Raw genomic sequence first — 72,089 nt, forward strand, 5'->3', positions numbered from 1 at the left:
TTGAATTCTTATATTCTCAATAAGTTGTCTTAAACAAATTATTATTATTAATATTACCATTAGTAAGATAACTCTTGTTAAAGAAGCACAACCAGCTGGACTGACTTCCTATTCTGCCGTATGGTTTACTAAATTGGCTTCTACTGGATTTTAAATTATATTTTGCAAATTACTAATATCGCCCAATGCTTTACAATTTCCGTTTCGGGATATCTACCCACTCCTGATGTGTATTACTGTTTTGACTATTTTGACATTATTTTTTAAATTATCATTATTTAATTTAACCATTGCCATCTGAATATTCTTATTTCGTACTGGCTCTGGCATATATACTTTTTCTTGCCCAGTTTTTACTTTACATCCAATGTGAGGTCCTGCCGGGAGCCATAAATTTATTTCTTGAGTTTTGTTGTTGAGTTTGTTTGGCATTGTGTAGTATTTATTTTGGCATTTACTTTTCTTGTTCTCCCAACGTTGTTTTAAACCTGTGACATCTATTGTTGTTGCCACTACAGATTTATTCTGATTTGATTTGGTGCATACCAAGACGATCATAGCAGGCCATCAATCTTTGTAATTCCTCCATTTAAGATTTGGGTATATACGCTTACCCCCATTATTATATCAACCTTACCCGGTTTATTACAATAAGGATCAGCTAGCACGTAAGTTTGCCATTTTGACATATCCAGGTTTGCTATTTGTAATGGAAGAGATTCCATTAACTTTGGCAACACAATTGCCTACACCTTAAGATGTCTTTTCCAGTCTTAACATCTATTTTTACCTTATATTTTGATTTTTCGGCTTTTATTGAGGACACGCCACTTATTTCTGTATTTTGTTTAATTTTAGGTAATTTTAATATTTGAGCGGCCTCTTCGGACAAAATGGTGCTCTGTGAACCACAATCAATAAGGGCTCTTAGAGTCTTATATCCCCCATTTACATTTTTTACTTGTATTACAGCTGTGGCCAACAGTTTTGGTTGTGCCGTTACACAAGTATTAATACTCTCCTGTTTTTCTTCAAAATGGAGCAAGGTATGGTGTCCCTTACTGCACAATGACCATTTCATTAGTGCACACTTTATTGCTTGAATGATTCAAGCATCTTGTGCAAAGCTGTACTTTTTTGGCTGTTTCATACCTTTCCGTAGGTGTCAATCCTTTAAACTTATAGCACTTATACGCTTTATGCCCGGCAATTTTGCAAATCGGACATTTATCTTTGAATTCCGCAAAATTTAAAACAGTTTGTAGCGGTTTCTTCTCTTCTTTGCTCATGGCACTTATGGAGCAATATCTTTGCTCTAAGTATTCCATGACATCAGATAGCTTTTGAATTTGCTTTGTTTTTCTAATCTGGATCTCATACAACTGTAGAGCCTCCCTGTCAAATTTCCTTAGTAAGAGTTGTGCGAATATGACATTATTTTCATCGGACAAATTGGCTTTTATTTTTATCAGGTGCACTGACTCATTTATTATGTCAATCACATCCCTAACATTTTTCGTGGATTCATTGTTGAGCATCGTTAAATCAACGATCCGACTTAATTGTTCGGAAAATACCCTCCGATTATTTTCATACCGCTTGGTTAACAGTTCCCAAGCGGCACTATAATTGTCAGCTGAACCTGACAGTAAATGAGCTACCATGCTCCTTGCTTCGGCCATTAACGCGGATTTTAAATAATTGAACTTAAGAGCCAGACTTAAATCCTCTCTTTTTTCAATTAATTCCGCAAATAGTTCCACAAACAGGTCCCATTCTCTAGGTTCTCCAGAAAATGTGGGTACCTGTATTTTTGGCAACACCGGTAGTTCGCCTCTCACGGTAACATTCTCAACTTTCAAATTTTTCTGATCGTTTATTTTCTTATCTAATGCTACCAAGGTATTCTGAAGGTCGAACTCCAATTCTTCTATGACCTCTTTAAAGGTTTCATTATATCTGTATAGTTCATCTGTATAAGCTTTGCACACCTGTACCTTCTTGAACAAGAATTTTATTTTCTTAATATACATTTCTCCTGTTCTATTGTCTATCGTACGTAAATCTTTGCTCACCATGTTCTCAATATTAACTATTGCTGGAGACTGACGGAGCCCTCTCGGTGTCTTCATATTAAAATGGTTTTTCCTCTCCTGTGACTCGATTTGACGCGTGGTTCTCATTACACTGGCAGGAGAATAAGGTTCGGAATGGTCCGATACTTGCCACCGCTCGTCACTTTTCTGTCTTCCTACGACATGTGTTTTGACTCGCTCATATTCGGCATCTGCGTTAAGATTTGATCTGTGCATGTGAGACTTTGACTGCTGGCCCTTTGGCTATCAATCTTTGGCTGCTCTATACTAGATTAACCTTTCGCCACAATATTCTGGAAGCTCTGTAAAATAACCGGGCGTCTGTTGTAGGGGCTGGTAACTTAAAGGTGCCTTTGTGACATTCTTATATTACTCTCTCTATAGATTTTTTATTTCTATTAACACTAAAGACACTTGGTGTGTATCGTTTCTTTTCGAGCGGCCTCTTCATTTTACTGCAACTATTAGCGTTTTTTTTTCTATTATTTATATTTTGTACTGATATTCTATTGAGAGCGCTTTCGATATACGCAGGGCTACCAGATATGAACAATCCTGTAATTATTTATATCCTATTTATTTGCACCTAGTGCCTTTAGAAATATATTTGTCAGTTAAGCCTTTTTTTCGGGAGTTCGGTCTAGCTTTATATTAATCTCGCGCACGCACGCGCTTTGCTTATTTAATAAGCTGTTAATCTTTTTATCTTGATATTGCTTTGTATTTCTCTATTACTGACCTCAGTCTTGTATTCTTCACTGTGGATACTATTGGGATCAAGAAATACAAAGAAGTTTATTTTCTCAATTATTGCTGACACGTATAGCCTGAATCATATAGCATCTGTACACTTGCTACAAGAAATGCGCAGACTTTAAAGAACAAGTTCTGCTTAGTAATTGTCGGGATTCTCACTAGTGCTCTTTACGACTGGTGGAATGAGAATATGGTAAAACCTACAGAGTTTCTCTTTTATTCCTGAAGGACTGCAAAATGTAATCATAGCCAGTTCTTAAGAATGATTAAACATTTATCAGCCATACTAGGTGGAGAAGAAATAAAATAACCGCACCAATACAATTTTCAGGTTTCGATTGAATTCAAAATAGTCTGGGGAACTTAACACATACCTGGGATCCCATTTAGCTGTTTAGTATTTTCATTACTGCAAGCAAGTATGTAAACCTTCTTAAGCATACTCTAGGTCGGAAGATTCTAATTAGAGCGAGAGCCACAATGCTAAATAATGCACATTAGTCGCTTTTTCCTACCACTTTGATGAACATACGCAGTGGAAACTTCTGTGTCAATTTTTGTTTTATTAATTGCATCGAGATAATCCATGTGAGCAACTAGCTGTGATGACACTAATGGGTATATTTCTTTATTATATTTGAATGCTTTTTGATGCATTGACGATATATTTGCTTGTGGTGTGTTGTGATCCTCCAGACGCAATGGGTAGGTAAAATCATTTTATTCTAGCTCTTATCCACATCTCACTCAAGAGTCATCTGTTGAACCATAGAAATTCTTTCCTTCCAGTGTGGCCAAAGGTGTAACTTTCTGGGATAACTTATTAAGTGTTCATGGGTTTGTAGAAACTTTTTCCAAGTACCTTTAATCTATTGCGTTTATTTGTTGTTGATTCGTGCTCTCAGATAAGATAATTCTGTGAGAAAGCTGAGCCACTCTGTGTGGTCGATTCAGCCGAAACCGATTTTAAATAATTTAAAATCTGTCACGGCAATATCGACATCGCATTGTTACGAGGGTATCGTCGCTGTTTTTTGCACGAATGTCGCATCCGAAGCAAGCCACCGTCCCCTGTGTGCGATAGCTCTGGAAGAGTTCGCACAAGTTACTCTGAACTTGGCTCCTCAAAAATGTAAATTGGTTATGGCAGCTAACTACTCAAGTGTTCAGATGGAATAGGTAGTTTGTTGTTTTAGCAAAGCAACATGAACCGATGTCGTCGTTATAGGACTTTCCTTGAGTTTTTCTGCAGCACCCCCCATCTGAGTGGCGCGGTGGGCCAGTGTCAGTGCCCGTCACGATCAAACATATTGATATCTTGTTGGCTGTGTAAACGCTGTATTAGTGTTTGTCGCTAGAAAGAATATTTAGTAGTATCATAGATACAGCTTCTCACTTCGTAGGATAAGTCACGAGTTGGAACTCGTGCCATACTAATCTCATAAAGTATGGATTCCCGTATAAGCCGTTAATCACTTTCATTCTTGGGGTTATCAGTGTTGTGCTTATGAGAATTCTATCTCACCAATTTCATAAATTTTCTTTCTCCACACTGAGTAGATCTGGAAAATGTTGTTAGTGTTTAGGGCGTATTCTTTCTCAGACGAGGTACATTGGTTACGTATTGAGTAATTCTTTGGGGCGCACTGCATGGCCGGACTGATTGCTGGTGTGTCCGCGGAGACCCATAGGCTTTTAGTTGCTATTTGGCTATTAGCAACAGAGAATACTGACATCCCAAAGTCATCTAGTCTTCTATTAGAGCTCTAGTGATCTCGTTTTCCAATCACGATGGCCATAACAGAAATTCTGAATCTCCCGACAAAGATGCATTCGCTGTATTCCGATAGGGAAAACGCATCGATATCCTGATTGTGCTGGTCTGCACGACCTGATCGCATTTCTTAAGTACTATTTCAAATGGTGAGGTTTCCTTAGGTGCCAGTTGTTTTTTTTTTACGCGTGGTATTTTTATTGTCTTCACCTAACTTTTGAAATTAACTCTGTATTCTTAATTCTTCTCCTTAGTTGCCTTGATTCTTTCTTTTTTCTGGCTATTCAGAATCAGCTTGAAAAGTTTGTCCTTCGCTCTTATTTTTCACGTGTAGCTGTGACACTCACACAAGAGGAAAAGAGGCCGTGACGCCAGCTCGGCATGCATTGCTAGAGTAATTGGTATCATCATTTTTTAAAATTGGTAGTCACGGTGGTTTTCACCCTGTACAGCAGCACTAGCCTTACTACATCACGAGCCTGAATTATCAAATCATACTTGGTTTGTGTCCAAGATTCGTATAAATAGACATGTGTACTTTATCATTTTGTCATGTCTATTAGTGTCTCTCGCGTGATACATAGGGATGCCCGAATAGCTGTGTGACATTAATCTTTTTACTCTTCTAGAGATATACTTCCTTTGATAAATTATTATAGCGAGAATGGAGTATAACAGGTGTGTGCTAAAATATTAAAATTACAAAGCTAATAGTTAAACTTACCATAGACGTGATCAGTTCACCGCTAAGAAACACAGCGCAGGATAGCCTATCTACTTATCTGGAGATCATTCAGGTAAAATACTTAGCATTGTATGTTTACTTATTATGCTAGACCCGACCTATCAAATTCTTAAATAAAGCAGACCTGCTCAATGTTTAGTGCGAGAAATAACCTATATTATTTACTTGAAAATTCTATAATACATCTTAACTAACTTTCAGTTCTGGTACTACGTCTGGGTAAAATCTAAATTATGCTGCCGAAAGACGCGAGATCCCAGAGCCGGATGTTTTAACGCTTAGGTGTGTATGATATCATAATATATAAGGGTGTCTCATTTCCTTTTACCCATATGTAGGCCACAAATCATGAGGACCCGTGCACATACGGAACTCGACTTTAGTACTATTTTATAAGCATTCTCCGCCATACATCGCTCTCAGATTCTTATATATCCTTTGGCCTCAATTAGAGATGTCAACTCCCACTTTGATTCTCTAATGAATTATGTTGCTTATACACATGGTGCACTCTACTTATAAATATAATCTAACTCAATATCGCTCTATACAAGGACACGTGCATTTATACAATGTATTATAGTCAGTCTATGATTGTTTCACACATTCTCTTAAAGTCGGTGTAGTGTATTGCTTAAAGGCCGGTCGCTAAGAAATATATCTATTGCAAGGTTTCCTATACGGAAGGCGAGAGAGTATTAGTTATATGTGACAAACATATCTCTAAAAATCGGATTATTATGTTCGGGCATTAATCAGTCCATCCTTGATCAGCTGCAACGACGTATATTCATTACGAGACCGGAAGTGCGCGCATTATGACGCCCTGGGTGGCCCACGTGCCGTCCTTGCTGCTAACTGTGCCTCCGTATGAGGAACTAGATCCGTCGGGAGACTTTAAGAAGGCTGAGCCGACGAATTTTTGTTATATAGATGTTTTTCTTGTCATGGGGTATGTGAAAATGTGATACAAAATTAAAATTTGGGCTTCAAATTATTTTGGTACTGGTTAGTAAGTGTTCGGTGTGGATATAACTCCTTCGTCACCCTCTGCTGTGGTCCCTGCATTGTATTAAAAGACATGCGTTTTATGGCTAAAAAACGTAACTTTTGCTAAGTGCTAGCAGATATCGATATTTGTGTATGTAATATCTTCTAGCTTTGAGTGACGAATGGCATTAGTTGGCATTTCTCTTATATAAACTCGATATTGACTGCCTCGTCAGAACCATATTTTTTCTACCTTGTGGCAATCCACAATATTCTCTGCGCTTATTATATTTTATTACTGTATCTGAGCAAAAATACACAGCATTATTGTGATGAGGAATAACCTGGAACAGTAAAAGATAGCAATTTATTTTATCACCAATAAGCGTTTCTTTCATTTCGTATGGCTGCCGATTGTTAGTAGCGAGATACTCCGAATTATATTACTTCTAGTCATTCTGCGATCGCTAGAGGGCTCCGGCGGTAAGTTTGTTATATCCCTTATGCAAGTTTTTTTGTCGTAAAAGGTCTAATTTTGCGGAAAAACGGCTTAGTCATAGGCTACTAAGGACAAGTTATTGATCAAAGCTCACATGTCATCACCGATTGTTCTATGGGAGCTACATGATATAGTCGCCCGCCTATCTTATGCTGGTCTCCGCAATCATTTAGCAGGCAGTCATTAATCAGCTATATGCTAAACCTGAGTGGAACGGTTAGGTAAAGGTTTCTAGTGGCAATTGCCCTGGCATGCTGCCGGTTTCCAAAAGGTTATCGAAGTAGATATTGCAATAGTCGTGTTCTTTGATCAGCATCGTACTCCTTATAAGGGACGGCTATTGACTCCGGAACATCATCTCGATCTTGATCGACGCAAATTTTGGGCACATCGAGTCGTTTGTGTAGTGTTGCTGGAATAATCTCATCGCCTATATTAAATTTCATGACAATAGCTAAGGAATAACTGAAGTTGATTGCAGAATCAGAGTCCACGTTCCCGCGTAGACTTTGCGTTGGATATGCGTGAGTCTTAGTTTCTGATAGGCATCTGACAGTGAGCTTTCGCTGCATCCGGCTGAGTCCCGAGATATAAATAAAACTGTGCGAAGTATATACAGAGCCTTCATAGCAAAATTGGTCACTTTACGGGTAGAAGGAGATCGGCGGTCATGCTCAGACGGACGAGCGTGACTAAGTAAGATGGGTCTTAATATGATGAACTCGTCTCGTCGTGCTGATTAAGAATGACTATTATATATTTATAATTGCGTGTGGAGTGTGTCATGTACCTTCTTGGCTGTTGACGACTGCATCTCAGAAACTACATATCTAATATATAACCCTTTTGAGAAGTGTGTTATTGATACTAAAACAGTGTGAATGCACTCTTTATTACGTATAATAATTAATTAAATATTTTGCGTTACTCTGGTGATTATTTAGAGCTTAGTACTCATCAAAGGGTCTTCCTTATTGAAGTTCTGGCAATTTGGCGGTGCTGGCGGTGGTTATACCACTCGAGATGTAACCCCTTTTAACACGTTGGTACTGGGAACTCTAAACTTCATACTTTTCAGGTTGCACAAGTCATTTTCTTATAATGAGAGCGAGGAGACATACTGTATTTAGAATTGAAAAAGATGTTTGCCCGAGACCAGGCGTAAAAATAGTCGTTACTAGTCGGCCAATTTGTTTTAGCTCGAAAGGTATTTATAAACTTCGGCTACAGCCGAAGTAGCTTTCGATTGAATACTTTTCAGTGCTTATGCTGATTAGCATTAACAATATTCTTGACACTTAACATTAACAAAAAAAAACTCTTCGATTCCTTCTGACATTTGTGATCCAAGTTTTCACTTACACATTGAAATGCAGTTTTTTTTTGGTCGTCTAAGCAATAAGTTTCGATAGTAATAATAGCTCTACGTCTTAAATCATTTTCCAAGGTTCTACATACGGTAATTTCCGAAATCACGCTTATACCACATGTTTACGATGACTGACCTGTCTTCCAGAGTTTATCACTATTAGGCTTTCCCTTAGCTACTGAGGGTCAAGCCAGTTATATATTTGCAATACACTTACCAGATTTACATATTCAATCTCTCGTTTTATATTTATGCAAAGTGAGGAGTCATAAGATCTAGGCCATAGCTGTTTTGCATATTATTTCTTCGTTGATGGCCTGTTGTCTTAAAATTGATTGAATATGACACATTATACTGAAAGGAATACGCTACAACGCGTCCTGAGGGTACTGGGAACTATTCGGTAGAATAGTAACGGCTTATAAAAATTATAATATGGCTATCTAAGCACACCTGTGTAGTCCTTGATCAGCATTCTTCAGTGAGCACCATCAAGCCTGTGGTTATTCGTCGTCTCATAATACGGTGCTACTACGGTTTTGGAAGGACCTCCTTGCGCTTCTCCTCATATTGAATGTAAGCGCAATTTGCCGAAGCGTTTAACTAGGGGTCGAGTATTCGTAATTTTCTAAGTGAAAACCTCATATGATATGTGTGAGGTACAGACGCTTTTTTCGTCCTTTTTCACTTTTCTACACACATGTCTCTTCTCGGTGCTCAGCTCCTGCTGATGTAACTGTATATATGGTTTTAATAGAACCTAATGGGGAACGCGCATGGGTATGAGGACTTTACCGAAGTTCGATGTATCTTCCAGTATCGCTTATCAACAGTGCGATCCGACTCGTCGACGGGCTTTCGTTTAGTACGCTACGATTATAGAAAGTGGTTAAACAATCGGCTGGTCATCATCGAAATCTTAATCAAAACACCATGAAGTATTGCTCCAATAATCGCTCGTTTTTCACACAAGAAATTTTAATTTTGGTTCTGCGTACACTATTGATATGGTTTTTTTAAGCTCTCTCGGCCAATCGTCACACTCGTCTTCATTAGATTATTAGTCCATGGCTGTTAATGCTTTGCGCTATAGGTGTGTCTCATATGGCTCTAGTTATATGTCCGCACAGGATGCAACTAACAAAAACGTGTGGTTAAATACAAGTTGACAAACTTTTAAGAATAATAAAACTTTGAACGTTTTACAGGTGGGTGAAACAGGTGACACGTTCTGGGTGGTTAACATTAAAGCATGCCATTTCTGATATTAGCACACGTTGGTCTACTCTCGTCGATTAGTATCGCTATATTTGTGCTCTTGTCATCCTCACTCTTCTAAGAGTCCCTCGCGTTCGTCATCCTTACTTTCAGCATTAGATCCTAGTTACTAAACTAACTAGGGAACATTATGACAGAGATTTTCACGTCAAGAAATTGATATACCAAGTTCTTATAGATATTGCAATCGACTGAATTGGTAAGTATTTTTACGCAAGTGCTCTCTACGTGTACGCGAGGTAGTACGGAAGATAGCTCTCTTTTTGAAATCTCGCATTTCATCCCGGAGCACAGTTTACATCATACTATTTGACAACGATCCTATTTTTATTAATAATGATCCATTATGTCAATGTATCATAAATTAATAGTTTTTCAGAAATCGTTTCTGTCATTAAACTGTTATCCTTGTGTGATAATCTCTTCAAGATAAGAGTTACCTATAGACAAATATTATCGCGAAATAAAAAAAATCGTCTTATATAGTCAAGCTACCCTATATTTCAATTTAATTCACGAGCATACCACAACCTTTTTTATCAGCAACAAAAGCATGATTCCTTCAATTATCTATATGCGATAAACTGATCGTTGCCACATATATACAAATTTCAAATTTGCAGCTATTCTTTTATACCAAGATTGAATGTGTCATTGGACAGATGTATAAACTAAAAGTATAATTTAGGTCAGCATAAATCAAGGTATATATAGATTCTCTATTTTTTGCGTGTGGTTTAGTTGAGAATTACTTATATTTTTTTGTATGGCTTGTGAGTACATTTAATTTTACGTCTACCTCGATAACTTTCGTATATCTAAAAATTTTCATCAATACAGTTTGGGCGGCGCGGTGAGATTGGAATTTTGCGCTCGTATCGCGCTCAAAATTATTTATTAGGCATTTTTTCTCCATAGACAACGTAATATCGTAGTTGGTTTCTACATTAATTAATATTCTCGATATATTTTCGCTATATCTTGCGCAGTTGACGCGTTTCTAGAGCATATATTAAGTTTAAAGATACAATATACTTGCGGGTGGAAGTTTTCACGCAACAGATCATATAACTTTTATTCATAATTATTTGGCACCACGTATATTTAGGTTGGCTTTTGCAGGGGATTTTTTGGTTTCCCCATTTACAATTGGCTGGGCATTTTTCTTCTCTTTTTAGGTGTGCCCTCTCGGTCCGAGTGTATAAAATAAAACATATTCGGTTCTAATTATAATTGTGTCTTATTATATCTATATTTCTTGGTTGGTTTCTCTAGTATATATACATAAAATATTATTAAGGTAATTTTAGTTGTGCATAGGTGTAATTGACAAATAGGTTGGTTCTTATAGTAGAAAGATTAGTGTGCGCAATCAAAAAGTCGAAGTAAGACAAATTCATCCAGTGAAGATTGAGATTATTATTCTCCATATCTATACACAGATACAGCGTTTGGCGTGTTCATCCTTATAGCCGTTGAATGTTTTGACTGATTATACATACAAACTACATGTGGGGTCAAAGTGTAAATTATGTGGTATAAAAGAATAGAAAAGAAGTGTGACAAAAACTTTACATGACTAACAGATCCGGGTGGAGTAATTTAATACAATTGAGTTCCATATAAAATATTTTGTAAAATCAATATAAAAAGTAATTTATTACTTATGATCAGATGAATCTTAGCTGAAATAAAAATTGTTTGAATGTAAATAAAATAGTATATATTTGAATATCGCATGTCGTATCATAGACATATGTTAATAATTCTAGGTGCTTCTAGGGTTTTTGTGACATGCAGTAATTTCATGGAATCTGTATTTCATCTCTAATAGGTTATTGAGCTATATCGCTCTCATTATCATGAAGGTATAGCGCTAGATTTGCGCAAGTAATCAGATATACAACTATATCATTGAGTCTCCGGAGCGTGCTAGTAATGGATGTTGAAAAATATGCAACAAGATTATTATCAATTTTTTGTTAATTTCATAGTGCTTAAGCATGGGATGTAAATGGAAAGTCGTATTAGAATGTCAATCAGACATATAAGCGCTTTCTTTGTATTGCGACAACCAAATTTATGCGAACATGTACTTGCTAATTTGGAGCATTGTAGCACTGAATAATATAAATAGCTTTTGGCTCGCGGTGGTCTTGTCCGATCTGCAATTTGATAGATACATATTGCTTACGTGACACACAAAATAATAAAAAGGTAGAAATACACATAATTTAACTTGGTTTTATTAGTACAATTGCAAGTTTAAAACAGATGTGTATTTAGAGAAAGCCCTATTCTGCTATAATCTTTAAACTTTAAGGGATGTTAAGACTTAAGATGCATCGCTATATTTTGGCACTACAGCTGATTATATAATCTCACCTGTGAGTAGATTTAAATATAGAAAAAGAGATATATAACTGGGAAGACAATTGGCATGTTTTATAATAAAAATCATAAAGAATAGTTTCGATAGTTTGTGTACACAAGATCAGTTTTGATTAGAATTCATATTGGCACATCATATTATACCTTATGTTGGTTCGTAGGACATCGGGATGTTTTCTCCATAATCCTATTTATGGAATGTTTCTCCGCTGTTCCGATTAGTGCTATAAAGGTTCTAATAACAACAATTGAGCGAACAACTGACTCATCGTGCGCTATATAATACTACATAGATCTACGTATCGCTCTTCTCTTGTTCAGACTATGTTAGGTATGGTTGGCTATTGTATATTTATATTTTTATGTAGAATTGGAGGTGATTATTTAGGTTCTTTTCAAATAACTTGGGTATATATAAGATTGGTTATCTCACTGTTGTTTACTTACAATTTGTGATCTGAGTATATCGGTCCATCACTTTATATTTCTATGTTTGGTAAAATAGGCCTTTTTTTTCGCACAGTATGAATTTCAACAAATAATTTTATCTTTATTTGGCGCTCAACTAACAATACTCATAATCGCTAGAGTAAACTGACTAGATCATTCATTTTTGTTGTAATATGGTTATCATTTTAAATTTTATTCATATATCATCAACATCTTCTGTGATGTTTGCTAAAGTTAAGATAAAATATGGAGTTTCGATATGGCGATATAGGTCTTAATCGAAATCATGACAATAATTACATCTGCGTGCATAATGATTAACGTACAGCATGTAATGTACGACTACATAAAAATTTAAACTTTATTTTTGCCATTATATAACATCCCGATAGTTATTTTGAGATTGGAGTTATGGGGGGTAAGAGTTCGCACTTGGAAATGTCGAAAGGTTTGATTTCGTTAGGGTTTTCTAGTTGTGAGACTATTAGTGGGCATTCTATGTAATTTTGCTTGTTGAGTGGCCCGTAGTTGGCTCGAATATCTTATAACTATGAATTCTCTGACTTGGTGAGTGCCTGTCCTCCTTTTTCTGGAGTTTATTGTGAAGTTGATCTGGCAAGCGGGTGTAATCTGGCTTCTTGTCGAATCACTGCGGCCTGGCAAAATCAAGAGACTTATCGATTAAGATGTTACTCTGTGAATTTTCAATTTAGGTTGTATGATTTTTAGCGTTTTATTTAATAGTCAATTTTCATTTCTCATTTTATTTATGATTACAAAAAAAATGCGCGCGACTTGTATTAGTATAAAAAAAACATTACTTATACTGCATTTTTGATTCTAGCATTACGCACTAAGCTTTTTGTAATTTTATGCAGTTATATCATAATGCGCCGCAATAATTGTTGAATACATCCAGATCGGGCGCGTAACTGAGAAAAAAGTCTAGTATTGGTTTTATATTATACGTGTTCTTTATATGAAACAGACGTAAGTTAGCAATATCAAAACACACGAAACAAAGAAGACTGTATAGAGGCACATTCGTGACGTGGTGAACCTCAACCAAAAATCGTTATGCATGATTAATACCTACAAAAGATAAACTACACAAATGTGTAGCTGGCGGAGAGTGAGACGGTCAAGCACATGAACATGGTGGCGTCGAATGGAGTTGGGCCACAATAGAAAAATGACGATAGGGCGGCAATATATTATATAGATCAGACAATACTGAGTATCACATTGACGATTCAGCCCAACAGCTCTAAAAGCTCAGTGCACTAGAGGAGCAATTTTGCTTATAAATTGCTCGTGACATAGGCGCAGCACACACGCAATGGTGGACAACTATGTTGGCTAATCGCACACTGGTGACAACAGCAAGGAGCTTACTAGAAGATCTAGCAGGATCATGGGCCATGTCTAAGAGATAGAGCGACGTTGGGCAGGCGACCCTATTATTGGTACAGTGTTTGCTAGTTAATGGGTGAGTAAGTACTGGGCGTTTTAACGGGCGCTAAAGCTGCTTGACGATGCCGTTTATATTTATGAGTGTGAACTCTATTGGGCGAGTATTTGCTTAGTCCGAAATTTGCTGTGCTTACTTGCGTGTCACTCAAGGTGCGTTCCGGAGTCATGCGGTGGCGTGTTGTGTGCTTAGGATGTATCCGGTTTGTGGGAGCTGCTATTTTAATGTCCGTTACGGATAACAAGTATCGCGGGATAATTGGGGTAAATTGAATAGAACTTATACACAACACAAGATAGGCCACAGGTGAATGAATAATCTCGGATAGGTTTTATGGGAAATTGTTAATGTTTTTTTCGGGGTGTTTAGGCCTAATCAGTCCAAGTAGACACCTGACTTTCTATTGAAGAAGGACAACATGGAAAACATCAACAGACATGAGATGCTAAAGCTTTGTAGCGTGTGGTCGTACTGAGTGCAATCTTCTTTCTCTCCGGTTCTATGGTTGATCATGTGTAATCCAAAAAGTATGGAGTTGATCTTTGGCTTTTATTTACTATTTTTTTACTCATTTCAGTTACTGCACCTATTGGCTGTACAATTAGACTGCATATCGCCAAGCTGCCTCTACTTTCATATCGATTAGGTTGCGTAGTCTATATCATTAGATAGTTAGCGCGAAGAGTTACACGCTCTCAACAATCCTGCGTAGAAGTTCAGGAGTTTAGATGTTAAGGATCGATTGGATATGATGTTAATCTTGTTTGATTGTGGGTTAAGATGTTTGTTGTATATGCATCTGGGCGCGTTACGGGGCGATCGCGCCCTTGGAAGACCACGTCAGATGAGTGATACATAGTGGCGGAAGTGTTATGATTGAGATAGTAGATCAATAGGGCTAGAGATAGTGGGTGTCTACATACTGGTAAATAATCTGGTCTTATTAACATTAGTAATGATAAGGTGTGTAAAGGTTACTACTAGAGTGCATATAGGCGGATGTTGAATAGATAGACGTGATGCGGCAAGCTACTAGCACCAACAGCAGAGGAACATAACAGATCACAATGAAAGGATAGAAGCAAGTGAAGATGTTGAGCTCGGTCGCGCTCAGCGCAGAGTGTGATAGTAGCGATCGAAGCTTGTGATTGGTTAAATATTTAAATACAAGCCATGCATTTGACAAGTTAAAGACTAGTAACAGCTTTGTAATGCATACAGATGTTCTTCATGACATCGATAGCATATGCGCATAGAGCTATCTTGAATTCCGATGCAGACATTACCATGTCTCCTTAAACGATTAATAAATATCTTAAAATTAATGCTTATTAACTCTTTATAATGAATCCTAGTGTAATTTGGCTATAATAGGACTTCTGCGTTAATATATCTTTATGGACAGCTAGTTTATGTTTAACGTGTTTGGTGCGGTAACAGTAAGATAGGACCATATATGTACTGGAGTGTACTCCACACATCTCTGATAGGCAGGATTAATTGTGACTCACACACATCTACTTCTTTGTTGGAAGTACTCTTGTTATCCGTTATTCTGATGAAGACATATCGAGATTCCTATAGTATCGGGTTCTCTTTATGTATAAGGTAAGGTGAGTCTCTTGGGTTAAGCTGTCTTAGAGATTTTAATATAAAACATTGTCTGGCCCATAATACGAGCTGGGTACACCGCAGAATCAGACTAATCTATCATAGGTCTTCATCCGTGTTAATGGGCTTTGAGAGGTGTAAGATAGTCCATGTAATTAAACTTATACGCAAAATTTCTCATTATCCGTTGTCATATCATAAAGTGTCGTAATATGTATATAGAAAATATTTTAGCAGACTGAAATCGAAACTGCATATTATTGTTTTAGTATAATATTCTTGTAGCTAATTTTTCTTGTCTTGTAAGATTTTTTATTTCTACGTTTGACTCTTATCTCAATAATAAAAATATTAAGAAGAGATCTTAATACTTCAATATCTAAAAGCTACAAACAAAATAACCTCATCTATATATCATTTTGCATTTTCTGCACGTTTGACTGTTAAGGTGTCGATACGTCGCAATAACGCGATTGGCATTAGGGACCACAGTTCCAACACTAATTGTCATACAATCTAATTGTAAATATACAAATATTAAACTACTATATACGCTGGTGGCCTACTCATATTTGCGCTTGAGGTAGTTACAGGGTCCTCTTTGTAGCGAACCTCAATCTTGACGATTCGCTTATTTCTGGCTTCGAGATCTGCTACAGGCTATTGGGCTGGACCATGGATATCCTATGATGACTGTACATTTCTTGGAGTGGAAAGGGACGGGCTAGCAAGGGAGGAGTGTGGGGAGTTCGTTGTAATTCCTATTTAGGCTCAATCGGCCTGCGAGGAGATGAGCTATAACCGATAGAGATGTAGTAAGAGTGAGATTTGTAGTATTAAGACGAGTGTCATCTTCGTAGCGTTTGTTCAGGTTAATATGGTCTTTGTGAAGTGATAACCTCTCGGTTATGGCTAGCGTCGTTATTGAGCTAACTGTAGCAAGTGTTATATTACCCTAGTAAACATGGATCTCAAGCTACTATTCATGTAGCTCGCACTGATCACTATAAGTCAAGGCTTATAGGCCTTAATTTGCGTAGATAGAGCTTCGCTTCAAAAATAGGGACGGTGACCAGAATATTTATTTAGCTATTCAGCTTGACTGAGAGTGATCTGCCCTTTGGGTCATCGCTGCCAGCGCGAAGCGTTCAGATTTTATCTTGTCATATAATTCTTAACGAGAACTATTCTTGAATTTATGATGCGCTGAATCTAAATGAGTGTTGTGATGTTGTGCCTTGACAATCAATTTTGAGGTGACCTAAAGTGATCTAATTTGATAGGTCTTACCTGTTAGTGTCTAGTAGTGTTGCTTCTTCTTCGTCATAATACAATTACTACATTTGATGGTAATCTACAACTGGTCTTCACTCCGTGGTCTCATCTAATATCGTCTATATGCGAAGGGTATTCAACTGTGGGGACTTTTGGTGTTTGATATAGTGATACGGACGTCTATGCCATATGTAATTAGCGGAAATAATCCGTATGAGTAGTAATATTAAGCATATTACTAGCATTGAAGTGTATAAAGGATAAAAAGTTAAGGGTATGCATGGCTAGTTTGCACAGATTATGTGGTATGTAAAGGTGCGGGTAGTAGGATCACTGGATTATTAATTTGATACGTGCCGTGGCAGTAAGTCGACATACATTACTGATGAAGATCGTGCTGCTGAATCTGAGAGTTGGATAGATGAAGAGAGGATCATCGTGTAATTTTGTCATACGGGATTAATCATAATTAGTTGTTATCTATTTCTGTCAGAGCGAACTTGTTGGATTTAGTTTGATCGGGATGTTCATGCATCACGGAGACCGTTCTATGCTTAGTTCAGCGATCTTGGCGATTTTAGAGTAGATTGTGGATAGTTTATGCTCTATGAGTGATTGACGGCTGAGAAAGATTGAAGTACAATTGATAGTTTTCGTATCGTATTAGAATGTTTATCGAAAAATATGAGGCTCTACGAGATGAGGCTATGAGTAGCTCCACACAACTTGGACCGCGTTTTATTCGAGAGCTCTCTACAGTATTTGCCAGAGCAACTAACTCCATATAGAATATTAGCGGAGCTCTTCTTCGATGTGTCTGCCGCATACGAGACAGCCGCAGTTTGCTTGGGATGTAGATTACTACATAGTGACACAACTATGAAGAAGCAAACTGCTACAATTAGTGCTATCCAATTCCAACCATAAGTTGGTAAAACGTCTTGAACCATGAATGATTACCATCTCTCTGGTCTTTCGTTATACATCTGAGTCTGCTTTATGTGCGCAGTCGAGATTTGTCCTCGTTTATTTGAGCGATATATAGGTGTCCCGGAACAATGTAACGGACTTCTATGGCTAAACAGTGGCCGCCAATTATATACTCACACCTGCAGGCATGGCCACGAGTACGGCGAAGTATTCATTGGCAGGCGAACTTTTCGCACTAATGCGTTTGGGCAAGGATATATCGGAGGATACCTCGCCTGGCAGATTGATTCTCTCCAATTGTAGCAGTGTGTACATTTCAGCACCCGACGAAGGTTCAAGCAAGTCTTTAACCGAGTCACGAAATGTATATGAGGCCCTCATCGAGGACAAGGGCAAGAATGTTATCTATCTAAAATTGTCCTCGAAGTGTGTCGAGGCAATGGCACTCCAAGCTGACACAGAGCTGGAAGTGGACATACAATTCCAACTTAATCGTATGCCATATTGCGAGTGGCATAATGCAGTGGATAAAATAACCGATTTCCGACTCATATTTCCAGCGACTGAACTGGAGCCGAATATCCCATGGACACCCAAGAAACAATGGTCGGACACGTGTGAACCCAAATTGAATGCAAAGCAAAAAGAAGCCGTAAATGCTATTACCACAGCTTTGAGTATTAGGTTGCCACCCATATTGCTAATTGGGCCATTTGGAACGGGCAAAACCTACACATTGGCCCAAGCCATCAAACAGTTGCTGGCCCAGCCTGAAGCAAAAATTCTTATTTGCACTCACTCCAATTCGGCAGCCGATCTTTATATTAAGGAGTATCTGCATCCGTGGATTGAAGAGGGGTTAGAAGAGGCCACTCCGCTAAGGGTGTACTACCACAAACGTTGGTCAGCCACTGTAAACAGTGTGGTCCAGAAATACTGCATAACCGATGGCGTTGGCAATTTTCGTCGTCCCACTGTCGAGGACATCATGCGTCATCGCATTATAGTCGTCACACTCAGTATCAGCATGGAATTAGCCACTCTGGGTCTACCCAAGGGTCTGTTCACTCATATTTTCTTAGACGAAGCCGCCCAGGCCATGGAGTGTGAGGCAATTATGCCTCTGGCCTTGGCCAATGATTCTACTCGAATAGTTTTGGCCGGTGATCATATGCAAATGAGCCCTGAACTGTTCTCCGCCTTTGCCAAGGAAAGAAAGTTGCACATTTCTCTTCTGGAGCGACTCTATGACCATTATCCTTCTAATTTTCCTTGCAAGATTCTGCTTTGTGAGAATTATCGCGCCCACGAAGCTATTATAAAGTTCACTTCCGAACTCTTCTATGAACAAAAACTGGTTGCATCGGGAAAACAGCCAAGGCACGAAAGATTCTATCCGTTAACGTTCTTTACCACACGTGGTGAGGATGTTCAGGACAAAAACTCCACAGCTTTTTATAATAATGCTGAAGTTTACGAAGTGGTGGAAAGAGTCTCAGAGTTGAGAAAGCGTTGGCCCAGTGCTTGGGGCAAATTAAATGACACCAGTATTGGTATAATGACTCCCTATGCGGATCAAGTGTTTCGCATACGTTCCGAATTAAGGAAGCGGCGTATGGGCGGTATTTCCGTGGAGCGCGTCCTAAATGTTCAAGGCAAACAGTTCCGGGCAGTATTTCTGTCAACGGTTAGGACACGACGTACTTGCTTGCCCCAAGGTAGTGGCCCCGGATCTGCTTTAGCCGCCAGCATTGGTGACGCGGACACAGATTATGGATTTTTGAGTAACTCGAAACTTTTAAACACGGCTATTACACGTGCCCAATCACTGGTAGCTGTAGTTGGTGATCCCGTTGCCCTGTGTTCAATCGGACGCTGCCGCAAGGTCTGGGAGCGTTTTATAGAGATTTGTGATGAGCATAAGTCGCTATTTGGTCTCACATGGTCGAATTTGCGAAGCCAATTAGATGGTGTGGAGCTAAAACGGGGTTATGTTCTCAATCCGTTGGCTCCTGAATTTGTTCCCAGATCGCTTCAACCAGAGGCGTATTTAAGGGAGCAAGCAGCCCTTTATTTGAATGCCCCACAACATGGACATGGTCATGGTCCCCCCGGTCCTCCTCCTCATTTTGCCACGGCCAATGGAATGTTGGGGCCAGGTCCTCCGGCTTCACATCAAATGAATCAAATGGCCGCCATGGCCGCGGCCAATCATATGTATACCACTCACATGGCAGCCATCATGGCTGCAGCTGCTGCAGGAGGGAAGGCAGCCAATGGTCCTCCGGGACCACCGCCGCCCCACTACAGTGGTCACTTGGGCATGCGGGGACCACTGCAAAATGGACCACCTCAACCACCACATCTGAGAGGACTACCACCAGGTGGCGGTCCCCCACCGCCTCCACCCCAAAACCAGAGTGGAGTAGGTCCGCCTCCACCGTCCTACGGCCAGTATGCGGCTATGCAACATTGGAGGCCACCACAGCAGGGCCAAGGACAGGGCCAGCAGCAACCGCCTAATCCAAATGCCAGCTTGTGGGGCCCTCCGCCCCAGACAAATCCGTGGAGTGTTTTACCTCCCAACAAACAACAACCAACAGTACCGCCAGTTACCAATCCAGGCAGAGGCCCGGGATCCGGTCTACCGCCTCCACCTAATTCTAATCCAGCCCTACCTCTAAGGGGAGGCAGTGTACCACCACCACCTGCCTCGACAGCTGCCCAACTCTTGCGTAATCCCAGCGAATTGGGTTTTCTGGCCAAGAAAACCTTGTATAATCATGGCCAACCTCAGCCGCCACCGCATCATCTTTATGGACAAGCTCTCCCACCTATGAGCATGCAGAGGAGCGGCAGTGTACCGAATGGACCAATGAGTCCCATGGAGAATGGCCCGCCTCCCCCATATTTGAGGCACAATGGAGTAAGTGGCTATAACAACTATGACAAGGGCGTGTCTCAACAGCCGCCGCAACAACAGCCGCCGCAGCAACAGCCGCCACTGTCGGTTCCCCCCTACATGTATCCAGCCGGCAAGCAATCCTCTCCTTCCTCCATGAGATTTCCTCCAGCTCATGAGCTACTCCCACCCAATGTGACCATATATGAGATGGCTTTTAACCCCAAGGAAGAGCAGTATAAGTGGTACTTAAAGCTAACAGAAACAATGGGCCAAGAGGCGGCCAGCAAGTTCGCCGATATGCTGCGTCAGGTAATGGCCAGCTTGCAGCAGCAGGGGCAAGGACAACCTCCACAACCACACAAGCCATCCCAACAGATACCATCTATATTGATGGCCCCACTACAAGCCCAGACGCAGCGTCTACCCCAATATCCCATGATGTATCCCAATCAGCAGCCGCCACAGCCACCATCGGTAGACTCTTCACCTCCATTGGACAACTTTAATCAGCAAATTGATTTGGTCTTCAACTCTATTATGAATGGGGCGAATGACATAGCCCAGCCCATACTGAGGGATGTCCTCGGGATGGTGGCCAATACGGGAAATCCTGGTGGCGGTGTCGCAGGCGTGGGTCCCTCGCTAACCAATGGCCTTAACGGTGCCGGCTTGGCCGAGCAGCAACAGCAGAGTCGCCTCTTTGCAATTATGCAGAGCCAGCAGCAGCAGCAAGTCAAACCACTTCAACCTGGACCAAATGCAGCTGTTAACCAGCATCAACCGCTTTATAATCAAATGACTGGACCAGGACCGGGCCCTCCACAAGGTGGTGTACACTCAACCATAAATAATGGTGGCGGTGCCGGTGTCGGAAATGGAGCCAACTATTTGATAAATGGTAAGTTTTGGAAAAAAAACAATCCCTTCTACCTAAGCACATACAAATATACATACATACAAAGGTTGTTGTATGGAGTCTACGAAACTGAGGGAGATAGATATACAGTCGTGTTTACAAAACTAGCAGTGAAAATATAAATTCTGAATTGTCTGTTCAAAATGAACTTCCTAGTGAGCTTTAGCGCTTGGAATAATTTCCAAAAATTTATTGATTCATTGTTGGACATATTGAAAAATATACACCAAGTAAAATACATACATACATATGGGCATTTCCGCCATGTGCATATGGACGTTTGTAGATTTTCAAAGTGCGCTTTTTTATGTTATAATAATTATTCATTTTAAAATGTATGTATGGTTTTGTAAAATGGGATATAGGCCGAAAGTATTCCATTAATTTTACTAATTGTTTTTCGTTTTTCACATTTTTGTGCTTATCCCCGCAAATTTGCCTGTTTACAAAAAAAACCAGTGTTTCGTTTAGTTGCCAAAAAATCAAATAAAAAGTTTACAAAATCTGTCAGTAGTAAGTTTAATTAATTAGATAATCAAGGTGTACTATTATTTGCGTCAACTAACGCTAAAATTTTCATGTTAGTCGAAAGAGAAACGCATTACTCTACCGAGAAGACGGAGTAAATCCAAAACCTTGGAAACAAAGGTAAAACCTATAAAAAAAAATTCAAAGTTTTGTTGAATGTTCTGCATAGATGATCTCTGCTGGCCTAGATTCTCAAAAAAAAGAACCCGAAAAACGTGGCGTAAAACGTTTAAAAACGGTTCCAGATGACTGATACATTGTTCGATCCCGTTTTACATTTTCTAATTTAGTCAAACATGATCTAATCCTGTCAGTAAGGGATGTCACGAAGATTCCTAAAACAATAGATAAGCGCGCGAAGTCCAAGGAAAGTCCCACTCTTGACTTCGACGCATCAAAAAGCACGTTTGTTTTTTGACTAAACTCCATATGAATCTTCATATTGCAAAGTGCGTAATATTTTCGAGCAGACGAATGCAAAGTAGTCTTGTTTGGTGATGCAGAATTTACAGAACACTATCCAAACCACACGCAAGAAACGGTTAGGCAATGGGGAATGATTTGGGCTTGTTTCTCACAAATTAGACTTAGTCCAATTCATAAGATTGATGGGAGTATGGATCGAAATGTCTACATGAACATCATGAAGAATGCTATGGTCTCGTATATCATATGGAAAATGTCCATAAAATGAACATATCACCGGTGCAACGACCCAAAACATAGGAGCAAGCTCGAAAAGGTTTTCGATTCGAAAGAATTGACGTAATGCCAGGTCCAGCTCTGTCGCCGGATTGGTAACCCATTGAAAATACATGGGGACACATGGGGGGAAAACCCGTCCAATAAAGCTTAACATAGGGAAGTTGTTCAGGAAACATGGCAGCAGATCCTAGTTCAGCGCTAATGGATTCAGTGCGGCGCAGGTGCAAAGCCGTTGTTAAGGGGTCACGACAAAGTATTAAGTCCTAAGAACTAAAAGTGACCTGAATTTAAAGTTTCAAATAATTTGGAATTAATAGATTTTAATTCATAGGTGTCACTGCTGTTTTAATGAACAGCTCAAAATGTCTTTTTTTTTTACTATCTTGCTCATTTCTGAAAGTAGTTTTATTATGTATAAATAGTTATTATGAATTTAAATGATGTAAGTAAGTCGTCTCGCCGACTTCGATATATCATCCACCAGGTGAACAAATATTTTAAGTTTCGAACACCAATTGTATGTCTATTAACTCTCACAAAAACAAACGAGCACTCTAGCGCCGTCACTAGCCTACGGCCAACTCCGACCTTGTGGATCGCCTAGTAAAACTCGTTTATACGTATAACTTCCATGTTTCTAGTCCGATTTTAATAAAATTCGGTGGGTTGGTACATGTTAATAGGGCTAATTAGTGCGGAAATTGAGTTCGATAGTACAAAAATTAACACAGGCAATCGGTTTTTTCTAGATTATGAAGGCGAAAGTGGGCGTGGAAAAAATTTTTAATATTATTAATCTGCATACCAAAAAAAATCTACATAGCAAATTTGGTGGATCTACCTTTGTTAGTTTTCGAGAAAACCAGTTTTTTTTTAATTTTCGGGAGCGGAAGTGGGCGTGGCAAAGTTTTGAAAAAAGCTAAATCAGCGCGTGTACTAAGCCAGTACATATTCCAAATTTGGTGTCTAAAGCAGGTATAGTCTTTAAGAAAATCAGTTTTATGTAATTTACGGGGGCGTAAGGGGTGTGCCATGTCATGAACACCGTAGGTATTACATGAGTCTAAGTACCAAATTTGGTGGCTCTAGCTCATAAAGTCTCCGAGATCTAGGTGTTCATGCGGACGGATGGACATGGCTAGATCGACTCGGCTGTAGATGCTGATCAAGAATATATATACTTAACGGGGTCGGAAATGCTTCCTTCTGCCTGTTACATACATTTTGGCAACTTTAATATACCATTTCACCCTATGGGTGTATGGTATAAAAATATTGGTGCATTTATGGTGTTTTAATAACTATTACATAAGGTACGTTTCATTATTATAACGCCACCCATATATTTCAAATATTGGTCTAACGGTACAATTTTCGATGTTACAATGTTCTACCGAAATACTTGTTGGGGCACGACAACAACATACAACAACTTTGGGATCAATAGGAATAACGGTACTTTTCTATTTACGCAAATTTGGTTTTGAGCTTGTTTCATAATTATAACGCCACTTTCAATAAATGCGTTTTTTACTACAAATGTCAACAGTTAACAATTTTTTTTTTATGAACAATTAAAATTTGCTTTCCATTTTTAGAAATGACATTAAATATCCTTGTAGGCATCCTTAAAATTAAATTTTTAATTACATCTGGATCAAACATCCATCCAAGCCCCGTCTATCGCATATTTCAGTTCTTGTACTGTGTTAAACTGTCGATTTTCACTGGAAACCTTAAGTACTAAGATGCTCCAGAGATTCTCAATCGGATTGAGGTCTTGGGATCCTGCTGTCCAGTTCATAACTGGGGTTTCCTTGGAACAAAACCATGACTTCGTCTCCGTGCTCCCTGGAAAGTCCAGTCTCTACCATCATTTTCATTGAAAAATGGGATGAGACAGTTTTCCAACACCTGGATGTAATCTGCACTCTTCATTCGGGAAGATTAAAACTGCAGTTTCTAACATCCAGCCTAGGAAAAAGCTCCTCAAACCATCACATTTCGTCCACCGAAATTGTGCTTGGAAAAAATGTATGGCTCTTTCCTCAGATCATGCCAATATCGTCGAAAACCAGTAGAACCATCCAAGTTCCATTTGTTTTTCATCCGAAAAAATTACCTCTAATTTATATCTTTATTGTAAACACGAATTTGGTTATTATTGTGTGATGCTTACTGATGACCATTGTCTGTTTATATGTTCAACAATTTTGAAATGGTTTGAGGAGCTTTTTTGAGTAATTTCTTGCTAAATAAATTTTCAGAATTATAATTTATATTTTTTTATTATAATAATTTACAACCTATTTTTTTAAATTTAATAAAGAGAAAATTCCTAATATGGATTCTATTGTTAGTTAAAAACTATATTTGCTCCGAACTTTTCGGCATTTAGTCTGTAGATTTTTGCTACAATGAAAACTAACCTTCCATGTCGATCGGAATTTAGAAAAGTCGTCAAAATAAAACTTAAAATTTACCTTTCCCCCAAATTTTTATCATTTATTCCTTTTGTATGGGTTTAAAGCTAAAACATTTCTATGTAGGTATAAGTATAGCATCTACGTTATGCAAATTATATATATATATTATATTCTTATTCTATGTGGAATTCCGTATCCGTAGGACTTGAAAGGAAAATATTTTCCCTGTTCCGTATCCGTAGTATTCCACAGGAAAATAGCTTCCATTTTATGTTTTCATATACCATTGAAGAGGATATTATAAAATTGGTCAGATGTTTGTACTCACAGAAGAAGTTTTCGAACCCCTTTGTATATATTCTTGATCAGCATGAGAAGCTGAGTCGATATAAACATGTCCCTCTGTCCGTTGGTGCGTATTCGTTTTACTCAGCCATCTTAAAAGCTATCGGGATGAAATTTTTTTTTGGGATTTTTACTACCTCCGTAAGATTAAGTATGAAAATCGCCCGTATCATATAGTTATATAAGAGAAATAGATGAAGAAGTTGAAGTATGAAGTTTACTAATGTGATAGTTTTGGATATAAAACATCAGATCCAATAAGTAGAACAAAGTTACAGTCAATATAAATCGGCTCTGCTCAAACGCTGCCGACATCGTGCCGAACAAAATTTTGTCTCAAATCAAGAAAACGAGTACCGCAGGTAATCTAATGCAAGAGAAAGATAGAAAAAACAAAGAAGCGATCAATTTTTTCATGTGTTTAATTTTTAATATGTACAAATATTATTGTTAAGGACTGCAAGGGTATTTAAACTTAGGCATAGCCGAAATTAGATTCTTTGATATTTTTTAGAATGCCATTTTTTAGATTTAATTTTTTATTATCTCCCTCTCCACGTAGCTGGTAATGCTTTGTTGAATGACAAACCGTATCCGAACATGGGTATGCATAATAATATTTGCGCCAATAGCAACATGGGGAACAACCACAACGGCCTTTTGAGCAATGGTAGCTCCGTGCCACTCTATCGCCGCCAGGGTCTGACTGGTAATGGCAACGTCAATAATTACAACAATATGCCCGGTCTGGAAACCGGTACCAACCTCATAGAGGCCTTATTCCATGCCAACAATGCCGTAGTCGATCACTCTAACAAGGGGGATCATGTTCATAACCTATTGTACAACAATTTCAACGCCCTAAAAGGCGGACACGAAATGGATTTGTTTCACAATTCTACAGGCAACGAGGCCAGCAATATTCATTCGCATCATTCGCTGCTTCAGCAACAGCATCATCAACAACAACAGCAGCAACATCAACACCACCAACAGCAGCAGCATCAACAAATACAACAACAGCTGCCATCATCATCGGCTACCACATATGCGGCTGTATTGAGTCAGGGTCAACCACAGCAGCAGACGCAGCCTCAACAGCCTTCAGTCTCGTCGGGGTCAGCAGCAAAATCCTCCCAAGCAGCCAACGAGCTGCTCGATAAGGATCCATTTGCAGCCATACGAGAACTGGGACAAGCCACCTCGGGATACTATAATTACTTTCAGTGAAATGTGGGCGACGCTTTCAAATTTGTGGAGGCTACATTATTGAATCCTTCTGCTGTGGCATTACAGGGCCTCTTAATTTAATTGCAAGACAAGCAAGCAAAAAAAAAAGCGATGGAAAACTTTTAATAAAGAAATTTTAAAAAAATGGCAAAATTCTTAGATAACAAAAAAAAAAAACAAAAAGAAATTTAAAAAAAAAAGAAACATTAAAAAACACAAAAAAAAAAAGGAAAGAATTATAAATGTAGAGGTATCCGTGCCTCTAATATTAAAAACGAACTGCTTACTAAATATAGTTTTATCCTATTATTCTTATTTTTGCTTTCATTTAAAACACAAAAACCTTATTTAAATAAAATAAAATATAATTTGCGGTAGTCCTTAAGTTGCACATGTGAATTATTATAAATTAATATAATATTTTAGTTCATAATATTTACATAATACTTTTTTTTCTTGTTCTTGTTCTAGTAGTTACAGCTAACCCCAAATGCCGCAGCAGGACCAATCCACACTTTTCTCCACTATAACAACCACCTTTCACCAAACCCTTCAACTCCTCCCTACCACCCCAAAATCCCTCAAAAAAAACTAAATATATATATATATATAAACACAGATCTAATATGTAAATGCAAAATGCATAGTTAGCTTTAGTCCTTAAGATAATTCAAACCACAACAAAAAAAAAAAAAAAAACAAAAAAAAAAAGCAAACGAAAGCAACATTTGTATTGTACATTTTTCTATATACTTGCATTATGTAGTACGTAATCAATTTTGAATGCAAAATTTAAAAACAAAAAAAAAAAAAAGAAAAACAAAAAAGGTTACATCTGTACAGCAGTAGACAACAAAAAAAAAAAACTATTTGTCAATCACTAGAAACAAAATAATTTCAAAAGAGAGAAAAGCAACATACTTAAAAAAATTAATATATTATCCTTATTGAAAAAACATAATTAATGGCTATATGGGATATGAATTTTAATGTACGGATAATTAAAATACAAATTTATGTGTGTATATGGATTATATATATACATATATGGATTATATGTATCCATATATGCATATATATATCCGTATATGCATATGTATGGATTATTTATGTCTATAAATGGATTATATATACATATTATTTATTCATATAATGGCAGGTCAATTTTTTTCATCTATAAAAACACTAGAAACTAAAATTTACAAAGAATTCTACAAAAAATTTAGCCGTACAACTTTTTGTATAAAATCAAAAAATTAGAATATTCAAAGAACAAATGAAAAATGATTCACAATCGATTTTAGACAGAAAGTTTCGTGGTAAAATGTTTATTACTATTCTTTATAGACTCCGATTCTGGTGTACGCTTTCACGTATATTTTTGGCTCTGAACAAATTGATCCGCCCTTATATACATATATAAACTCAACTATATAAAATTTGTGCATGATTTATTTATTCCGTTTTTTTTAATATTTTTTTTGTTTAACTTCTGTATGTGTAAAAATTAAAACCAAAATTGTTTATTGAGAAATTTACGAAAAAAAAAATTCCATGAATTCAATTCAGAATAACCGCTTTTACGTAGACATATTTACCGAATAAGATGAGGATGTACAGTGGCGATCACAAGTGGATAAATGATTGCCAAGTTGAGCTTCAAATGCCTGTAAAAATCGAATAAAATGATTTGATTTTCGGAATTTGTTAGATACATATAAAATAGAAGCTTCAAATATTGTGTTTAAAATATTTAAATTAGCTTTAGATTTTTAACCAAGTGCGAATTACAGGAATGTAACCACATTGCTCGTTTACAATTTTTGATTGTTTTGAATTTTTAAATGTTTGGAACAAAGTTCCTTGCCATAAATCACACTAGCATAGATGTTAAACATATTTTTCGCCTTACCGAAATCGATTTATTTTAGTCCCATCTCACGAAATATTGATTTTTGAAACCTCTTCGGGGCAAATTTTAAACACATTCATACCCCACATGACTGCATATGGTAAGCATTTCCACGACAAGCTTTACGGATAAACTTGCAACTTCTGAATAGGAATTCAAATTTTAACCGACTCTGGTTGGTATAAAAATTGGATTGAAGAGACAAATTTTGTGAAATTGAAGTGGTCGGCGCAAATTACAGACCGCAACCCAATAAATATTCATGGGCTCTAGTGGAAAAAAATGATTTACAAGTATGATACGCCCACAGGACAGGAATGGCCAATGTCCAGGCAGAGGGCAGCAAAATTTCCCATGAACATGGTGAACTTGATAATCATGGAGCATTTTGGTAAAATTGTTACAAATTCAAAACTAACTAAAAAATTGTAGACGAGCAAAAGTGGATAAAATAAAACGAAACCCAATTTGGACATTTTGAGTGCTATTTTTGGAATTTCTTTTTTTAATCTAAGGAATTCAATTTAACTTGACAAACCATCTATCCACTCGTGATCGCCACTGTATATTTAACGGATACAAATATCAACTACATAGGACAATTACAATTTCGTGCACAAAACTGTATCATTTGTCGAATACCATATATATATATGGGTTAATATATGTATACATTCGTTCAACGATTTTCTATTTAGAAGTTAATACAAAAAAGCAACGCCCGCATAACGTCAGTAGTCTGGATTACTCATGTATATTTGTTTCAGCTATTAAAAAAGTAGATAAATTTAGTATTAGGTCCTTGTGTATCAAAGATTGAAACAATTGTGAATTTGTATTGTATATCCCAAACTTGTCCGACTGATGAAAAATGCATACACTTGAAAAAATAGTTAATCCTAAGGTATTGTTCATTTTTTCGTAAATTAAATTAATCCTTTATACTTTATATGTTATAAATTTTGTACGAAGTTTGTTCATATCAAATTTTAATTTAGCTTAATTTAAATTAAAAAGAATTAAGTTCTTTGATTTGTTTTTACACATTTTGCAGATTTACCACATAAATACATACTTTTTTTATGTCAGGGGTTAGCCTGTAAAAACGTGAATTTTGACCCATAAGTATGTATACATATATGTAGAATCATATAGATGTACGTATGTATGTATATGAATTTCGTCAAGTCGTATGATTACAATACTTGATCACATATTTTCAGCTCTTCAATTTGTCGTAGATAGATTTTCTTTTTTCCAATGAGCTTATGGAAACAATATACATATTCAATTACACACAAAAGATCATATTTTATACCCATTTTGCGTTCCATAAGTGATTGGAATTCTACTACGCCACTACTTTCCTTCCCATTGTCTCTCCAAGGTGCAATTGGTTATTAGTTACAAATATACTTGATATCTACCATGTATGTACATATTTTTACGGATCCGCCTTCCATTCCAACATCTATCCTTCATATATAGCTTCTACACTCCATGGAATTTCTACTACACATGTTAGTTTTTATTTTACATGTACGTATATTTATCTTTCTTGCATTATCAAGAATCGACTTTATTTTTACCTCAGTACTTTTTTGTGATTGTAGATAACCGACGCAAATATAAATTATTAATTTAACTAGTTTAACTCACAAAGTAAACAAAAACTAAAGTTTTAAAAAAGTTAAACTATTAAATGTATTTTGATTTAATCACTTTTTCACAAAAACGGAACACAACAGAAAAAATCATTTAGCAATAAATCATTAAGCACAAAACTAAATCAATAACTTTTGCATGTTGAACACTAAGCAAATAAATTCGCATTAAAAAAAAGGAGAAATGAATGTATCAATATGTAAACCAATTTATATAAAGGAACCCCGCAGCAACGCTGAAAATAAAAAAGGAAAAAAAAGAACAAAAAAAAAAGATCCCCAAGGGACAACAAAAAGAAAAAAAGGTTAATTTTGATTAGTTTATTTGGTTATTAAAATGGAAAATCTTAACTTTACGCTTAAATGTGCTATCTAAAAATGTTGCCTAAACAGGAACAACTAAGTTTGCAAGCTCCTCTTTGACCTCATCATAAAGATCCTTGTATTCCTCGTTCTGGCGCACTAACAAGGCCACAGTGCCCCGCTTGACGCCCATGGCAGCGCCCAATGATGCTCGACTTGGCGTATAGGCATAGGGAATACCCTTTTCCTCGCAAACGGCAGGCAAATGACACATTATGTCCACCGGCGTAACATCACCAGCAAATATGCAGAGTCTGTTGGCGAACATTGTTAATTCATAAACTCATTTGACGATTCTGCTACTTACCCAGTTTCTCCTTTTCTCAGGCGCGTCTGAACATCCTTAAGGCCATTACGCAGAAAGGTTTTGTGTTTCATGGCCTTCTTTATCAATTTATAGCACTTTTTGGCCAACTTTTTACCTGCCATAGGCTTCGCAATGGCATTGACAAATAGCAGCTTGTCGTCATAGGATTCCTCCTCCTTAATGGTAACATCGCCGCTAGCCTGGACGGTGATATCGGCATCATCAGAACGTTCAATTTTTACCTTAACCATTGAAAAAGTTTTTCGTGCGTTGTGTGTTCAAGAGTTGTTAATGCACGTGTTGGGTTCAATGTTGCCAGATTTTCTATTAGAGCTAAAGAGATGTCGATGGAAACATCGATAACATTGCTATTTTTGCGATAATAGCGTTTTGTGCTTGATTTATTACCTCCGGTTATGCGGTAAATATTTACTTAAGGTACTCGGGCCCAAAACGCGCTTAAACTACATAAATTTGGTATCAAACGAAAGACAAAAATTCCACGAGCACGACCTCAGGTGAGTCTTGGCGATTATGTAGTTTTGTGTGTAATTACCGAAAGAAAAATTATGTTTTTAGCGGGACTATAGCTAAAACTAGCAATTTACGGCTAAAAGAAGCTGTCAAATTTTGAGATAGTGTTGCTAGATGCCAAATTTCGGATACTCGAATACGCGGGCTTTTTCAAACTTTTGTTTACACTATTCTCAACAAACGAAAATTTTGTTGACTTTTCAATATTTCTTGATTTTAGAAAACAAATATAGTTCAGAATACAATATTCGGCAGCCGATTATTCCTCAATTTTGTAATTCAGAGTAAAATATTTGGCTGCCAGGGCGGTCAAACAATGCGCCAAATAAAAAATAGCGTTTGCCAATACTAAAATCTAGCTTTAGGCGTTTGTTTTTTTTACTTTTCAACACTGAAATCTCGAGTAGCTTAAGTAAATATTTACCACAAAAATTTGAAATAAACTTGCTTGCGCACTACACGGGTCTACCTTTAAAAGTACACGAGATCTAGAATAACTGATCAAGAATAAATATAGTTTATGGGGACGAAAGACTTTTTTATATGTGCATGGTAAAATAGACAGGTACATAGCTGTATATTCGAGTTTCTTTTTTCATCATTATTTATTTGTTTCTTTGCGATGAATTAATATTAAGGTAAAATACTTTTTTTAGCCATTCAGATAAATTGAACAAATAAATGTTTTTCTATATATATTTTATTTGGGATTCTTTAGACTCAACCATTTCAATTGAAAAACTTTCACTTTGTGGCTAATGAATTGAAACATTCTTTCCAATTGATTGACGAATACATAAATATTTTGCAGTTTTTTTTTTGTTTTATATGGTCTAACAGACCTTAATGCTCCCTCTTGTGCGGCGGGACATATACTTGTTGCTGCTGAGCTTGACGATCACCCCGAAATCTTGACTGTGAATGTGATATATTGCTTAAGGGACGACTTTGTGAATCTGTTAACGGCAAGATATCGGATTTCAGAACCTCTTCGTGGTTGCCATAGCCGAGGAAGAAGACCACACAAGTTTTTTCCGAAACGGCCGTTATCTCAGCCTCATAGTACTAAGGAAAAAAGAAAAAAAATTTAATTGATTTATAGCTCAAAGCAATGTATAAATTTATTAAGACTTACGCGTCCATCATCCCAATATTTGGCCATGCAAAGGTCACCAGATTTCCAAAGCCATCCGTTACCTGGCGTCATGCCGAAATTTTGCGGCAGCGGCGGTTGTTGAAGATTGCAACCAGGTATATGGGGCGCAGGAGATGACGCCAAGCTGACCCCTTGACTTTTTAAAAGACTCATGGCAAACTCATTGGTTTCCTTGCTTTGAAATCCCATAATCTTGCTAGGATCATAGGTATAACCATTAGGCAATTGACTATAACTGGAACTTTGTCTGGGATTTGGTTGTTGTCGTTGTGTAAATTGAGATTGAGGCTTTTCCGGTTTGAGAAGAGATGTTTGTAGCTGTAGTGGTTCCACGTGCTGCCGATTCGATGAGTTTCCACCGCCTCCACTACCGCCCGGCTTTCGCCTATTCTCTCTTTTGGTCGGATTAATCTTTAGATTTGCCGTCTCTTCGGTGATTTTACTCAACTTGTTGGCAAAATCTTCGCTAGCATTTTGAGCTCTTGGAACACTAGGTCCATTATTACTATTCGGCTGGCGCTTTCTATTTCCGTTTTCTTGTCGTGACAAGCCCCCTCGATGATTATTATTAAGACGCCTTTCCGAATCGTTTTTTGCGTATGGCTCAACTTTTGAGGGGAATTCGGGCCTAGAACTTTTTAATGGTTCCGATTTTCGTGAATGTGTGTTGTTATATGAATTTGATGAAGCTCTTTCCTTCTCCCCGCCTCTAGGCAATCGCTCTCGGTCTCTGTCGCGTCGTCCACCACGGGAAGATGTTGTATGCCCACCGCCCTGATGTGCAGCAAAACTGCTTGAAACATTGTTTTCGAACCGAGAACGCTCGGGAAGCTTATTTACCGACGCCAAATTAACCGTTGTTGTTTTAGTATCTGTAGAATATTGTGGTTTTAAGCTACTGACGGTGGCGGAATTTCTAGTGCGGGTGGTACAAATGGAAACAGTTGGTGTCTCAATTTTTGAAGGAGTTTCACCAGACGGCGGTAACTTATTTGTGAGAAAGTCGAAGAGAGTAGCATTTGCCGCCGGTTTGGCAGCCTCGGCCTCATCTTTGTTACTACGCTTGCTCTCCCGACCGGAACGTTCTAAACGGCCTACCGCGCCTTTAGTTGGGATTTCGCCAGAATTGCCAGCATCCTTGCGTCGTTTAAGGTTAAACAATGCCCGCTCCAAGTTATTCCTAGTTGAGTGCAGGGCATTCCGAGCTTCTTCTTCAGTGTATCCCTTGTCCAAAATTTTTTTGATATTATGATCGACGATATTTTGGCCTCCACCGCCAAAGACCTTCTTGCCCCCCGCTTTGGTGGCTGTGGCAATAGCTTCACTCCTCATGGCGTTGAATTCTTCGTTCTCCTTGGCTGGCTTGTCTTTGTCTCCCATGGGATTGAGACTTTTGAAATTCTTATCGTTTGTGGTATCAATTTTCTTTCCAAAAGCCACCCAAGGCGGTGGAGCTGATGCCCCACTTATGGGTCTTCCACTGCGGGCGTATTTTAACATAGTTCTGGCCACATCCCATTTTTCATACAAAGGTTCCACGCGACCGCCCAGCAGTTGCAGGTCCGGTGCACGTAATAGAAGGAATCCCTGCAGAAGTTGCAGTTTTTCTGCCTTAAAATAGATTTTAGTCCCTGGAGCCACATTAAGATTCAGACTGGGCACTGATTCCAGCTCCACAGCTTGTATCAAGGACTGACCATCGCTAAGGTCCATCTGCAGTAGACGCGGTGCCGCCTTTGACTCCTCATTGCACTTGGGTGCTGCTACATTGCGGACTCGTTGAACTTGGAGCACTACGCGACCAGGTAAGAAATTGTCTTCGCGCTTTTGACTTGATAACGCCCCTCCTCCTATATCACGTATATCTCTCTACAAACAATGGAATATCATAAACATTTAGGTAACAGATGCTTGCGCCTTTGACACTCACATTTAGTGCCTCCAAAATAATTTTCTCAGGATCTTCACTGCCCACAACGGCGACCAGAGCTTTTAAACCATCCTCTGTGAGGTACCAGCCGCTTTCTTTTAACTTCCTGCTCAATTCCATTTTTTCATGAAACAAATTTTCTTTCCTTCTTGCAAACACTTAGGGTTGCCAGAAGATGAATAACTAATAGACGTGAAAGTCATCGGGTAAACTATCGGCTATATCGATAGTTTAATTTATTTGGAAAGCAAATCCGATATATGCGTCCAAGATTTTTAATGTGGATGGTACTTAACCACATTGTTAAACCTGAAAAAAAGATGCAAGAAATTTTAAAAACTAATGTATAAAACAAAACTCATTGAAAACAACCATTTATAGAATAACAATAAAAGGAAATGTATTGAAATGTATTGTGATAATTCGGAAACCATTTGATGACATTTACGCAATATTTTTTACTTACATTAGTTTTAAATATTGCATTAGTATTAAATATTGTATATATTTTAAATATCGATCCTCAATACGATATTTTGGAATAAATTTAAATATTTGTTATGTTTTGAACAAAAAGTTAACATGTATTCTAGCTAAAAATTGGATCTTTCGGTGAACAGTCATGTTATATTGATAGTTTTAAAAATTCAATTATGAATATTTTGTTATGTTTGATAATAAAGTTAACATGTACTCAAATTAAAAAAACAGAAGGCCGGCTAACTTTGACCGCGTCAAAGTTTGTATACCCTCGAAAGTTTTTTATTACTCTTTCCATACCTACCCGTCAAAGTAGAAAAACGTTTTATCTTAAAAGACTAATGTGTGCAAAGGAACGGCCTACAATCTTAGCATAGAAAATAAGGAAGTTGTTGATCAAAGTCACTGCGTTCGACCGATCGATCCAATGGGAGTTATAAGATATAGTCACGCGGTCAAATTTGGCACAGTCGTTTAGAGGTGTAATAAACTCACCAATTTTTACCACCAATTTCACGACAAAAGCTTAAAAAATACTAAAGTTATTGAGAAAAGTCACTGTTCGTGACTTTTCACTTTGTATGGGAGCTATGTGATATAGTAGTCCGATCCGACTATTGACTGACGGTCATGGCTTTTTGAACTCGTCGTGCTGATCAAGAATATATATATGGTTGGATTTGCTTCCATCTATTCGTTGCACACTTCTGACCAAAACTATCCTTGCAAAAAGGGTATAAAAATGATTTAACAAATATGTATTTAAAATGCTTTTTATTTGCTTATTTATTTTTATTGTTTTTTTTTTTTTTTTTGGTAGCTAAAAGTATAAACTGAATTTGTAATTTCATAAAAAAAGTTCTGATATTGATTATAACGGGCTTGATCTACTCGATATGTTATTTAATTTCCTTTTTAAATTTTGTACACTTATAAAATCGGTATCGATAAGTGAACAGCTGAGTTTTCCGATATATTGCAAATTGCACCTCAATCTTTTGTTGTTGCTCTCAGGGCGTTATTAACTCTTCCCTTTCTCTGGTGCGAGCCAATAATTTTTCGCATAAAAACATCGCGAGTGGTAGTGCTTATACTAAAACTACATTATTTACATAATGACAGCAATGAATTGTTTAAAAAGGATCTAAGTTATAAATCCAGCCAATAGAAGCATTGGAACTGGGAAATTTCGGCCATATAATAAACGCACTTTGAACACAGGAAAGATGAAGTTTGATGATTTCGGTTGGGAACGAGTGGTTAATTTAGAGTACATATATACACAGACATATGTATTCATATGTGAATGTATCCACTCTCCAAGCTATAAGATTGTGGAAATCTTAATTTAATTTAACCTGTTCAAGCCCGCAGAAGCCATCGATCCGAGCGTAGAAAAGCTACATCTCAACAAAGAAGGGCAGCAACACTGCGGACACGGAACAATCAAATGCATTTAATCGGGTTCTACTAACGTTGGCTAATTCACTTCTTAAAGCTGTAATTAATTAAAAGTAAGTAGGGAATAATGTTTGGCATGCACCTTGCTTGTCGCTATCGACCAAAATAAGTTCTGTCGACGTTTTGCAACTTTTTGGCACTAAAAATATTAAGAACTAACGGTCCCAAATTTATATTCCCTTGCTCTTTTTCGAGTTATTCATCCCCTACCTACAGGTGTCAAAGAGTCAAAAATCCTTCAGATATAAAAAGTCGAATTTTTACAAAGTTGAGAACTTTAGCCGAACTAATGAGGTAAATATATGCAAGTGTATCAAACATATATGTATGTATATATGTACATACATGTTTATATGAAGGCAATAATTTAATCATACCGTCATTAGAGGCTGTGTAAACTACTTAATTCGGCTATTCTAGACAAATAAAATTCTGACTATTGCATTATACAGTTAAGTTTAGTATATAAAAATTAGGGTGACAACTTACTCATTTTATTGTTCTTCTTTTCCCTAAATGTGGTTAGAGGGTTTCATATGAATTTACCTTGAAACACCGTAATATGATATATCATTACTGCAATATGAGAGACAATAATTTTCACGATATTTTTTTCTGTTTTTCTCTATGGACTAAAATATTATGGTCATACCACATTTTGCGTTTTATACAGAGTAAAGCCAAAAAATTATATTTTACGTTTTTAATTCGATTTTCATTTTATGCTCAAAAACGAAATTCTTTTTATTCGAAACTAAATTATGGGCTCATTTTTCAAAAATCAAAACCCCTACGGTTTTTTTCCAAGTTTTTCGACCCTAATGAAGTTTCCGGCAGCAAATTAAATTCCCTGTCGAATAAGATAAATGTAGTTGACTAAAAGTTAATAAAGCTATAAGATTTATTTTATAAAAAAAAAGTTTGTGAGGAATTTTACAATATGTATGTTTAAATATAAAATAATATTTTGATCAGGGATTGAAAATGCTATGCTACGTCGGAGTTTTTTTTTTTGCTCCCGCTACTGCTCTGATTTCGAACGGCTACGTAGCATAGCAGAGAGCACAAACGGAAAACGATTGCTCATCTGCTCTGCTCCGTAGCATACATCGTCGGAGCACAGAGCAATAGCAAGAGCAAAAAATTTTCGATACGCTATTTGTAGTTGTAGCAATAGCACAAGCATTAAAAGCGAGATGAGAGCGGAGCAAACAAAATAAATTTTTGTGCTACTGCTACGGAGCATTTCCTTTTCTGTTGCTCTCGTAGCAATTTCGTAGTCGCTCTCGTAGCAACTTCGTAGTCGCTCTCATAGTAGATCTGTGCTAGAGGTGGGCATGGGCCGAATTGTTACATCCAACCCGACCCATGGGCTAAAATTTCACCCGCACCCGAAAGCTAAAAAAAATTTGGACATTCAGAAGAAACTGTAATTCCACAAACTAGGAGCACAACAGTGGCATCACTCCAGAGTTGATCCTTGGACTTTCACCTTGCGAAATACATTGATGCCTATCGCCAAGCAACTGTGAATGTAGGCGCCAAATCCAAGAATCACAAGCATTGGCTGACTCATGTTACCCAGCGATCGTGGCCACTGCTAATATTGAAGATGCATCCGCTATACCCTCTTGTCCATCTTAACTTGCATGTTGGATTTATCTCTGTTGTGCTCCTAGTTTGTGGAATTACAGTTTCCTCTGAATGTCCAAAGCTTTCGGGTGCGGGTGAAATTTTAAGCCCATGGGCTGAGTTGGGTTGGATGTAATATTTCGGACCATGCCCACCTCTAGTACAGATCTACTATGAGAGCGACTACGAAGTTGCTACGAGAGCGACTACGAAATTGCTACGAGAGCAACAGAAAAGGAAATGCTCCGTAGCAGTAGCACAAAAATTTATTTTGTTTGCTCCGCTCTCATCTCGCTTTTAATGCTTGTGCTATTGCTACAACTACAAATAGCGTACCGAAAATTTTTTGCTCTTGCTATTGCTCTGTGCTCCGACGATGTATGCTACGGAGCAGAGCAGATGAGCAATCGTTTTCCGTTTGTGCTCTCTGCTATGCTACGTAGCCGTTCGAAATCAGAGCAGTAGCGGGAGCAGAGCAATATTTTTATTGAAATTGCTGCTATGTAGCAGCAAATGCAAACACTGATTTTGATCATTGGCAATAAAAGCAATCTAAAAACTGTATGTATGTATATGTATGCCTTTTAGTGTTTTTTTCTTAACGAGAGTTTATTTAATACAGTCTTATTAACAAATATCGGTATGCCATATGACACTTTCATGAAAAGGCCTAACAATATGTACAGATGTACACACACAAACAAAACTGTTTGCGATTGAGTGCATGAGAGGTGTTGGTGTTGTTTATTCATATAATTTTGTGCTGCTCTTTCTATTTACCTTCCATATGTACATATACATATGTATTTATATCTGATTTTAACTGATTGTGAGTGGAAATCGTCAGAACCTGCAAACTTTAAGTTTTTACATGATTTCGAAAAAGTCTGCATGGACTATTTACATACCCTTAAACCTATACACCGAAGATTCATTTTTTTAACCCGAATATCTTTAGTTTTTCGGGACCAGAAAACCAACCGTAATGGTTATAATATAATGTATGTATCTTCAAAAAGCCGACTAAAACCCAGTGTTGATCAACTTTGAATAGAATAGAAATCAGACAAACACCAAAAAAGAATGCCCGCCTTATTACACATGCTGTAAATCCTTTTTTTTGTTTTTGAATATGGGCATTTCCGCGGAAGTGTCAACCAATAGCAAAAAATAAAACCATCTTGAAACCCTTGTTATACCCTTGCAAAAAGGGTATATTAATTTTGGTCAAAAGTGTGCAACGCATAGAAGGAAGCATTTCCGACCATATAAAGTATATATGTATATATAAAAAAAATATAAATGAAGTAAGTAAGTCGTCTCGCCGACTTGGGTATACCATACACCAGGTGAAACAAATATTTAAAATTTCGAAAACCAAATGTATGTCTACTAAATTGTTTTAACATGCCTCATACCATTTGCTATCTCGCTCACTCTACAAACACACAACCACTCTAGCGCCGCCACTAGCCAACGGCCAATTCTGCCCTTATGGATCGCGTAGCAAAATACGTTCATACGTATATTTTTTTCCGATTTCAATCAAATTTGGTAGTTTGATAGAAATAGATAAGATTTATTAGTCTGCCAAATTTGATCGCGATGGTCAAAAAATTGCAAGATTGGTTACTACAATTTTTTCTGCTTCTTCCATAATTCCCTAAGCAAAGCACGTCACGCATACACATACAGTTTATGTTTCGTTGCGTCTGTGTGTGTATGCATGTGCTCTATTGAGCAGTAGGCAGCAAGCAGCGCTGCCGGCAGCGTTTGAACCGATTTATATTGACTGTAACTTGTTTTCTACTTATCCGATCAGATTCAAATTTTGGGATCTGAGATTTTATATCGAATACTATCATATTAGTAAATTTTATGGGGATACTCCAATTTTAATGAAAATGTTTCTTCTAGAGCTATTAGTGGTCCGATCCTGACAAAGTTCATACTTTATCTTACTCGGGTAATAAAAAGACCCAAAAAAAAATTTCATCCGATAGCTCTTAAGATGGCTGAGTAAAACGCATACGCACCGACGGACGGACATGGCTATATCAAATCAGATTCTCATGCTGATCAAGAATATATATACTTTATGTGGTCGCAACGTCTCCTTCTGTGCGTTACAAACATCTGACCAATTTTATAATACCCTCTGCAAGGGTATAAAAAACTCAAAATAAAACTTACTTTTGAACAACTGGATTAAACCACTTTAATCCCCTTTCACGGGACTAAAAGAGATCGAAATATCAAAGAAGCTAACTTCGGCTATGCCGAAGTTTATATACCCTTGCAGTATACTTGGCAATAATATTTTTCCTTTTTGAAATTTCTTTCCCTGCAACTCAATTTATCAATACACAAACAAAATATTATTTCTCTTTTTACCACAAGTTTTTCTTCTTCCATCATTTTCTAAGCAAAGCACGGCACGCATACACATACAGTTCATGTAGCGTTGCGTCTGTGTGTGTATGCGTGTGCTCTGTTGATTTGATGATGGCAGTAGTAGGCAGCAAGCAGCGCTGCCGGCAGCGTTTGAACCGATTTATATTGACTGTAACTTGTGTTCTATTTATCGGATCAGATTCAAATTTTGGGATCTGAGATTTTATATCTATTACTATCATATTGGTAAATTTCATGGGGATACTCCAATTTTTGCAAAAATGTTTCTTCTAGAGCTATATGATATAGTGGTCCGATCCCAAAGATTTTCATACTTTATCTCACCCGGGTAAAAAAAAGCTCCCAAAAAAAATTTCATCCCGATAGCTCTTAAGATGGCTGAGTAAAACGCGTACGCACCGACGGACAGACGGTCAGGCGGACATGGCTATATCGACTTAGCTTCTCATGCTGATCAAGAATATATATACTTTATGGGGTCGGAAACGTCTCCTTCTGTGCGTTACAAACATCTGACCAATTTTATAATACCCTCTGCAAGGGTATAAAAATGATTAAAGGACTACGCCCCCATGTAATTATACCCTTGAAGGGGTATTATAAAATTAGTCCGATTTTGGAATTTTTGAGTCCACAGAAGGAGACGTTTCCGACCCCATAGAGTATATATATTGGTATGTATATTTGCTTAGTAAATGCGCACATTTTGAATGTGTAAAGATTTTGCCACGCCCCTTTTTGCCCCCGTAATTTGAAAAAACTGGATTATATCCCGTAATTTTCTACCTTGTGCAATCAAATTTTGCACACTTAAATTTGATACTAATATCGAGCAAAATATTAAATTTGATTAAAATCGCACTAAAAATAGCCAAGTTATGCATCTAAACGTTTTTCAATAAGGCTGTAGTTGGCAGTTGGCTCGTGGGGGCGCTAGGGTGGTCGTATGTTTGAGTGCATAAAAACGTAAATTTGTTATTATAAATTTGAAATATTTGTTATTTTAAAATTGAAATATTTGTTTTACTCTGGTGTATGGTATACCTAAGTCGGCGAGACGACTTACTTACTTCATTAAAACATAAATTTATGATAATTATTACTCAAAATAAATTCTGGATACAATATTTTCAAATGTATAAAATATAATTTGTGAAAATCTTTTAAAAAATGCATAGATGGTACAGAAAAAAGGATTTTGATTTAATTCATTTTCTTATAGCAAACTGCAATATAATCCATATGTATGTATGTATATATTTACGTTATGGGCTCGGAAAAGTTTCCTACCATTTCACCCTGTGGGTTGAGTGCATGGTATAAATAATATAAGAAACCTATTTAAATTGTAGATAATGCTATGTCTATATCGAGAGTACTAACATCTAATCAGCAAGAATCTAACATATGTATGTATGTACATGTTTTGTATTTGTTCTTACAGTCCCGATTTGAGAAAATAAAACCTTTTGACTCTTGGCCATGTAAGTTGTAGTCCCCACAATAAATAATAGCAACTGATAAATCTTTGACGATTTTTATGGTCAGGTCATGAGAACTGCGGCAGCTGTCTTCAAAGAAGACGACGACGACGACGGAGGCATTGTTAACCAGAGTCAGGTAAGAGTTAGCCTACATATATCTACTTACATACATACATGTACATATGCTCGACAACACAAAAAGCAAAAAGTTAACGTTAAACGTTTTGACCTTCGTTTAATACAATCGTGGCTGTTTTTTCATTTCTTCGTTTGCTTTTTCTCTTTTTTTTTTTTTGCAGGTCCCAAGCACTAGTCACAGTAAAATGAGTAAAATTTTGAGACGCACAACGAAGGCGGAAAAGATTTAAACCTATAATCCTTCTCTGAACAACGAACTAAGCAACAAAGAAACGAAAATGTTCAAAATAAGGCAACGGAATTGTATGCTGATAGTCACGGCCCTTGTGCTGGCTCCTTGCATTGTCATCTTGATAGTCATGGGGCCGGAATTGTCCAACGAACAATCGCTGACCCAACGACTAGCCGAGTGTCATATGAGGCTGCAGTACCTTGAATCCATGTATCGTGCCCGCCAAGAGGATGTGGCGTTGCTCTCCCAATATTTTGGACAATTACAACAGAATGGTAATATGACAAGCTTTCCGCCACCATTACCAGTTGCCAATCTGCTTGATGGCCTCAGTCCGGAGGCCAGGCAACTGCTAAGGAATGCCTCACATACAACCAAAGCGGGACCCGGAGGCATGGTCGCTAAACAAAATATTCGCTTGCCCAATGCTTATCATTTTCTACCTCATTTGCTAGACGATGCAGGATCGCTGCGCCCTTCGTATCTGCAAAGCAAAGGACGTACAGATGTAAGCATCGTTTTGGGAATACCAACAGTCAAGAGAGAGAAACAATCCTACCTACTGGGCACTCTGCATAATCTTATTGAGAATATGAATGAAGAAGAACAGAATGAGACTTTAATCATAGTTTATATAGGCGAAGTTGATGCCGAGACTGTCCAAGTTATAGCCAAGCAAATAGTAACGAGCTTTGAGCAGCAAGTAGAGCAAGGACTTATTGACATAATAGCACCCTCGCCTAGTTTTTATCCCAATTTCGAGAGATTAAGAATAACCCTTAATGATTCGCTCGAGCGTGTCAAGTGGCGTAGTAAGCAGAATTTGGATTTTGCATACCTAATGGCCTATGCGCACTCAAAAGGCACGTTTTACGTTCAACTCGAAGATGATATTCTGACAAAGAGACAGTTTATAACGACCATGAAGAAGTTTGCATTAATAAAGAGTGCCTTGACTAAACCGGATCAGCCATCTTGGTTTGTCTTGGACTTTTGCCAACTGGGTTTTATAGGCAAAATGTTCAAGAGTGCGGAACTGCCTTATTTGATAACTTATTTTCAAATGTTTTACAACGATAAGCCCGTGGATTGGTTGCTTACCTATTTTATTGAGTCTAAAGTTTGCCGTACCGACAAGGATCAAAAGCATTGCAATCAGGAGAAAGCCAAGTATTGGCAACATTTTCGGAAATCTCTATTTCAACATATAGGCACCAGCTCTTCGTTGAAGGGTAAAGTGCAGAAGTTAAAAGATAAACAGTTTGGTAGTAAAGTGCCTACTTTTTATGCCCATACTCATAATCCTCCGGCATTAGTCAAATCGTCCATAGCTCCCTATAAGAATTACCTACTCAAACGAGCCTATCGTGGTGAATCGTATTTCTGGGGCCTATTGCCACAACCGGGAGATCTGATACAATTTGTTTTTGAGCAGCCCATTCTACTTAGACGATATCTATTCCGCAGCGGCAACTCAGAGCATCCATCCGATCGATTTTATAATACCACTATTGAGTTATTACCATCAGATTCATTAAGCGAGAATTCTTCCGTATGGAGTAACTACAATACAACTACCGATGGCTTTCTGATAGTTGGTTCTTTTGATAACTTGGGCGTTGCTGAGGGTCTTCTTGACCCCAAAATTGGTCCACTTAAGGAATTACGCCTTCACGTCCACAGCGATAGTGAAAATTGGGCTCTGCTTAGCGAAATTGAGCTGCAGGAGATAGGCAATGGTAGCAAATCGGAGGAAAATGTTGCCAAACCCCGCTATGCGTCAGGCAGCTGATTGCTACATCGCCACAGGCTGCATCAAGATCTAGATGATTAGATGTAAACTCAACTCATACACCATCCCCACTAAAACACATTCCCTTTGTCTTTAATCTAGACATCTGTGTGTATATTTTTCGAATACTATACCCTTTTCCATATGTGTAAATAACTCTCCCTTCTAATTGTAGTTGTGTAAGTTCGTATTTACAAAACAGACAGTACAGTACTCTATCGCATATAGCTAGGATTTGATTTCACAGAAAACATTAAAGGGAAACAGAAAAAATCCTGGGTTTATAAGTCCTTTCCACTTTAAATCTTACGATTCCTCTTATGTATGTAAAATCAGAGATCATGCGTTAGCCAGATAATAATATACATACATACATGTATGGCTGCTCGTTCCTTGTCAAACAGAAATTCCCAATGACCAATTTAAATGATCTTGGTCTAAAAAAAAATCTCTGGACAAATCTATTTTGGTAGGTCTGTGGCTCCTTAATGTATTTCCAGTGTGGGTCTTAATATAGCGGTTTAAAAGAAACCGTGGAGCGGTTTTAAATTTTAAATTTTTAAATTATGTGAATATTTCACAAAAAAACAATTTATGTAATGATAAATTTAAAAATTTAACTTTCTATCTTTCCGATTCATAATCACCGACTCCAAGAAAAGCGAAATACCAAATTTTAGCATAATCCAACCATGCTTAGCGCAGGATTCTCCATGATGAAGGTGGTGGATCTATGTTATCGCCTCTTTGGGTATTCCTGCAATCTTTAATATGAAACCCTAAGAATTCAAATCGGATTACAGATTTTGAAGTTTGGCTATCTTTGAACTGCTTAAATAAGATTATTATTAAAAATACTTAAAAGAGTCACTCCCCCACCGAAAGTCGGTTATCCAAAGAATTTTGTAAGACCAAGATTATTTAAATCCATTTACAGAATTTTCGGATACAATCTTTTTCCGTTTAATAAAGAATGGGCCATGTTTTTTGAAAACAATTTTTTAAACAAACACAATTTTCAATATAAAACGTCTAACGTCAAACTGCGCAAAAATCCAACATAGCGTATCCAATTTGTTTTATGAAAACTATTCTTGCATATTTACATTTACCATATATTTACATATATAAATGCTTAGCGAAACATGCTGCAAGTGCCCCTTCCATTTGTTTAATGTGTTAATAGTTAGATTTTACATTTTAAACATTTTTATATGAAATTATGCACGCTAAGCTATGAGTGTGTGATTAACTAAACGGTTTTATATGTCCTTTGATATTATTATTAACAATTTGTTTGTTAAGTTTTCCTTTTAAGCTGTGAAATTAGAAATTAAGTTCAAATCTTGACTTAAAAAATCGTTTGGCAATACATTCCATTATATATGCTGAAATTTCAAAATTTGTTCGTCCCCTCCAAGTTATCTACCTTATCATTTTTCTTGACACATACCCAAATTGATTTTAAGTGAAGGTAACTTTAGAAATCCGCTACTTTTGCTGAGATTATAAATTGTTTTTGTCGAATATTTAGGGTATTATTTATTCTTTGACTATGCTTTAATGATTCAATTATGCCATAACAACAAAATTTAAAATACATAAATATGCATAACGATCAATCTTAAATAATGACATATTTTTATACCATACACCCATAGGGTGGAATGGTACATTAAAGTCGCCAAAATGTATGTAACAGGCAGAAGGAAGCTTTTCCGACCCCATAATATATATATTCTTGATCAGCATCTACAGCCGAGTCGATCTAGCCATGTCCGTCTGCCCGTCCGTCTGTCCGTATGACACCTAGATCTCTGACACTTTAAGAGATAGAGCCACCAAATTTGGTTCGTAGGCTCGTGTAGTATGTAAAGTGATCAAGTTTATTTCAAATTTTTTGCCATGCCCCTTTCCGCCCCCGCAATTTAAAAAAACGTTTATCTCAAAAACTATTCTAGCTACAGACACCATATTTGGCATGTATTTATATTTGCTTAGTAAATGCGCTCATTTTGTATGTGTTAAGATTTTGCCACGCCCCTTTTCGCCCCCGTAATTTGAAAAGACTCGATTATCTCCCGTGCACCTAAATTTTAATACTAGTTTCCAGCAAAATACCAAAATCGTACAATTCATCAAAATCGTACAAAAAATAGCCAAGTTATGCGTATAAACGTTTTTCCAAAAGGCCGGAGATGGCCATTGGCTAGTGGCGACAGAACAGAATTTTTTAAAAATACGTAAATGAATTTGAAATATTTGTTTTACTGGTGTATGGTATACCTAAGTCGGCGAGACGACTTACTTCATTTTTACCATTGTTGTTTTTTAACTGTGATTTGTTAATAGTTCTTATAAAGTTCGCATAAACAATGAAGTCAAGGATACTATAATAATATAGCAAATAATAATGCTGATTAGTATTAAACAATATATACATATATGTATGTATATTAAAAATATAATTTTTTGTATAAAAGCGAACAGAATTGGCTTAAACTAATCGGAAAGGCCAAATTTTTGTATAGATTATTAAAGGGTTCCTGTTGGGTAAAACGAAAAATGCAATCTAAATTGATTTTAAAATTAGAATAAATAGTTTTCAAAATTTTAATATGCTACTATATCTAACAAATCTGTTGTAAACTGCTTTCAAAAGAAAAAGAAACAACAAAGCAGAATAAACAATTTGCTTGCTTATGTATGTATGTATATATGTATGTATGTTAAAAAAAGATTTACAGTAGAAAATAAAATCGCCATACACTCGCAACGCAATTGGGAAGAAATAAATTAAACAGTTATTTCTTAAATAACTCTTAAGACAAACACAAAAAGAACGAAAAAACGCCTTTTACAATAACATTACAGAAAATAACCATAACAAACGAATACTACGAATATAGTATAAGCTAAATAAAATATACCATTTGAAAGAACTAACCCAATATTTAATCGTTCCACCAAACACAAATCCATAAAAGATGTTTTATGTGCTATTTCGTAAGTAATCGTATATTAGTGGATTTACACTTAACCATTGAGCACAGTACTGTGCGTCGAATTTTGGGCTATATACATATGTATGTATGTACATTGGTGACGTTCAAATAAACTTATATGTTGGCGTTTGTACTATTTTATACAGTAGTTTTTATGTTACATTTAAGGGTTTTTTTCTGAAAAATAATAATATTAATCATTTAAATATTAAGCTTCAGCGGAGACCTTATACAAATATAATCATTGTCTTTTTCGCACCTATGGGATTTTTATGTTTTTTCTATTTTTTATAGTCTAGTCTAGGCCGAATCTGAAGTTTTATTATTGTGTAACGCTAAATAAATTTGCAATTTGCACTTTAAGTTACGATAAAGAATTTGTGAAATAAGTGCTGGATGCTTTTTTCAAAATTGACATTTAAAATTAATACAAAGCATAGCTCGCAAATAACTGTTGCCAGATTCGAGCGGTCTCAAAAGAGGTGTTGTTCAATGAGACTTTAAAAAAAAATACCGATAGCAACCGATTGCTTTGTTTATACATATAATAATTTTGCTCGCACTTAATCGATGAGCAGTTTTTTTTTCGATTTAGTTTGTTTTGCTCTATTCCTGACTTTTTTAACCTGAATGAAAATTCAAAAAGTCTTTTGAGCATGTACATACACTCATGATGAAAATTATTATTATTTTGTACCTATTGGTACAAGCCTTAAAATGTAACTTTTTGGACTTTAGATTAGCACAACTTTTTTTTTCTATTGCATTGATCACCAAAATTTAAATGCATCTTTCTCTATTGAACATTTGTTTATAAAAATACATTTGGTAAAGAAAAATAAATTTATTTAAAAGTTACAACAAAAAACATGAAATTTCTGAATTTCGTGCTTGATGAACATAATAGGTACACTTCAACTGACTAAGTTATATCTAATTTTTTTTTTTTTTTCAAATCATTAAAAATTTATGTTTGTTTCTTTATTTAATTAATATCCAATGTATCCACCATTTTTTTACCATTACTTTTTCCATCCGGTTGGGGATTAAGAGTAATCAAAGCTTGGCAGGACTCTATCTTCTTTGACGCACTTCCTCAATGGTCGATTGTTGGCACTTTTTTCTTCCCGACTGATTCTATAGCTCACCTCACAAGTTATCGAAGAGATTCAGATCAGGGGACTGACTGGGCCAAGCGAAAACCACTTCTAACCTCGAAAATTCGGACCCTTTCGAATCCTTGAGAGCCATTGGATTCAAAATGGACAATGATATTAATGTTTTTCCAATTAGGATATGACTACAAATGGATAAGCTATCAGTTCGTATCACAAGAAGGGTTCCTTTGATGCGAACCAAAGATTTGATCATGTAGTGATTTCCTAACGACTATTTCACATAGGCAGCATCTGAAGTTCAAAAAAATGGGCGTAATATACTACTTAGCGACTAAACCAAAATTTATCTTTTCGGAAATGACTGTTTCAAGCATTTAAGGCGCCCTAAAGCCAAAAACTTTGATCATCGCTACAGTGGAGCATGGCGTTAAAAATATTATAGGGTGGGGTTGTTTGTCCTGGTAGAAAGTATGTCCACTTTTCCTAATATCTGACAAGATGGGAGCAGCTGACAGGAATGTCCTGGAAAATATTATGGTACCATGTGCTGAGGAAAACATGCCCATACGCTAGGGTTATAAACAGGATAAAGACGTAAAACGCAGCTCAAAAATTTTAAAAACTGGGTTAGAGATCAATAAAGTAGACATTCTCGCTTATCCCAGTGAGTCTCCTGTTCTGAATCTCATTGATAACTTGTGGGGTAGCTATAGAATCAGTCGGCAACAGAAAAAGTGCCAACCGGATGGAAAAAGTAATGGTTAAAAAAATGGTGGATACATTGGATATTAATCACATAATGAAACAAAAAAATATCAAAGAAGCTAACATCGGCTATGCCGATGTTTATATACCCTTGCAGTCCTTGGTAATAATAATTTTACATGTTTGTTTTCTGCAACTCAATTCATCAATATACAAACAAAACAATTTTACTCTCTATTTTACAATTTGTTCTTCTTCCCTTATTCCCAAACAGTGTTGCCAGAAATTCGGAGTCACCATAAGCTAGATTTAAGGAAAAAATAAGCTAGAATAAGCTAAATATTAAAAAAAAGCTTAAAAATAAGCTAACTATAAAAACACTTGGTGTATAACATTTAATATAAATTTTATTTTATTGATATATACAGGCCCGACGAGAGGGGGGTGGTAAAGGTGGGATTCCCACCGGGCCCGAAGTTTTTAGCGGGGCCCGGTTTTTGATCGAAATTTTCAATTTTGGGAAAAGTTTAATATGTACCTTTACAACTTTATCTGAACCGTAAAAGAATGTCACTTGTGTATTATCTACTAATCGTAATCAGGCATTATGAACACGGGCCCGGGCCCAACCATCAAAAAATGGTTGGGGGTAGCTTACTACCTCCGGGCCCTGATATCTTCTCGACGGCCCTGGATATATATCAAACAAATATACATATAAACACAATGCAACCTCTTGTTCCTCTGTTTTTAATGACTTTGGAACAAATTGAATTTTGTTTGTTTGCGTATTGCCTTGCATGCACGCGACATGTTTTTTGGTAGCGGCATGCTGCCGCAATTCGCATAGTTTAGCCCCAAGTGTCGCTTTACAAAAGGAGCAATATGGTTTTGTGGGGTCTGTCAGGACTTTGCGCAGCCACTTCTTAAATTTATTAAAAGTAGTCCACAAGTAACTTTCGGCATCTTCTCAAACTTAATATCGCTCAATATAGCTGTAGAATGACCAAATACGAACCAAACGAAATATAACCATAAATTTAGGCACAAAATTGCACAAAATGCCAAAAGTCTTCGAGAAATATTATTTTAGTTTGATTTGCCCCTTTAAATGATCATAAAAATACTTTATAGTCTCTAAAAAAATCTTTATGTAGAAATTTTTTTAAAGCCAAAATAAGCTTTTTATATTCTTCCAAAAAGGGTATATTTATACCCTTGCAAAAAGGGTATATTAATTTTGGTCAAAAGTGTGCAACGCATAGAAGGAAGCATTTCCGACCATATAAAGTATATATATTCTTGATCAGCACGACGAGACGAGTTCAAATCGCCATGTCCGTCCGTCCGTCCGTCCGTCTGGATCAACGCAAACTCCTCCTAGACCGTTGGAGCTACAGAGCTGAAATTTTGCATGTAGGCTTGTATATACTGCAGGGGTTGTATATCTTGGATTCAGCCGGATCGGACCACTATATCATATAGCTCCCATACAAATGGCAAAGTCACGAACAGTGACTTTTTTTAATAACTTCGTTATTTTCTGAGCTATTATCATGAAATTTAATATTGTTAGATCGGGTGACTATATCATATAGCTCTCATAGGAACGATCTTTCGAAAACAGTGACTTTTGTCAATAACTTCGTTACTTTTGACGCGATTGCTTTCAAATTAAACATTTGTTAGTTTTATATATCTGTTAATGACTGTGCCAAATTTGATAAGGATCGGGTAACTATATCATATAGCTCCCATAGGAACGATCGGTGGACAACAGTGACTTTGATCAATATCTTCGTTATTTCCTATGCTAAGATTGTAGGCCGTTCTTTCGGACACATTAGCCCTTTTAGCTTAAACGTTTTTCCACTTTGATGGCTATGGGTAAGGAAAAAGTTACCAAAAAAGTTGCAAGGGTATACAAACTTTGACGCGGTCGAAGTTAGCCCCGGCCCTCTGGTTGAATTTTGAAATAAGCTAAATTTCAAGCTACAAGCATTTTAACCACTTTCCAAGCTATTTCATTTTGAAATAATCCAGATCTAGCTTAAAATAAGCCAAAATGGCAACACTGTTCCCAAAGCAAAGCACCGCACGCATACACATAGACAGCAAGCAGCGCTGCCGGCAGAGCTGGGAGCAGAGCCGATTATTATATTGACTGTAACTTGTGTTATATTTATCCGATCACATTCAAATTTTGGGATCTGGGGTTTTATATCCAATATTATCACATATGTAAATTTCATAGCATACTCCAATTTTTATGAAAATGTTTCTTCTAATTCTTCTAGAGCTATGTGATATAGTGGTCCGATCCTGATGGTTTTCATACCTTATTTTTCCCGGGTAATAAAAAACCCCGAAAAAATTTCAGCCCGATGCTCTTAAGACGGCTGAGTAAAACGCATACGCACAGACGGACGGACAGACGGATATGGCTTTATCAACTCAGCGTCTCATGCTGATCAAGAATGTATATACTTTATGGGGTCGGAAACGTCTCCTTCTGTGCGTTACAAACCTCTGACCAATCTTATAATACCCTCTGCAAGGGTATAAAAAATTAAATATAACTTAGTCAGTTAAAGTATACCTATTATTTTCATCAAGCACGAAATTCTGCAATTTCATGTTTTTTGTTGTAACTTTTAAATAAAATTATTTTTCTTTACCAAATTAATGTATTAAACAAATGTTCAATAAAGAAAGGTGCATTTAAATTTTGGTGATCAATGCAATAGAAAAAAATTTTTGCTAATCTAAAGTCTAAAAAGTTTAATTTTAAGGGTGTACCTATTATTTTCATCATGAGTGTATGTGTGTACGTGAAGTTTCGTTAGTTTTATGTGTCACTTGACTGTGTGATTGTTCCTATGGGAGCTATATGAAGTTACCCGATTTTGATCAAATTTGGCACAGTCATTTGGAAGCATATTAAGCTGACAAATATTAAATTTGACGACAATAGCTATAACGAAATAAAGGAGTTATTGAGAAAAGTCACTCTTCGTGACAACCGATATACAACCGAAGCCCTGCAGTATTAAGGGTCTTGGGCGGTCTATGCTCATAGATTATACATATATACTTTATTTGGTATAAAATGATTCCTTCAAAATTAATACACCATTTTTGCAAGGCTATTAAAATTAGTTTAAAATGTGAAAAATTCATATTTTAAAAATCAAGAATATTCAATACGAAAAACCACTATACATCGGAAATACAACAAAGTTAGCTTTGCTTCCCAAAAAATTTTGAAAAGACCTAACTTTTTCAGTCTTTCAATAAATATTTCACTGCGAGCATAACTCGTTTCGGTCGTTGTTTGACGTTCAATAAAAGATTGTTTTACGAACAGCTCAACGTAAAGTTAAGAAAAACCGAAACAAAAAAAAACGAAGTATGCCGCTCAGACCGAATTCGATTGTGTTAGATTTTTTCGGTAGTTCTCCTAAGAGAGTGTAGGGAAAAAACTGTCAACAATTATTTGGGAGCTATAATATGAAGTCATTCCGTTTTTAAAAAAAAAGGTACAGGAATTTGAAAGTTTTTTTTTTTATTGTAAAAAATGGTTCAAATGAGATTTTTAGATAGTTTTGTGTTAAGAATTTGGAATACTTAGTAGTAGGCTAAACATAGTTTCATAACAAAAGGGGACGAAAAAAATTTGGGCTTCTTTACTTAAAACTACCCGATTTCCTGTGGCGATGAAGTTCATTTAATTTTATTGTGATGATAATGAGGTGTGTGAAACTGGTAAATCCTGATACGACTTATCCGTCCCCTGGGTCGCTTGTGTGCAGGTATTTGAATAGGAATCAATTCAAATTTTTTTTAGCTCCAATAGGTACATAATTTAACGCTTACATTACACTAGGTGTCCAATCTTACACGTCGTCCAACACTGAACTCTCTCAAAATATAAACATTTACTTATACTTTAGTATTGTGCACATTAATAGCGGCTGGTCACACTATTTTGATACCAACCCGTTGCTTAACATTTGTTGCAATTTTTTTTTTTAATAATTAAAACGTTAAAATACACATATTTTGGAGCGTTATACTCGTTTTAGGGAGACGTCATCATGGAGGCTGTGCCGCGTCTGCATATGCTTTGGTTTGCCCTTAAATCCAGTCCCGAAGGAACATCATTTGCTGCACTTAAAAAGGTATAGGGTAGTGCAACCGTGATCACCAACAACGTTAGGGGAGGGGTTGACTACGGAGAGGTGTTGTTCAATGAACTGTGAAAAAAATTCAATTATGCTAATAGAAGTAGATAATTTGATAAAACAAGAAATTATGAGATATAGTTGGATTATTCTCTTTGCTCCTCTAGCTTTGTTAGCTCTCCTTCATGCGAGATTTACGGAGTAATTGTCTTTGTTAAGCTAGTTAAAGACGGCGGCTGAGTCATCATCGTTTCATTATTCGAGACTGAAGGTGTAGTCGCCGTCTCCATCTGATTAACTGAAACATAAAACAACCAACAATGGGCTATAAATAAATTGCAAAATCGGCATGTCATTACCATGAAGCAAAATTATTACTCCTAATCATATTTTAACTAATTTTCCGCTATCTATTTCCTTCCTCCTCTCCGTTACCAGTATATAGCCGAATTCTACCATGAAGATCCAGAGGCATACTCCAAAGAAGTTCATGCTTTGGAAATCCTGCGCAACCAAGCTATGCGTACCACCAATGATGGAGCAGCTATTATGAAGCGTTACTATTGCCAACTCCATGCCTTGCAGAATCGGTTTCCCCAGCTGGCGGAACGCGGCATATTTAGTTTCACTTGGAAGGATTTATATCACAATACAGTGCATGAGGTCAGCGATATGCGATTCGAGCGGGCAGCCGTTCTTTTCAACATAGCTGCTTCGCATACCCAGGAGGGCGCCTCGGTAACGCGTGGCGATGTGGATGGAATGAAAATGGCATGCACCCATTTTCAAGCAGCCGCTTGGGCTTATAACGAACTAAACGAACACTATGCCAATGTGAATGATGGAGGTGACTTTATGACCCCCGAACTGTTGATGTTTCAGCAACAAGTGTGCCTAGCGCAGGCTCAGGAATGCATTCTGGAAAAGTCACTGATTGACAACCGCAAACCACATGTGGTCGCCAAAGTTACAGCACAGATCGTGGTATATTACGGGGCCGCTCTGGCATCCTTGCTCACTGGCGGCGATGATGGGCCAGTGGGTCAGGTTATCGATAGAGCCGTATACAATTTGTGGAAAAAATATGTGCGATTTAAAATAAATTATTTAAATTGCATATTATTTCTATACCAGGGCCAGCATGCTGAGGAGCAGCGCAAGATGGGCGAACGCGTTACACTTTATCAGGTATACCAAGTTCTATTCGCTTGATGTCATTAAATTTTTAATGATTTAATACTGTCTCTATTACAGGCCTCTTGGGATAAACTAGAAGAAGCGCGGAAAGGTTCAAAGGGTTTGCCCGATCAAACAGAAATTAATGAATCCCTCAGCTTTACCGCCGACGTAGTTGAGGCAAAACGAAAAAATGCCAAGAACGAAAATGAGTTTATTTACCACGAAACAGTGCCAGAACTCGGCACCATACCAGCTGTTCAGGGTGCAAATTTGGTAAACGGAATTGGTTTCTCGGTACTAGATGAGGAATTCGCTGACGCTGATATATTTGCCCGATTAGTGCCCATGAAGGCCCACGAGGCCAGTTCAATGTATAGTGAGGAGAAGGCGAAACTGTTGCGCAAGTATAGTGCTCTGTTGGAAGCAAAGGACCAGCAACTTGATGGCTATATGAGCTCCCTAACTCTGGATAATCTCAACATTAATGAGGAGCAAGCCAATAAGTTGCCTCAAGGCATTGTGGATCGTTGTGCTGCTTTGAATGCCAATAAAACGGCCATCTCTGATTTGGTTGAAGCTATGTCGCAACTGGCTGAGATTACTGCAGAAGTTGAGACGAATCTAAATGACTTGAAGCTGATGCTCGAAGCAGAAGCTAAGGAAGAGATCGAGTTTCAAAATCTAAGTGGTGTTCAACGTACGCCTAATGCCCATATCACTGAGTTGACTCGAGAGTTCCAGAAATATAACGAAGCTCATACCCGGGCGGGAGAGTCCAACAATACCCTGAGAAAAGCCATGTCCCTACATGTGAATAATTTGAAGATTTTGGCCCGCCCGCTTCAGGAAATCCAACAATTGATGCCAAAATTAAGCACTGAACTAAATACAGCCGAAATCTTCAAGGATGTGAAGCTCGTACTCAATAAAGTCAACGAAATGAAGGCGCAACGTGCCCAATTTCATGCCGATCTTCGAATAGCCATAAATGAAGATGACATAACAGCCAAAGTTATAGCCCATGGTGGCCAGGAGGGTCTTCAGGCCCTGTTTTCCTCCGAGCTTGCGAAACATGAAAGGATCACACAGTTGCTGGATCAAAATATGCTGGCCCAGCAAAATATCCTCCAGGCCCTTACCGAAAACTATGCCAAAGCTGCTCCGGTTCTAAAAACGCTTCAAGATGTCAAACAAAAACGAGAGCATTTCTACAGTTCCTTGGCTGCTTCCTACGATGTCTATGAAGATTTGCTCGCTAAGTCTGCTAAGGGTCTCGAGTTCTACAAAAAGTTGGCGGGCAATGTGCAGAAGCTCCTCTCACGCTTCAAGTCCGCTAGAGACGTTCAGTCCGAAGAACGTCAGCAAAGAATGGAGAGTGTTAAAGGACCTGCTCCAGCTGCGTCTACCAAAACAGATATTCCCGTTCCTCTATGCACTAACGCAAGTACAGTACCAAAACTGCGAGACTATTTAAAGGGAAAGGCAGGTGGAGCCAATCTAGATCCGAATCCCTCATCCTATTTGAACACTGTGCGGCCTGTGCCTGTTGGCTCTGAAAATCCAACGCAGGCCGCTTGTTCGGCCTATGCCACAGCGCCTCCGCCCAATGAGCCTCCACCGCCGTATTCACTCCAGCAGCAGCAATACTATGATCCTAGTGCTGCCGGCTACACAAATCCCATGTATCAACAACAGCAACAGCACGTAGCTCCTCCAGCTTACAAGGCGCAGCCATCGCCCAATTCGCAGACCTTGCATGGCGCAATAGAGCAGCTGAGTATACAGTCTCAAGATACGGCCCAATTACCATTGGGTGGCCCTAGCTACAACTACAACTATAGCAATCCGATTTCAGTGGAAACCACATCTGCTGCTCCGTTGGCATATAACTATCAGCAGCCGTTGTATGTAGCAACAACAAACAATCAGCAGCCTGCAGACGTAACATCCTCTCTACAGGCACCTTATGGGGTCAACTCTTATCAGCTGTCGGGATATCAGCCACAGGGTTACCCTCAGTCAAGCCAGATCTACACTCAAGTTGGAGCTGCAAATGTATCGATGTTTTCGCAAGCGGCTTGTTATCCTCATAGCCAACAGTCATCTGTAGGCTTCTCTCAATCGCAGGCAGCAGCGACAGCTTATGCCTCACAGCAACCTGCGCTATATTCTTCGCAAAGCGGCCAAGTTTCTCAACCGAATCCCGGTGACGCTGTTCCACCCAATGCCACGCAATCTTTTCAATATCCGCAGCCAAGCAATGATGTCCAGCATGCTGCGGCTGTACCTGTCGCTCCGGCCGCCATTCCTCCTCCTTCGATCGTTTCACCCCATTCCATTTCATCTCTTCCCGCATCGAATTCTGTGCCCTCCATAGCACCTACATCCTATCACACAACGACGCCCACTCTTTCAGTTACTGCACCCATTTCGAATGCCACTGCCGGTATCCTTGCCTCAAATCCTGTTGCTACCAATGGTCCCAAGTTCATCAGCTACTCCAACCATCCCGGATATGGCTTTAATCCTCAAACGGGCATCTATGACTATAGCAGCGGTTATCAGCAGGAAGTTAGCTACGCACTGCACGGACACTATGGTTATCAATTCACCCAAAGTGGTGAACAGAACGTGGGTACCACTGACTCAGAGAATGCCAATCGCAGTAACGTGGCCACAGGATTTGATGTGAGTAGTGCGCAGCAATCTTATGAACTATCTCTAAAATTCACATTCCCAGTCTCCCATTGTTTCCCACACTAAGGCAGCAGTCACTATGAACGAGACATCGCCCCCGGACACTGATAAATCTAAGGGACAGACATATTACACGGCTCCATATGGCTATCACTCCACTGCATCTGCAGATCCCTCTGAAATTATACAGCAACCAATAGCTCCTGCTCCGTCAACTCCCACACCATCTTCTAGCTCTATTTACATGCAAAGTGGAGGATGCAGCATCGCCAACACTAACACAACCACAAGCAGCGCTTATGCCTCTTTGACGGCGTCAAAGCAACCCAAAAACACTCAAGAAACAGCTGCTCGTAGGAGCCCAAGTAATGTGGATCTGCTGAGTGACTTAGATTTGGACACAAGTGTTTCTGTACCGCCGCCGTTGATGCCGCAGCCCGTTCTTCATCCTCAGGTGGTGCTAACAGCCACGCAGCCAGCAAGCCAGGAGTTGACCAAAACCCAGTTGGAGGTAAAAGTGAAATTATTAATAAACAATAAACAACCAATTCTAAATGACTTGTATAGTTGCCAGCTCTTGTGTCGCCAGACGTGGCAACAGCTACTGGGGCCCCCGCCAGAAGACCCAGTATGGACAATCTTTCCAATTGTTCGGATCTCAGCTCCTTAGAGAATTTCGATTGGGATTCAGTTTCTCTATCGGCACAATCACAGGCCAGCAATGATCATCACCATCATCCGTTACCTACATTCCAAGTGGTCTTTCAGGATCCATTCAAGGATAATAAAATCCTCAAATATTTTCACAAAGAAGTAGAGAGCTTTGAAAAGATGGTTGAGAACTTGCACATTAAAATGTTAAATGGCAATACTCAACTGAAAGCGAAATGGCAAGAACTGCAGCAGAAACTAGATATGCCAGCAAATGCAAAGAGATCGACAACTTTAGCCAAGCTATTTCCAGAAAAGAATCGTTCTCTTGATTGCTTGCCATACGATCATGCCCGTGTCAAACTGGACAAACAAACGGATGACTATATAAATGCGGCATACATAAAGGTGGGAGAAATTGGTATTACCAATTACATCTGATTGACGTTTTCATTTTTTTTGTTTAAGAACCTGAGTGCCGGTTGTCCCAACTTTATCATAGCCCAGACTCCCCAGTCTAACACTATTAACGATTTCTGGTCGATGGTTTGGTCGGAGAAGGCTCGTACTGTAATTTGCTTACATACAACCAATGAGGTGTGTTATTCCTTCTGTTCTTTAGAACCATTTTCATTAACTCTGTCCACAACCATCATATCTTTCAGTTGCTTGATCCATACTGGCCTCAAGCTTTGAATCGTCCCACACACTATGACGATTTCACAGTGACTTGTGTAAAAATACAACAGCTGAGCAACAGTTCCGAGTACCAGCTAAAATTATCAATGCATGGAGCCGACCCTATTCTAGACTTGTCACTTCTACAACTCAAGCAATGGACCAAGGGGTAAGTGGGTCGTACTAAATCGAACTCGAGATGGTCATTTATAATAAGCATTTTCTTATTGCAGTTCGAACACTCACGTGTTGGATATAGCTCAAAATGCTCTGGAAACACATCAGCAACGTTGTTCGGCTTCGGAATCACACAACTCGCCGCTTGTTATGAACTGCTTAACGGGATCAGAGCGATCCGAGATAGTGGCAATTGGTATTTGTGCCCTTATGGCAACACAATCCAAGCGTCCTATTTTACTTAGTGAGCCTTTTTTCGTTGACTATTATCCGAATTGATTTAAAACAATTATTTCTTATAGATGTGGTCGATGTTTGGTCCCGCATCTGTTCGCAGCGTCAAAATTCCCTACGTGATTCGGCAGTCATTGAGCAGTCCATGCAACTAGTTTTGTGTCATGCCCACAATGTCCTCAATAAACGTACGCAATATTGATACATATTTTTTTCAGTAGGTCACAAATATTGAATTCTTTTTTCAGGCGGCATTATGACTTCGTATCAAATGAAAATGGCTCCTCTGGTGACAGCTAAGGAACAACCACAGACTAAAGATCCGCTAAATGATTTGGATGCTTTGTGGAAGCTAAAGTAAAATTGTATTTACCTTGAAACAATAGAATCATTACATAAATTTAATCGCAACGATTTGATCGGAAAGTATTTGGTTAAATTATCGAAACAAAACTTTTTTGTTGTGTTTTATATACATATAAATATATATATATTAATATATAAAATACAGTACAATATATATATATATATATGTATACATATATTGTTGAATTGTATATCTTCAAAAACTATCGTGATGTTTATTAAATGCTTATTTATACATATATATAAATTATTACTGAATATTAAAATAATTTCGATATATATTAAATATACAACCATATACATGCATATAATTAAAAACGTGTTATTGTTTACGATAAAAAAAAAACAAATTATTTTTATTGATTAGAAAGAATTCTCAATATCTGTATAGGTACATTATATGCGATTCAAACAATTTTCCCCAATTTAATAAGAGCAACTTCAAAACAAATTTAATTTATAATGCATGAGACTAAAGTGGGTGAAAGAAACTAGCAAAAAGTTTTAAAAATTTAACTCTGCTTAACATTTTTATTATTTGGCCCAAAATATTTTCAACAAGAAAATTAAAAAAATGAAGTAAAGTGAAACAACAATTATAAGCTCTGTGTGACAAGCTTCGGTTATCTCTCTCACTCTGACACTCGTTTATATGTACACACATTCTAACTTTTGATCATGTATATAGTCACATGATTTAAATTTTTATACCCTTGGAAAAAGAGCATATGTATTTATTTTTGTGCAGAAGTGTGTAACACATAGAAGTTTGCATCGAAACAAAGGATACTTGTTCAGCAGGACGAGATCAATTCATATCGGTCCGTCCGTCTGGATCCACGCAAACTCCTTCTAGACCGCAAAAGACAAACTGTATGGTAGAAATTTACAGGACATCATCAGGACATAAATTCTAAATTGTTAAGTTTTAGAACAATTTTTATAATTGAGATAAACAGCTCCATCTTGATTTTGTGTGCGCTTATAGGTAAGGAAAGAAGGCAGCAAAATGTTGCAATGGCATACAACGTCGGCATTTCGCACTCTGGCATTTGTGCAGTATTTCATAAGAAGTAACTTTAGTCATCCCAAATAAACAATTTGTTGTAATTTTTACACGACCACCGGCTTTGACTTCCTCCATAGGAATACTTAGGTAATCGCTACTCCTTGACTAAGTTTAATATCAATATCACTAGTTTATACCAGAAACTAACAGTCAATTTGAAGAAGTGTCTACAATAAGTCGATAAGTCAATAATAATAATACGATGCTGAAATCCCTTTTATTTTTTAAGCTCCGTTTTCGGACACACATTTTGAAACAATATCAATATTATAAACACATTTTATGGACAGTCTTAGAAATGGAGGCAAGAAATATAAAGGGTTTATTGTAGACACGTCTTCAATTTGTAGGAATAGCATTCGTCCAACATTTTTTTGCAAACTAGTGAGCAATTAAACTTTTTGCAGCTTTCCGTTGATTTCTGCCATCCTTGTCATTAACAGTTCCCTTCGACACGTTAAGGTTATTTGGAGTCAAGGCATAAGCTTATCAAAATGGAAATAGTGTCCTTTTTGGTGCTCCTTCATCAAAAAAATGTGACGTGTCCTTAATTCCTTCATCTTTGTACCTTTTAAAACCTATAAAGGACTGTGCCAAATTTCATTTAAATTGGTTGACGATATTATATAACAGTGACTTTTGTTAATAACTTCGTTACTTTTGACGCGATTGCTTTCAAATTAAACATTTGTTAGTTTAATATATCTGTTAATGACTGTTCCGAATTTGATAAAGATCGGGTTGTTATATGATATAGCTCCCATAGAAACGATCGGTGGAAAACAGTGACTATGATCAATAACTTTGTTATTTGCTATGCTAAGATTGTAGGCCGTTCTTTCGCAAACATTAGACTTTTTAGATAAAACGTTTTTCCACTTTGATGGCTATCGGTAAGGAAAGAGTTACCAAAAAAGTTGCAAGGGTATACAAACATTGACGCGGTCGAAGTTAGCACCGTCCCTCTGGTTTTAATTTGTACAGTGTGTTCGTGTAGGTGTTATTGCATTCAAATCATTTTACCAATTACCATAGCAAAAAGAAATTATTATTATTTGGAAACAGAAACATCATTACAGCATAATTGAATTAGTCTAGATTTTTGGTTGTCACCCGTTTAAACACAATTCTACATACTAACTTTAATTATTACTTACTTATTATGTCAAATCTTATGAACTAATTGTGATTAATTCATATTTGCCACAAACCCAGAGAAGTTTGCCGAAGTTGCAAGCCCTTACAAGTTTTTCTGTTGTCTTTTGGATTTTTATCGGACCGATCGTTTTCATAGAAGCTACATATATGTACATATGTATGCATATGATATACTCACCCGACATTGAATTATTAAAGAATTTTAAACTGACAATTAATAAACCAATGACGTCTGATAAACGATTTAATCCCCGAACCATTTCCTATATTTTAGGCATAAGTTAAAATAAGTTATACGTTTATTAAAATTTGTTTGCAACATAATAAAATTTCGGACTTATTATCTAATACACATATTAGTATTTATGTATAAAAGCTTTTGTAAATGAATTTTTTTAAGCTGTCAGAAGAACTTCAGAGATTTTTATACCATGCACCCTCACCCTATATTAAAGTCGCCAAAAAGTAGTAGTAAAAGCTTTCCCGACCCCATAAAGTATATATTCAGCATCAACAGCCGAGACGATCTAGCCGTGTCCGTGCGTACGTATGAACCATAGATCTAGGAGACTATAAGAGCTAGAGCCGCCAAATTGGTAAGAAGATTCGTGTAGAATGTAATGTAGTTATCGAGTTTATTTAAAATTTTTGCAACGGCCACTTCCGCCTCCAGAATTTAAAAAAAAAAACCGATTGCCCCCACAATTTTTCGACTAACAAAATCAAATTAAACACACCAGTTAGTCTTTTTCATTTCTACCGATCTACCAAATTTGATTAAAATCGGACTAGAAACACACGAAATATACATACGTATAAAAGTGTTTTACTAGGCGGTCCAAAAGGCTGGAGTTGGCCGTTGGCTAGTGCCGCCGCTGTAGTGCACGTGTATCTGTAAGAGTAAGCGAGATAGCATATGCTATGAAGATAATATATGTAAAATTATTTATATTTGGTCTTCGAAATTTAAAATATTTGTTTCACCTGGTATACCAAAGTCAGCGAGACTACTTACATTGTTGTATAAATTTAAAGCTAATGAAATTATTGAAAATACATATTTTACGAAGAACATTTCTTTGGAAGACAACAAATTATTTCATAAAAGTCATGTCTGGGGCAAACAAAAAATTAATTTTAAAGGCCGTGCATTTTTCAATTATATTAATATTTGTCAGTTTTGTATACCTGTCAACGACTGTCCAAAATTTTATTAAGATCGGATGACTATATAATATACAAACACAGCTCCCATAGGAACGATGATTCAAAAACAGTGACTTATCAATAGCTTCGTTACTTTTTACACGATTTCCTAAAAATTAATATATTCCAGTTTAATGAAGCTGGTAATGGCTGTTACAAATTTAATCAATATCGGACAGCTATTTTATATATGTACATACATAGCTGTCATATAAACAGACGATGAAATGGCATGCTACATGCGCCGCATTTAGACAGCCTGAGCTTGTAGGGTGTTCTTCCGCGAACTTTAGACTTTTTCGACAAAAACTTTTTTCACGTTGACAGCTTTAGGGAAGGGAAAAAGTTAGTTTCGGACCTCTGTTTTTGTTTAATATTATCGAGGTTTCCGTATCAGTGTTGGCATATTTTACGAAATTTGTATATCGTTGAGATTATAAAAAGGAGCAAAACAAAACTTCGTGAATGAAATTGTCCTTCTTTAAACTTAGCCATGATTTAATAAGTCCATTAAAAATTGTAACATTAACCTACATACCTATTTATGTTGTGGATAGTTTTATTTCAATCACGCTTTCAGTGTGTTTCGTACTGTGAGTAGCGCGAAACACATGCCATCTCGCTCATTTACGTCACACCTTACTTTAGGTAAGCTCATTAAACATTATCCGATTGACCCCAAACTTGGTGAGCTTCGAATTATCGAAATCAGGTAAACTCTTAATGTATGTACATACATATATCAAAGGGCAGTATAAAGATACAGATATTTAGATATTCATTATTTGATGATTTTACACCTGGTCCTTGCTTAACATTGCCTCTTTTAACTCGGTCTTATACGATCGAAAATTGCCACACGATTCCAAAATTGTTGATTTTGGCTTAAAATTAACTTTTTAATAGTTTTGGCCTCTGAAATGAAATTGCTTACGTCTTGCACTAGGTACAGCCGATAGTTTTAAATAACCTAACCTCAATAAAAAACCAGAGGGCCGGGGCTAACTTCGACCGCGTCAAAGTTTGTGTACCCTTGCAACTTTTTTGATATTTCTTGCCATCAAAGTGGAAAAACGTATTAGCTAAAAAGGCTAATGTTTGAGAAAGAACGGCCTTCAATCTTAGCATAGGAAATACAGAAGATATTGATCAAAGTCACCGTTATCCATAGATAGGAACGGTCGGTGTATGATATAGTTACCCGATCTTTATCAAATACAGCACAGTCATTAACAGATATATTAAACTAACAAATGTTTAATTTGAAATCGTGTTAAAAGTAACGAAGTTATTGACAAAAGTCACGGATTTCGACCATTCATTATTATGAGAGCTATATGATATATGCAAAATTTCAGCTCTGTAGCTCCAACGTTCTAGGAGGAGTTTGCGTTGATCCAGACGGACGGACAGACTGACGGACGGACATGGCTATTTGAACTCGTCTCGTCGTGCTGATCAAGAATATATACACTTTCTACGGTCGGTGATGCTTCCTTCTATGCTTTGCACACTTCTGATCAAAATTAATATACCCTTTTTGCAAGGGTATACAAATTTAACAAATTAAAGTTAGTAATATAACACCTAAAAGGTATTATCTATACCTAAATCAGACTGATAAAACATCCACAAACTCTTACCGTCCAATTCTCATAATCCATGCTTATCTAAAGATCTTGCTGAAATAGTCCAACTACAGACTAGTTACTAGACAGTCAACAAATGGGAATCGATGTCTGATTCTCTAGCTCTAATACCAGATCACATCATCATTATCAAACCGTAACTATGTCTTTCATTTTTCCTTGGACTTTGGCAAAGCCTTCGAAAGAATGGGTATTCACTTCAATTTACATCCACTAGTAGAATGGAAAATTAGTCCCAAAATCACATGGTACTTCTTATAATCTATATATATAAAATTGTAAGCCGTTTTTTTGTAAGTTAATAAGTCATTCAGGAATCAACCAATTTTGTCCATTTTTTTTTTGTAAATGTTGGTTGTGGCCCAAAGAAGGGGTTTTTTCCAAAAGAAAGTTAATTTTCAGTTTAACCAATTAACTAATGGCGTTTTAAAATGAATGAATAAAACCAGTTTTATACAACACTATACGTTAGAGGTATACGTCAATTTTTTGCGTTCAATAAGAGAAGTGAGCTTAGAACTTAAAAAATTAAGTGAATTGTATATAAACCACATTCAAAGTGCCACTTCCACGACGTTCAAATACTGGTAGACGAACACGAAACGCCACAGGTGTTAGAGAATTTTGTAGACGTAATGCGAACACGGTTGACAACAACATGGAATTGGCGGCTTTTAATTATGATAGCACAATTGATTATAGCATATATTCCAATATTGGACAAATGAATAAAGAATGTGTGCATTGCAGAGCATTGAAATTTATGAACGAAACGCCTGCCATGTGCTGTGCTTCTGGAAAAGTTCAATTGCCTGCATTAGAACCTCCACCAGACCTTTTGCACTCATTAATTTATGGCAATTCACAAGCGTCAAAGGAGTTTTTGAAAAATATTCAAAAGTACAATTCGTGCTTTCAAATGGCATCTTTTGGGGCTACAAATATTATAAGAGATGGATTTATGTCGACCTTTAAGGTAATTACTTCTTAGTACTTACTATGCAATTTGATGTATGAGAAAAAAAATTCCAGATTCAAGGTCAGATATACCATAGGGCTGGGTCACTGTTGCCATTCCCAGATGCTGACCATCAGTTTTTACAAATATATTTCATTGGTGATGTTGATAGCGAATTGAACCAGCGCTGTGCAATCGCTACAAATGTTAGAAGAGAAATCTTCAGTGAGCTGCAAAGATTTTTCCATCAGCACAATGAATTGGTCAAATTATTCAAGAATGCACTGGATCAGATGCCCACCGATGACCATAAAATCATAATACGTGCTGACAGAACACCACTCGGACAACATGCCAGGCGATTTAATGCACGAACAATCGATGAATCGTAATACTTGGAGAAGAATTTCATCAAAGAGATATCAAAGAGATTTTGCATCGTAGGAATGAGCAACTAAATCGTATTTCTGAACTCCATCGTTGTTATGACGCATTACAATACCAGATTTTGTTCTGGAGAGGAGATGACGGGTATCATATCAATATACCAATGATAAATGCAATAACTGGTATAAAAAATTACGATCAGTATCAACCAAAATAGTAATTCTTATAATTTTTAGGTCAGGAAACAACGAAAAAAGTTAGTGCGATGAATTATTATTCGTATCGATTGATGATTCGTTATCAAGATGACAATTACATTTTAAGATGCAATAAACTTTTTCATCAAAATATTGTGGACATGTATGCTAAAGTCGAGAGCGAACGATTGAATTTCATCCGTCATAATGAAGCCAGAATGAGATCTGAAGAATACGTACATTTACGTGATGCACTATTGAATGATGTAGATGTACATGAAATTGGACGCTTCACGATATTACCATCGTCACATATCGGTAGCCCACGACATATGCACGAGTATACCCAAGATGCCATGACATATGTTCGTCAATACGGCCGTCCAGATCTGTTCATCACATTTACTTGCAACCCTAAATGAACTGAAGTGTATGAATACTTAGTTAATAGTCAGGTGCCAACAGATCGACACGATTTAACAGCTCGCATATTCTACCGAAAATTGAAAAAATTAATGGATTTCTTTGTCAAGCTTCGTGTGTTTGGAGAAGTGCGCTGCCATATGTATCGAATTGAATGGCAAAAAAGGGGTTTGCCGCACGCTCACATTTTGATAGGGTTGGTACGGAAGTTAACACCAGATGTGATTGATAGTGTTATATCGGCCGAAATTCCAGATCCAAGCATCGATCCACAATTGTTCGCTGTTGTCACTAAAAATATGATACACGGTCCCTGTGGTGAAATCAATCCAAATTCACCATGTATAATAGACGTCGAACATTTAATGGATGAACTAAACATTTAATTTGCCAGCAAGTAAAAAAGGGGGCAGAGCAACGCTTGCCGGGCCAGCTAGTATAATTATATATTCCATCTTTACTTTATAACAAAATAAAACAATGCAGGAACTTTAATATTGAAATATCCCCCATAAAGTGTGAAATAGAAGCCAATCATCACTGGCTAAATAATTACAGAAGGATCAACAAGGAACTACACTTCTCACTGAATTCGACTTCTTTAATACATCAACAAAAAGTCATGAAAGGAACTTTCATTCACAACAACATTCCAGTACTTGAAGAACGATTGCCAAGGCAAAACGCCAACCATTAACATTAAAAGGAATGAGCTCATTTTCAAATCATAAGTCCAAATGATTTTGTTTTCAAAAGTTAATATAATATTTTTCATAGATATTGTAATACATCTTAAAAATAAAGACAGATGGAATTTACATACGTACATGACAATGGCAGCCCAATGGATTCCCTAAATTATATATTAATGCGGCCTAACGAAAATAAAATGCAATGAATTTGCAACAATCAAACAATACAACAGACAAGAGTACAGAGATAAGAGAGAGATGAACTTAAAACTAAGATTATGTTAAGGTACATACGTATTTCGTGCTATAGCTAAGAATTATTTCCTATGAACCCGTAACTATAGGCCGTTCGCTTGGCTACGAGCCGCTTTGGAGATATACATACACTCTGCTTACAAAAAGTTTTTTACATTCTTAAGCATAAACAAACGCATCTGTAAGTTTGTAACTCATTCAATTTCTATATACAAGTCGTTGCGGTGATTTATATTTTGATCAGCTTCAGGGTCACTAAAAATGCTGCCGTCAGATTCTCCCTCATTCTCGAAGGAGGCAACGAAATGAAGCGATGACTCAGCTGATAACCTGCTTGGAGGCGTCTGTGCGTCGATGAAAAAGTCTATTTAATTTGAAGAAACATAAGTAACTTTATTAGTCAATCAATATACATAGTTATACAATACAAGATAATGTAAGAATGAAGTGGGTGAATAAAAAGTAAAAAGAATAGAAAGACATACTGACAAAGAACACAATAAATTTTGATAATTTACCTGCCAATTATTTTAAATACTATTGTTTTTCAATATTCTTTATGTTTTTGTGCGATTTTGAAGTCTAAAATTTTGAGTGCTTTGAGTCATGACTGTGAGTGTGGGTGTGTTGTGTGTACACATAGATAGATATACATATGTGTTTTAGGTTTGATTGGGCCGCTAAAATGCTACGTCGTGAAGTTCAGGAGTCGTGGGCATAATTTGAACTGTAAAAAATATTTCACTTTTCAGTTTTCTCCCCAGGATGGTGTGATTGATATATACAATGTAGGTAGCATAGGCGATAACAAAAGTAATATGATTAACATTCCTACCTGATTCAACGCCATTCCATTCGCTGATCACCTGGTTGTGCATATGCTGATGTGGATTCGGAATGTCTTCTACAGAACCCTCATAGATCTGCGGATCTGTCGCCAACTCGTCATGCTCCGTCATGTCATCAAAATCAAAGATTTCCGTAACTTTGACCTTGTTTGTATTGTCGTCTGTATAGTAGTAGGCATACAGAGCATCATTATGTGTGGTCATTTTGAGCACATGCTCAAAATTGTCAACATCGTCCTCTAGGGATGTGGCCCCGCACTCGTCAACTAATATAGATACTCTGGGACCATATAACCGACTCGAATGTAGCAGTCCTGTTGCATCGAAGTGAGGTTGATCGTATAACTAAACAAGAAGATAATGGATGTCAGGAATTTTTTTTTTAAATTGTTTCCACCTGAAGTAGGACTCACCGTGAACTTATTCAGCAGACGAATTTGCATGGCATGATTCAATTGAACTATTAGCTCCTCGACCAACAGTCGCATCTGTTTGGTCAGCTTTGGTGTCAAAGTGGTGATTCTGTTGAGAGTGAAAATAATTTATATTATCCTCTTAAAAAAATAATAAAATTAATAAATGTACAAATAATAAACCTAAGCCAGTTGGAAAACCCCTTTTACCGCTAGTAGTTTTTCGTTTTCTCTTTTCCTTCTATATTTTAGTTGTATTGTTCTTTAGCGATGACCAAAAAATTTTAAAAAAGTATCACAGGGTTTTCCAAATACATTAATTATTAGAAGCCAACGTTGAGTTTTGCGAACGAAATAAGTAAATGGGACAGATTGCTTTGCTGTCATTTGTGGTTAGGTGAAATTAGTACTTTGAATAACAAATTTGTTTAAAACTTTTAATACACAAAAAAAAGAGGAGATTTTCATTTATACCCTTGCAGTCCTTGGCAATAATATTTTTACATTTTGCAATTTCTTTCCCGGCAACACAATTCATCAATACGCAAACAAAACATTATTACTCTTTTTACTACAATTTTTTCTTCTTCTTCCATCATTCCCTAAGCAAAGCACGGCACGCATTCATATACAGTTCATGTAGCGTTGCGTCTGTGTGTATGCATGTGCTCTGTTGATTTGATGATGACGTAATAGGCAGCAAGTAGCGATGCCAGCAGCGTTTTGAACCGATTTATATTGACTGTAACTTGTGTTCTATTTATCCAATCAGATTCAAAATTTGGGATCTGAGATTTTTATCGAATACTATCATATTGGTAAATTTCATGGGGATACTCCAATTTTTATGAAAATGTTTCTTTTAGAGAAATATGATATAATGGTCCGATCCTGACAAATTTCGTACTTTATCTTACCCGGGTAATAAAAAGCCCCAAAAAACATTTCATCCCGATAGCTCTTAAGATGGCTGAGTAAAACGCATACGCACAGACGGACGGACGGACAGACGGACATGGCTATACCAATTCAGATTTTCATGCTGATCAAGAATATATATACTTTATGGGGTCGGAAACGTCTCATTCTGTGCGTTACAAACATCTGACCAATTTTATAATACCCTCTGCAAGGGTATAAAAACGACTTAAAGAACCGGGAAAATTGAGTGACAACTGAATATGAAATCTAGCGATCAAATAAAATATCAGTGCACCCAAATAGGGAGTAATTTTTCTCTATCGATATCAACGAGACGCGTGCATAAGTCCTGCAGTGATCATTGAATGCTTTATATTGAAAACAACTTATGAAACTGGAACTACTGCTTTGCCAACAAATACAAATTTTGTGCTCTCAGTTTGAGCTGTGTGGAAAAATATTGTTCTTAGTAACCAAAAATATTTAATTTAGATAAACCCGAGGTGTAGCGATATGAAATTTGATATTGCGCGCTCCAAAACAAGTTCATGTGTCCAGAAATTTTTATATGATTATATGGACGGAATTCCCGGTAATTGAAAGGAGTCTAAAGTGTTTTATAAACTATGTCCAAAATCGTTTTTGTGCCATTTGGACAGGATACATACATTTTCTAGCGTAATAATGCCTCCAATCATACAACAAAACTCACAGAAGCTTATTTAAAAGTCTCTTCAATTCTTATTTAAGACTGGTCAACAAGCAGACTAGACCCAAATCCGATTAAAAATCTTTTAGACATCTTGATTCAACGGCTTTATGCCCACGGAAAGCCATTTGCAAATTTAAAGGGCTTATAAGAATCCATTTTTCAAGAATCGGGCAAATTGGACATCCAAATGCTCCAAAACACGCCTTATTAAATGGTAGCTCGTATATTGGAATTGGTTAAAAACAGAGGAGAGGGCTATTGAATCGTTCAAAGTTGTTTCAGTTTGTTTTTATTTTTCATTTTAAAATTAGGACACAAATTAACAATGTGCCCCGGTTACTTATTTCGTTTGAAAATATTTTGTTTTATTTTTTTCTTATTTTGCCCTATGCTTTTTTCCATTTTAATGGGCTAAAATATATTTATAAATTTAAGAAGTTTGAATTTTTTTTAATTTCTTTATCCGTATAGTTGTTATAGATAGCAATGTAGTGCACCACTTACTTATTTCGTGCACCTTATGTAGATACATATGTACATATGCAAATCGGAATTTCGCAATTCTTGCCTGATAAGCAATCTTTTTTGATTAACTTATAATGAGAGTTAAATATTATTGTTTACACACTCATCGATTGAAAATTACAACTAATATTCGTTAAGTCTTAATTTGTATTAAATAAATCCTGGATATTATCTATAATGTTGCTAATTTCACCACATTAACTTATAAAGGGGTTAATAAAATGTTTGGCAGCAACCGACCTACGCACTGGCGAATGTTTTACCAAATGGCTTTGGTATCTGCTTCATTGTTCTACAAAATAGAGAGACAAGACAAACCATCAGATTATCTGATGATGTCAAGAGTCGTGAACGAGTATACTCACTTGGAAACTGTGGCCAAGAAGAAATCCATGGGCACAGTAGCGGGCAGCGATAGTAATTTGATACCACGATGTTTAAATATCCAATTGGCCAGACCTTTATTGGCCTGCTCGATGTAATCCTGAATGACATCCAGCACCGTTTGAGGCATGTTCGAACTTAAAGCGTCCTGAAAATGGATCATAACTGTATTAGTTGAATATGGTGGGTAAGTATCCATGGATACTGACTTTTCTATGCTTTTTGCATTCTCGACACTCTGGATCAAATTCCTGTGGCTGAGCCACTGTCTCAGAGACCACAAATGTGGATTGTACTGCAACGCATCGTCGGCAATTTATTAGATTGTTGCGATGCAAGAACTGAAGGGCATCGTCGAAACCCTGCTGACAGAATTTCGACAAGAATTCAGGTCGCGGTGGAAAGAGAATCCGTACGAAACGGTTGATGTTCTGTCGGGATATTTCGATGCTAGTATTGGCCCAGTTCAGATGAAACAACTGTGAGCTCTGGTCCCGCGGGCAAATGTCACTTTCGCCGCAAAAGGGACTAACTGTGATGGTGTTCTCATCCAAAATGGGCAAGTTGTCGGAGAAAGCCCCATCCATGTAGCGCACACCGCGGAAACGGGGAGGCAATATGCCGGAGAATCCAGGTATGAAGCAGGCACACAGCAACGCCTGTAAGACCTCTTCCCGTGACTCAAACTCGGAGATGATAACGTTCTTGCCATCGTAAACTCGGGTCAGCGAAATGTGCAGACGCCCGTTTACTCGCTTGTGTGCATCATCGGGCAAGTGTTTCTGTAGGCCCTCCAGCAGACATGTTTGTATATTGAACGAGGGGCTAAATGGACCCAGAGAGTATCGACGAGCTTCATTAACGACACGAAAGAAATCGGATGTCATGCTGCCTGTTTTATAAAATTCGAATGGAAATGGAAAGAGAATATTGGAAAACATGAATTACTTTTAATATACCATACTACATATGGCAATATATATTATTTATTTGCGTCATTTGCGATGTGTGTATCTCCCCAGCCAACCTAAAAGGTCAATTGGTGTGGTCAATATTTTGATCTTGTTTAGAAATGACGGAAAAACCTTGTGCTCATGGATGGCCCCCA

General features: G+C 37.2%; 6 protein-coding genes across 10 annotated transcripts in view; 3 read left to right on the forward strand and 3 right to left on the reverse strand.

The window, feature by feature from the left end:
• Positions 1–17,786: 17,786 nt before the first annotated feature.
• On the forward strand, positions 17,787–26,834 carry LOC6651942 (probable helicase with zinc finger domain; the record flags this gene model as incomplete). Its single annotated transcript, XM_047011790.1, has 2 exons — positions 17,787–21,438; positions 26,023–26,834. Coding segments are annotated over 2 exons (4,320 nt in total), but the record flags the coding sequence as incomplete, so codon positions are not given.
• A 3,738-nt stretch (positions 26,835–30,572) lies between these two features.
• Positions 30,573–31,261, reverse strand: LOC6651943 (H/ACA ribonucleoprotein complex subunit 2-like protein). Its single transcript, XM_002074364.4, has 2 exons — positions 30,937–31,261; positions 30,573–30,883 (listed from the first exon to the last, which is right to left on the reverse strand). The coding sequence occupies exons 1-2, from the start codon at positions 31,185–31,187 to the stop codon at positions 30,652–30,654; spliced, it is 483 nt and encodes a 160-aa protein (XP_002074400.1). The 5' UTR covers positions 31,188–31,261; the 3' UTR covers positions 30,573–30,651.
• An 891-nt stretch (positions 31,262–32,152) lies between these two features.
• LOC6651944 (tudor domain-containing protein 3) lies at positions 32,153–34,734 on the reverse strand. Its single transcript, XM_002074365.4, has 3 exons — positions 34,557–34,734; positions 32,606–34,495; positions 32,153–32,535 (listed from the first exon to the last, which is right to left on the reverse strand). The coding sequence occupies exons 1-3, from the start codon at positions 34,674–34,676 to the stop codon at positions 32,314–32,316; spliced, it is 2,232 nt and encodes a 743-aa protein (XP_002074401.1). The 5' UTR covers positions 34,677–34,734; the 3' UTR covers positions 32,153–32,313.
• A 1,325-nt stretch (positions 34,735–36,059) lies between these two features.
• LOC6651945 (alpha-1,3-mannosyl-glycoprotein 4-beta-N-acetylglucosaminyltransferase A) lies at positions 36,060–45,584 on the forward strand. Of its 2 annotated transcripts, none has more exons than XM_015176590.3 (4): positions 36,060–36,550; positions 41,989–42,028; positions 42,093–42,164; positions 42,328–45,584. In XM_015176590.3, exon 4 carries the CDS (start codon positions 42,445–42,447, stop codon positions 44,188–44,190), a length of 1,746 nt encoding a protein of 581 aa, XP_015032076.1. In that variant the 5' UTR covers positions 36,060–36,550; positions 41,989–42,028; positions 42,093–42,164; positions 42,328–42,444; the 3' UTR covers positions 44,191–45,584. The 2 variants fall into 2 exon arrangements, with proteins under 2 accessions (XP_015032076.1, XP_046867748.1); XM_047011792.1 differs by lacking the exon at positions 36,060–36,550 and adding an exon at positions 41,649–41,792 and having other exon boundaries at positions 41,897–42,028.
• Positions 45,585–52,992: 7,408 nt separating this feature from the next.
• Positions 52,993–59,206, forward strand: LOC6651946 (tyrosine-protein phosphatase non-receptor type 23). Of its 2 annotated transcripts, none has more exons than XM_002074367.4 (10): positions 52,993–53,199; positions 53,641–54,390; positions 54,457–57,069; positions 57,122–57,589; positions 57,646–58,137; positions 58,198–58,326; positions 58,395–58,576; positions 58,641–58,828; positions 58,887–59,006; positions 59,067–59,206. In XM_002074367.4, the coding sequence occupies exons 1-10, from the start codon at positions 53,116–53,118 to the stop codon at positions 59,177–59,179; spliced, it is 5,139 nt and encodes a 1,712-aa protein (XP_002074403.2). In that variant the 5' UTR covers positions 52,993–53,115; the 3' UTR covers positions 59,180–59,206. The 2 variants fall into 2 exon arrangements, with proteins under 2 accessions (XP_002074403.2, XP_023036754.1); XM_023180986.2 differs by having other exon boundaries at positions 57,146–57,589.
• An 8,109-nt stretch (positions 59,207–67,315) lies between these two features.
• The window catches only part of LOC6651947 (patatin-like phospholipase domain-containing protein 2), a 15,274-nt gene continuing 10,500 nt past the window's right edge, over positions 67,316–72,089 (reverse strand). The window contains exons 2-7 of one of the 3 annotated variants that reach the window (XR_002724399.2): positions 71,191–71,873; positions 70,963–71,129; positions 68,440–68,548; positions 68,014–68,371; positions 67,697–67,905; positions 67,475–67,542 (exon numbers count right to left, since the gene is read on the reverse strand). Coding sequence is in view for 2 of the 3 variants with exons in the window: in XM_023180951.2 (XP_023036719.1) it covers positions 67,373–67,542; positions 68,014–68,371; positions 68,440–68,548; positions 70,963–71,129; positions 71,191–71,873 (1,487 nt within the window). In the remaining variant the exon portion in view is untranslated. Of the gene's footprint in view, positions 67,543–67,696; positions 67,906–68,013; positions 68,372–68,439; positions 68,549–70,837; positions 70,890–70,962; positions 71,130–71,190; positions 71,874–72,089 lie in introns of those variants that run through there. The other 2 variants (XM_023180951.2, XM_023180952.2) reach the window with 2 other exon arrangements.

The sequence above is a fragment of the Drosophila willistoni genome, assembly GCF_018902025.1.
Source record: "Drosophila willistoni isolate 14030-0811.24 chromosome XR unlocalized genomic scaffold, UCI_dwil_1.1 Seg106, whole genome shotgun sequence".
NCBI lineage: Eukaryota > Metazoa > Arthropoda > Insecta > Diptera > Drosophilidae > Drosophila > Drosophila willistoni.

What these genes read in the sequence shown, in the direction of transcription:
- LOC6651943 (XM_002074364.4), bottom strand. Translation starts at nt 31,187, where the DNA reads ATGGTTAAGGTAAAAATTGAACGTTCTGATGATGCCGATATCACCGTC. An exon ending in CTGAGAAAAGGAGAAACTGG is followed by an intron (nt 30,884 to 30,936) that starts GTAAGTAGCAGA and finishes GTTCGCCAACAG; the next exon opens with ACTCTGCATATTTGCTGGTG.
- LOC6651944 (XM_002074365.4), bottom strand. Translation starts at nt 34,676, where the DNA reads ATGGAATTGAGCAGGAAGTTAAAAGAAAGCGGCTGGTACCTCACAGAG. An exon ending in TTATTTTGGAGGCACTAAAT is followed by an intron (nt 34,496 to 34,556) that starts GTGAGTGTCAAA and finishes CATTGTTTGTAG; the next exon opens with AGAGATATACGTGATATAGG. An exon ending in AATATTGGGATGATGGACGC is followed by an intron (nt 32,536 to 32,605) that starts GTAAGTCTTAAT and finishes TTTTTTCCTTAG; the next exon opens with TACTATGAGGCTGAGATAAC.
- LOC6651945 (XM_015176590.3), top strand. Translation starts at nt 42,445, where the DNA reads ATGTTCAAAATAAGGCAACGGAATTGTATGCTGATAGTCACGGCCCTT.
- LOC6651946 (XM_002074367.4), top strand. Translation starts at nt 53,116, where the DNA reads ATGGAGGCTGTGCCGCGTCTGCATATGCTTTGGTTTGCCCTTAAATCC. An exon ending in AACGCGTTACACTTTATCAG is followed by an intron (nt 54,391 to 54,456) that starts GTATACCAAGTT and finishes TCTCTATTACAG; the next exon opens with GCCTCTTGGGATAAACTAGA. An exon ending in CTCAAGCAATGGACCAAGGG is followed by an intron (nt 58,577 to 58,640) that starts GTAAGTGGGTCG and finishes TTCTTATTGCAG; the next exon opens with TTCGAACACTCACGTGTTGG.